Here is a 70,531-nt window from a genome sequence, read left to right as displayed (position 1 = left end):
TGCATGTCCACTCATCCATGCCAGTTTCTCACCTATGGGAAGGGAAATAGCTGGACCAGGGCTGAGTGCAAGATCCAGACAGAGGGCAGCTCTCCGTGAACCAACACATTCTGGAACAGAACTTTGTGACTCCTAGAATTCTAAATTTGAACTTTGGCCTCCCAGGTTGTTCTGAAGATATATATTTGTCAAGGAAGAGAATAGAACATATTTCCTTAGCACTTTGTTAAATTAAAGTATTACCTTCTAACTCTCTAAAGACATTTGGTCTACAGGCATCCAATTGCACTCTTGCCTGGGGCCCCACAAATGCCCCTATTTGGCCCTGTTATGTCCTTTCTGTGACCTCAGACAAGACACAAAGTCTCTCTGAGCCTCTGTTTTCTTACCAGGGAAAATGAGAGAAATGGGTCTAATTGTTACTACCTTATCAGAGCTGGAGGGAAAATGAAATAATCCATAATCCAAGTAAAGGGCTTGGCAGACTGCCAGGCCCTCAGTAAACTGCAGCTATTTTCATTTTTTTTCCTTTATTATATGCCCTCTGACTATCATCTCCTATGATTTTCCATATGACATCCAAAATTGGTCTCTTTTGTAAGATTCATCCCCCCTGAAATGACCTCCCCCTTCTCTCCACTTAAGTCAAATCCTATCTCCTTTTCAATTAGGATAATAGCTGCTGCGGATTGCCGGGTGTACTGTTTCGGGCATTGTATTAAGGTCATCATATGCTTCATCTCAACCCAGTTATGACACCAACTCAATGAAGGAAGTACTGTTTATTATTTCCTAAACACAAAGACACTGGGATCTGGAGAGTTGAATCATATGCTGCTGTAAGTGGCAGAGCCAGAGGGAACTGAAGTCCAGCCTCTCCAACACCAGGAGCTGTTTGCCGCCGCCTCCCTCCTTCCAGGGCACCAGCGACTCCTCTTTCTTCCAAGTCGCCACATCCAAGACTGTCATAGCCGTGCAGCTCGAGGGGACTGAATTACAGTCCCACAGGGCGGGCACGTTATCTCACGCCACGTAGCCTCTCGTTCTCGATCCTCCCCTCTTTCCCCTTCTCTTCCTTCCTCCCTTCCTTCCTTTCTTTCTTCCAGTGAGTGCCTACTTGCGCCAGGCTGCGTGTTCACATGCAGAGTGTTGCCAGTGGAGAGCTCAGGGGAGAATGGAATTCTATGTCTTCTTCACGCCTTTCTGTCGGGCTGCTTTTTTCTCAAGCGAACTCGCAGGTCCGGTTCCTCGAGTCCACTTCAAATATCGCATTGCTAGGGTGGTTTGATCCGAGGAGGACCCTGTCCCCTTAACTCCCAGCCCCCATGCCTCCTCCACCGGCCCTCATATCCAGCATGCCCTGCCTCCTCCGGAAGGGGGGAATTGGGGGCGAGCACCAAAATCTGAGTGGCTCTTTCAAGCCTCTGTTGCCGTAGAAACCGGCCGCACAGGCCTTCGCGATGCGTTACACCATCCTCTAGCGAGGCAGCCAATGGGCTCCGAACTCCATCCCAGGCGCCCCCAGCTGCCGGGCAGCCCACCAATGGGCAGGTCCGTTGGCTTAGGGCCCTGCCCTCGGCCCAGGGACACCACCAATAAGCTTCGACCCTGCTCTCCCTTTAGCTTCAATGTAGGAATAAGACGTTCTTTTTTTTTTTTTTTTTTAAGGACTTCTCCAAATTAGAAGCAACTAGCTGTACCTCCTTTGCCAGTTCCAGCCTGAATAATCTTTGGCTGTTTTTTTATTTAAGGGGAGCAAAAATGTTTTAATTATGCAACAATATATGCCATTCTTTACTAAAATAATTTTAGGCAATGAAAATTTAGGCAGTGTGGTTGGTGTTTAAAATCTGCCCTGTAAGGATTTATTTCATTGTAGGTATTTTCGTTAAATTAGAACGATCAAGGTACTATTCATCTTTCCTTGCTTGAAATGTTTCAAGTACATACAAACTAAAGACCCTGATGCTGAGTTTATGAGACAATCACCTAATTAATTGGTAGCACGCCTTTAATGAACAATTTAACTCCTGGATTTAGAACATACTAAAACTGTAGGATAAATGAGCATTTCTCCGACCAATGGAAGAAATTCCATTTTCAAGGCAGGTTGCATGAAATGGCTTTGACACTAGGCCTAAAAGACTAAATGTGTTGTTTTTTTTAACTGTGCCTTTAAAAAAAAAAAGAAACTATCTTTTAGAGCAGTTTTAGATTTACAGAAAAAAATGCAAAGACAGTACAGAGTTCCCACATACCTCTCCTTCCCACCTAATCCCCCTATTATATCTTACATTCATATGGTATATTTGTTACAATTAATGAACCAGTACTGATAAATTTTATTAACTCAAGTACATAGCTTTTTTTTTTTTTTCCAGATTTTCTTAGTTTTAACCTAATGTCCTTTTTCTGTTCCAGGATGCCATCCAGGATACAGCTTGTTGTCATGTTTCATTAGGCTCCTCTTGGCTGGGAGTTTCTCAGATTTCAACATGATTTATCACTGTGCTGACCTTGATCACCTGAATGAGATAGTGTTTGTCAGATCTCTGCCCTATAAAGGTACTCTCCTTTTCCCCCTTTTCATACTCGCTCACACTTAAGAAGTGGGGAGTCATGATTCAACTCCTTGAGAGCAGCGTGTCTACATAAAATTATTTGGAATTCTTCTATACCGGGGACTTACCTTTTCTGCATTTATTTATGTATTCAATCATTTATTTATAGCAATATGGACCCATAGAAATTTATTTTATACTCTGAGTTATAATGCAATCTTCTTTATTTTGTTGCTCAAATTGTTCTGGTTTTGACCTCTGGGAGCCCTTTCAGTTTGCTCCTGTCCCTTTGACATATCCCAAGTATGGTAGAGTGTTTTGTCATTGCTGTTGGGCACTTCCTTACTTTCTAGTACAGGCTCATCTTTAAATGTCCTGCCCCTGCTGTAGAATCGGGGCCCTGGTTCCTTTTATTGGAGAATGGTGTTAGAAACCAAGATCTGGTGGCCGGGTGTACTTGTTGCTTCTGGGGTGTTTTCTTTTAGGCCCTCTCATCTGAGAGAACAAAGAAATCTATGTGTGTATACACCAATATCTATAAGTATTTCTATATATAACCATCTTATCTATATTAAGTTAAACATGAATTCATACTGTTTCTAACTCTAATCCATTACCACCTGGATCACTCTGGCCTCCTTCACTTGCTTATCTGTAAATTCTCACCCCAACAGTGAGAAACCTGGCTCCCATGACTGGCCATCTACTTATTTAATTGTCCAATTCCAGTATACATGTGTCAGAATTGTTAACCTATACCCCTGTGCCAAACTTTATCAACTAGAGTACAGTACTTATGGATGGTTTATTTTGCCTGTAGACTCCACCCTACTCATTTTCAAAGTTACTTACGTCAGCACTTTCCCCCCATTCAATAAGGTTTCTTCACATATTTGTAATAGTCAGATTGCTTTGTCACATTCTGCATTCCATCCTGATATTCTCCTGATGTCTAAATGACTTTTTTTTCCTATTTCCATACATTAGGAAATGTAAAATTCAGTGGGTTTTGACAAATACATAGCATCATGTATGCACAACTGCAATATCATAATAATGGTTTTACTGCTCTAAAAAAATATCCCATGCTTCATCTATTCACCCTCCCGCCTTTCCCAAAACCCTGGCAACCACAGATTTCTTACTGTCTCTATAGTTTTGACTTTTTGCATCCCCTTTCATAAATTATATGTTCATCCCCAGTGGAAAAAGTCTAATGAATTTCCAAGTCAGGTTGTAGGGAAGGGATTATACACCAGGAGACATGGAGATGCACCAATGGGATGTGATTTTAAAGTCACCAGATGGAATCCAATAGGCAGATAAAATCCCCTCCCCCATCCCTTTCCCCTTCCCTCCCCCAGTCTATTCCCTAATCCTATGAGCCCTAATCTCTTTTTCTCTGCCTTGTGCTTCTCTGAGTCTGAAACTACATCTCATGGATTGGTAGCCCAGCATTGGGCCAGGTTTTTAAGAATGTGGGATTCAAAGATAAGGTTTAAAAAATAACACCCTCCCTGTACCTCCCCAAAAAAGAACACATTGTAAAATCTGGGGACTGGCAAAAGGTTGCCAATTTTTTATCTTGCCACACAAAAATGAGAAAAGCCTCCATTTTCTATTTTAGTGCTGCCCAATAGAAATGTAATGTAAGCCACAAGTGTAATTTTTAATTTTCTATAGCCACATTTTAAAATGTTAAAAGAAGCAGGTAAAATTAATTTTATTACATTTTACTTAACCCAATATATCTAAAATATTGTAATTTCAACATGTAACCAACAGAAAAAAATATTAGGGTGATATTTTACATCCTTTTTAAAAAATACTACATCTTTGAAATCAAGCATGTATTTTGTACTTACAGCACATCTCAATTCGCATTAGACACATTTCAAGCACTCAGTAGCAAAGGGTACTGTAAAACAAACACATACAATCATAATCTCTGAATTTTTAAAAAATGAAGTAATTTAGATGAATAAAAAAATTAATTACCTTGTCCTTATTGTTCTCTTTTCATTGTGCATGTCTTTGAGGTTGTTTCGTATATTTATAATACAGTTAGACTGTAAAATAGCTGGTCCACAGACAGCTGTTTTAGAGCTAGACCCAGCTGGGGCAGGTGGAGTGGCACGATGGCATCTGGGACAAACACGTCCACACCTGAGTTGGCTCCTTCCCTTCATTAAAAGCCTAGGTGTTGGGGTTACACTGGTGAGGATGAAACCAGATGGGTCTTCTGACCCCATGGACTTTCCAGCCTACACAAATGCGGGTTTCATCACAAGAGGAGCTGAGTGCTCTGCAGTGGAGTAGAAGGGTATGGCAATGGGAGAAGCAGGGTGCCAGAAACAATGGGGTGTGGTGTCTGCGCAGAATTTAAAAACAGTAATAAAACTGACTGAAAGTCAGTCTGCTTTTTATTATCACCATGTTCCCGCAATTCCAAACCATGTCAATGAAAACCTACTCCTTCCCGAAAAAGAAATCTTTTGTTGGTCTAAGTTGAGTGTTAATATTTGTCAGCTTCAAATCACATTTTTTAATCACTTATACATTAATAAACATTATATTCTGCAAGGGAGTTAATTCAGAGAACTCCCAGTGATCCAGCCAGCCTCTGACATACACAGACTAAGGCTCAGTTACGCATATTAGTCTTGAGGGTTAGTTCATAATGGTTTGGAACTTCCAAGCTCACTTCCAGCCCCTTTGGTACTACACGTGTTTGGGTTTAGGCAGAAGACTCAGAATAAACAATACTGGCACAGTGATCATGAAGCTGAGTTACTTCAGTTCTGTCCTTCTACATGCCCGCTTGAAGCTTCTGTATTTAAATTTTAAAACAGCAAACTGCAAGGTGTAATATTTTTGTGTGGTAACTGCAAATTTCATTATTTAGCAAAATTATATTTTACTGCATTTCAATAGTATACTTAAAATTGATTCTTACTGTTAAGCTATTTTTGTTTTTAAACTATAATGGAATGAATGTAATTATTATTGCAGCAGACTACCATGTAGGTATGTTTTTCCTTTTTTTAAAAATACATTAATGAAAAAGTATTGATCCATTGTTTTCTTTTTTTGTGCTTTACTATTTATTTATTTTTACTGATATGATTATATATACAAAGTTCGGTGAAGGAAAGTTTTCACTGTCTGCATTTCTTTTCTGGTCGTTACCCCGAGTTTATTCATTTTATTTCATGACAGCTACTAAAAATAATTTTGTCATGTAGAGGAGGTGGGTGTTAAAATCTTCTCTGCTGCAGGTGTCCAGTGAGCTAAGTGGGCCACTTATGCGCTGAAGAAAAGCAGCATGGGGTGAGCAGAGCCATTAGGAGCTAAGCAGAAGCGGAGTGTGGAAAGAGCAGAGAGAATGGTCTGCACAGTTCCCTGTGGGGTGGGGCAGTGTGGACATTCCACACACTGTGAAGAGGCCAGCATGCCTGGGAACTGGCACAAGATGGAGAAAGCCAGAGATGAGGTCCGATGGGCAGGCAGGGGCCACAGCATGCGTGGCCTGGGGGTCCTTATCCTGGGAACAATGGGGAGCCACCGAAGGGTTTTAAGTTAGAAAGAGACACAATCAGATTTGTGACTAGAAAATACCATACTCTGGCTTCAGGGAGGAGACTGGAAGGGAGGGTGGGTGCAGGGGGACCTATGGAGGGCTAGGCGGGCACCTGGAAGAGAGATGACAGTGGCCTGGGCCGGCGGGGTGGCGGTGGTCAGCATGTGTGTCCGGGAAGCTCACCGTCTACCCACCGCCCTCTGGTCTGAGCAGCCAAGCAGTGAGCCTGCCCTTGGACTCCCACAGCCTGCAGGGTCTAGCCTCGGACACACCCACCCGAAAGGGTTCAGTGTCCTCTGTGTGCACTGCTAAGGGCACATCTCAGTGGCAAACTGTAGTTTGAGGCTTTGTTCTTCAATTCTTTAGTTCCTACTTTGGGATCCCATAGGACTTGAGTGCACTCATGCTCAATCAAGCACTGATTTTTTTTTTTTTAATTAAGTTTTACTGACATATATTCACATACCATACAATCATCCATGATGTACAATAGCTGTTCCCAGTACCATCATATAGGTGTGCATTCATCACCCCAATCTATTTTTGAACATTTTCCTTATACTAGAAATTATCAGAATAAGAATAAAAAATAGAAATAAAAAAGAACACCCAAATCATCGCCCCCATCCCACCCTATTTTTCATTTACTTTTTGTCCCCATTTTTCTACTCATCTATCCATACACTGGATAAAGGGAGCAAGCACTGATTTTGATTCATTCAATAAATACTTAACTGAACACCTGCTGGGTGCCAGGCCCTCTCCTAGGGATGGAGCAGTGAACAAAATAGGAAAACATCTCTGCCTTCTTGGAGCTGACACTCTACTGGAGAGGAGACAGGCAAAAAGCAAGCAAATAAAATAATTTCAGAATGTGGTAAGTGATATGAAGAAAATATAAAGAGTGATGACAGAGAACGATGCAGGCAAACATTAAGGTGTGTCACAATATCCAGTGTTGGGCAGGATGAAGAAAAACAAGATCCCTTCTACTTTGCAGGTGGAAAAGTAATTGGAACAACCACTTGCAAGTTTGGGATTATCTCGTCAAAGTGAACTTTCACATGTCCTCAGATGTAGGATCACACTTCTCATGAGCTACTCAGGAGACTTTTTTCCTGCTCGTGAGCCCCAAGGACACACCCAGGACTGTTAGCAGTGCTGGTCCTAAGAGTAAGCAGCTGGCAATAATCCAAGTGCCTGTGGATAGGACGACAGACAGGAAAACTGTGGCATCTTCCTACAGTGGAAAGTGAATGTACTACATAGGCACAACAATTTGGATGAATCTTATAGCACTATAACACTGAGTGAAAGATCAAGTACCAGAATATCACAAACAGCATGCTACCCTTTTGATAAAGCAAAAGGCAACACACTATATTTTGAAGAAAAACTCTATTTCAAAAGCAAAGGAGAAATTAGAACCTTCATACACTGCTTGTGGGAATGTAAAATGGTTCAGCTGCTCTGGAAAACAGCCTGGCAGTTCCTCAAAAGGTTAAACACAGAGTTGCCATATGACCTAGTAATTCCACGCCTAAATATATAAATACCCAAGAGAAATGAGAACATATGTCCACACGACAACTTGTACATGAATGTTCATAGCAGCATTATTTATAATTGCCCCAAAGTGGAAACAACCCAAATGTCCATCAACAAATTTATGAAGACTAAAACATGGTATATCCATACAAAGAATATTATTCGGCAGTAAAAGGTATTGAAATACTAACACATGCTATAACATGAATGAACCTAGAAAACATGATGCGAAGTCAAAGAAGTTAGTCACAAAAGGTCACATATTGTATGAATTGCCTCTATATGTAATCTGTAGAATAGGCACATCCAAAGAGACAGAAGTAGGTCAGTGGTTGTCTAGGGCTGGGGGGTAAAAGAGAGACAGGAGAGATGAAGGGACACTGCTAATGAATGTGGTATTTCTTTTGGGGTGATGAACATATTCTAAAATTGATTGTGGTGATGATTGCACTCTGCCACCAATGTACTAAAAACCAGGGAACTGTGCCCTTTAAATGGGTGGATAGTATGGTAGATGATTTATATCTCAATAAAACTGTTCTGTTTGAAAAAATGAAAGGGAAGATAAATGCAAGATTCAAGGTAGGCATTACCTGAGGCTGATGGAATGGGAAAGGAGTTCACAGGGGAAATTAAGTTGTAATCAACGTTCCAGTTCTTGTGTTGGGATGCTGATTACACTGTTTTTTATTATATTATATATAAATAAATACATAAAAACATAAAGTGAGTTCATTGCAAACAATGATGAGAATGTGCCACGTATTAATAAGCAAGTCTGTGCACCTGGGGTGGAGGGCAACGGGTGGGTTACAGCAGAGTGCTCAGGACAGGCCTTTCTGGGGAGACCATTTGAGCTGAAGCTAGAAGGAAGAGACAGGCTCAGCCACATGGAGATCAGGGTACAGAGTTTTCCAGGCACAAGAGACAGAACGTACCAAGTTAGGTTGGCCCAAGCTTGCTGTGTTTGGAGAAAGTCAAGGAGGCCTGTGTGTGGAAGATGGAAAGACGTGAGTGTAGACAGGTAGAGAGTTGGGCAGGGGCCAGATCTTGCAGCGCCTTTTGTGGACCATGGTTAAGAGTCTGTATTTTATTCTAAACATGATGGATTTTAAACAAGGAAGTGATGTGATCTCATTTTCCATTTTAAAAAGATCACTCCAGCTGCTGTAACTGGATAAATATGTTGTGGTATATTCACATAATGGAATGTTAAACCCAGTGAAAATCAACAAACTCTAAACACAAGCAACAAATTAAATGAGTCTCAGAACCTTTTAGTGAAGTGAAAAAAGCAAGTAGCAAAAAGCAACATGTAGTATGATCCATTTTTATCAATGTAAAAATAAGCAATTCCAAACAATCTATTATTTAGGGATATATACATATATGACAAACTCTTCAGGCTGCTGAGTAACAAATCACCCCAAAGTAGCCGGGAGAATAATATTTTATTGTTCATGATTTTGTGGGTCGCCACTGTGAGCTGAGTTCTGCGGGCTGGCTAGTCTCTGCTTTACATGGTGTTGGCTGAGGAGACTTAACTAGGGCTGGGAAATTCTAGGTGGCCTCACTCACACGTCTGGGGCCTTGGTGCAAGTTGTGGGTTAAGTTCTCCATGCAGGCTTTCTCTCTCCTTGTGGTCTCTCATCATTTAGCAGTCCAGCCTGGGATTCACATGTAGCAGCTGGCTTCCACGTGGGCAAAACTGGAAACTGTAGAAGCCTTTTTTTTTTTTTTTCTGTTAGAACATCATTTATTAAACCCAAATCTGCACACATATGAAAGTCAATGAATATAATACTATATCAATAGAATAAAGGACAAAAACCACATGATCAGCTCCAAAAGTATAGAAAAGCATTTAACAAAATCCAGCACCCCTTCACAATAAAAGCACTCAAGTAGGAATAGAAAGGCACTGTCTCAATCCCATAAAGGCCATTTATGAGCCAACATCTTACTTAATGGTGAAAGACTAAATGTTTTCCCCCTGTGATCAGAAACAAGACCACTCTCACTGCTTCTATTCAGCATTGTACTGGAGGTTCCAGCCAGGAAATTTAGGAAAGAAAATGAAATAAAAGGAATCCTGATTGGAAAGGAAGAGTAAAACTATTTGCAGATGACATGTCTTGTGTATAGAAAATCCTATGGAATTCACTAAAAAAGTATTAAAACTAATAAAAGAGTTCAGAAAAGTTGCAGGATATACGTTCAATATACAAAAGTCCATTGTATTTCTATGCACAAGAAATGAACAATCCAAAAATGGTATTAAGAAAACAATTCCACTTACAGTAGCCTCAAAAGGAGTAAAATTCTCAGGATTAAATTTAACAAAAGAAGTAAAAAAGTTATACTTTGTAAAACTACAAAACACTATTGAAAGACATTAAAGAAGACCTAAATAAATGGAAAGACATTTGATATGTTCATGGATTGAAAGACTTAATATTTTTAAGACCGCAATACTCCCCAAACTGATCTACAGATTCAATGCAAATCCTATCAAAATCTGAACTGGCTTCTTTGCAGAAATTGACAAGCTGGTCCTAAAGTGCAAAGAACCCAGAATAGCCAAAACACTCCTGAAAAAGAAAAACATTGTTGGAAGACTCATACTTCCCTATTTTTTCACATCAGATGTTCCAGACCACAGTTCATTGTTGCAGAAGCCTTTTAAGGTCTAGCCCCTAAAGTCACACAACATCTCTTCCATAATATTCTACTGGTCAAAGCAAGTCACAAGAGCCTTAGGGTTCTCCAGAGAAACATATCTGTCAGGATAATACCTATACATATGTATGTAAACATTAAGAGATTTATCATATGACCGCTCATGCAACCATGGGGATTGGCAAGTCAAAATTCTGTAGGTTCAAAGATTTAAAAAAATAATTCTGTAGGGAAGGCCAGTAAAGGTTTTGATGAATTCCCCAGAAGAAGCTGGCTGGCCAACGTAGAGATGGAAATTCTTTCTGCTTGCTGAAATCACCAGTTCTAGTTCTCCCTTTGAGGATTTCAGCTTGATTAGATGAGACATCTCTCATTATTGAAGGCAGTCTCTTTGTCAATCGTAGATACAATCAGCCATAGATACAATCAACTGAGTAATGATTTAAATCCATGAAATAACTCTCACAGCAGTAACAGTCAGGCCAGTGCTTGCTTGACCAAACAACTGGACACCACAGCCTAGCCAAGTCAGCCCATGAACTTAACCAACACAAGAGGTCCGGCCCAGGCTCTGGAGGAGGGAAAAGAGACTCCACCTCTAGATGGGAGAAGTGGCAAAGGCACACTGCAAAAGGACACACAAGATGGGAAAGATTGTTGTGGCCATCTCTGGAAACAACCTACCCCATGGGGAAAAGGGAAAGGAATGATATATGCAAACTTTACAAAATGGCTACATCTGTCGGGGGATGGCGGAGACAGGGAGGTGGAAAATGGGAGCATACAGGAGAATTCAAAGATACTGGTAATGTTCTAATTCTTAAATTGGTTGGTGGGTCACAAGTTTCTGGGTTATCACTATGCTTTGTAATTTATTTATATATAATCTACACTTACATGCATTAAGTATTATATAATTAACTTTTTTAAACTTTAAAATCTGAAGTATTTTGGATTTACAGAAGAGTTGTAAAGATAGTAGAGTTCCCATAATCTTTTACTCAGTTTCCCCTAATGGCAATACCTTATATAACCATGGTACATCTATCAAAACTAAGAAACTAACATTGGTCACAATACTATTAACTAAACTACAGTCTTTATTTGGATTTCAGAAGTTTTTCCACTAATGTCCATTTTCTGTTTCAGGACACAATCCAGATACCAAATTGTATGTAGCATAATTATCCTTTTTTTTATTAAAAAAAATAAAATGGCCACTAAACATACAAAAAGTTATTCACCTCCTTTTTCATCAAAAAAGTGCAAATGTAAACAACAAACTGCATTATATCGCTCCTGTCAGACTGGCAAAGATTTAAAAGGCTGATAATGGCCAGGGATGTGGGGAAATGTTTGTGCCCTGTAGAAAGAGTGGAAGGCTATAAACTTTCAAAGTCTTAACTTGTAATCATATAGATTAACAGTTTAAATATGCAAATCCTTAGACTGCTGAATCTTCTTCTGTGAATTTATTCTAGGGAAATAACTGAAAAGTGTGCAAAAATGTATATACAATAAGATGTGCACTGTAGTACTGTTTATGACAGCAAAGAAGACGAAAACAATCTAAATGTCCTTCCAGGAGGGACTGACTAAATAAATTACAGTATATTCATACAATGTATACTAGACAGCTCTGGAGAAGGATCTATGTACTACATGGAAAGAGAAAAGGGATTATAATGTTCTGGTTTGCTAATGCTGCCAAAATGCAAAACACCAGAAATGGATTGGCTTTTATAAAAAGGGGTTTATTTGGTTACACAGTTACAGTCTTAAGGCCATAAAGTGTCCAAGGTAACACATCAACAATTCTGTACCTTCACTGGAGGATGGCCAATGGCATCCAGAAAACCTGTTAGTTTGGAAGCACGTAGCTGGCGTCTGCTCCGGAGTTCTGGTTTCAAAATGGCTTTCTCCCAGGACGTTCCTCTCTAGGCTGCAGCAGCGAGTTCCTTCTGTCTGAGCTCTTATATAGTGCTCTAATAAACTAATCAAGGCCCACGCTTAATGGGCAGGGCCACACCTCCATGGAAATTATCTGATCAGTTATCACCTACAGTTGGGTGGGTCACATCTCCATGGAAACAACTAATTCAAAGGTGCCAACTTAATCAACACTAATACGAATGCCCCCACAAGACTGCATCAAAGAACATGGCTTTTTCTGGGGGACATAATATATACAAACTGGTACAAACGTTATGTGAAAAAAGGTTACTAAAAATTACATATAATACTATCCCAATGGTATAAAAAACTTTATATATGTGTTTGTATCTATATGCATTAAAATTCTGGAAGTTTATACATCATATTTAAGACAGTACCCCTTTTCTAGAGTGCAGGAGGTGTTTGCTTTTTACCTTATATAATCCTGTATAGTTTGACTTTTTATTATTAACATGTATTACTTTTACAATAATAAAAAATAAGATACTTTTACTTTGGTAAAAAAATACCAAAAAGACTTAATATAAAGGTTTTCATAGTCAAAAGTCCTTCCAAATGGTTTGGCAAATAAATTCATAAACACATTAATTGGTGAGAAATCTATGCTTGTGAAGACTTGGTAGCCACATAGAAAAATGCTTAAACAATAAGTTTAAATGAAAATTGCAAGACACAAAATGAAATCAACTAGATAAAAAATGTACATACAGAAAAAATAACTAGAAAGAAATATACCAAAATGTCAAGAGTGGCTGTTTCTTGACATTGGGTAGATGAATCCAAACAAATTATTTTTTCCCTAAATTTCAATATTTCTGAAGTTTTACACAATGAATATTTTGTGTTAATTCACAGAAATTTTTCTTTTTTTTTCCCCCCCTCTTTTTCCAATTCAACAGCTTGGTGGTAAACTTGTTAATTAAGTGTTCCTGCATAATATATTATCTCCAAAACATTTATAAAGCATACACTTTCTGTGGGTCAGGAATCTGGGGGCAGTTTAGCTGGGTGGTTCTGGCTCAGGCTCTTTCTTGAGGCTGCTGTCAAGATGTTGGCCCCTGCTGCATCACGCAAAGGCCTGACCAGAACTGGAGCATCTGATTCCAAGATGGATCCCTAGAACTTTGGGAAGAGGCCCCAGTTCCTAGCCACGTGGGCCTCTCCATAGGACAGCTCGAGGGGCCTTGGGTCATGGCAGCTGGCTTCCCCTGGAGTGAATGATACAAAATAGAGCCCATGGAAGAAACCACAATGCCTTTACGTCTTAATCTCAGATCTCTCACACCAGCCCTTTTGTCACATTTTATCAGTTAGAAGAAGTCTACTAAATACAACTCACAATTAAAAGGGGGGAGGGGGGCATTGGGCTCCCCCTTTTGAAGGGAGACATATCAAAGAATTTGTGGATGTATTTTAAAACTGCAAACCTTTTAGATGGTCTTCCTGTCTCCAAATTGCCTTCCTATGGTCCATCCACAACACATGGAAACCCCTTAATCTTCCTAAAGAACAACTCTGATCATGTCATCTTCCACTTCACAAACCTTCCCTGGCTGCCCACAGACCAGGGAACTCTTTAACTAGGCTTCTAAGGCCCACTCACCATTTTGCCCTCTAACTTCAGCTCAACATAAATCCATCATGTTCCTCATGTACACTCCATACTCACCAGCCTTTGGGCCTTTCCATGTCCCCCAAACCCGCAAGACTCCACCTCTATCTCTTTCTCATGTTCTGACCTTTGCACTTGCTATTTCCTCTGCCTGGAATGTTCTTCCCCCAGATCTTTGCATGAATGGCTCCTTTTCCTCATCAGGTGACCTGAACTCAGCCCCCCCCCCCCCCACCTCAGTCATCCCCTCTGTTCCAGTCACTTGTTCTCCATCATCTTAATTTTCTTCTAAGCACTCACAACTATCAGAAATTATCTTACTTGTTTAGTTGTGGTGTTTTTCTGTTGCTCCCAATTACTCATTGAGAAAAGGGGCACTGCCTTAGTCACTGCTGTAACCCTGTATCCCCATTTTCAAGCTTAGTGTGTGGCACACAGTAGACGTTTAATAAATATTAGTTGAATTCAATGTATTCTCTTCCATGGAGTTGTCTTAGGATCACACACTGAATAAATGGGTGTTGAGAAAGAAAAAAGAAAAAACAAAACCCAAAGTGAAGACCTTATTTCCCCTCTCTGAGTTCCTATCCCATGTTGCCTGTCTTCCAAGTGTCCTGGGGGCTGCTTTGGGGAAGGCAGCACATGCCTCATTCCCCCACAAGACAGGGGTTTTTCAAGGGCCCAGACTCTGCATTTAACCAATTTAATCTCCCCCGTGTCTATTACAGGGTCTGAGAAACAGTAAGTATTAATGTTTGTTGAATGGCTGGCTGGAGAAAAGGAGGGAAGGCAGGAGTGGTGGAATAATGGCTAGGTATTTTTTTCCCACTGGCAGTAAAGTTGGGGAATATTCAGATACTTTAGAATTTGTACAATGATAATGTTAGTAATAATAACAATAACAACAATAGCAGCTCAGGGCCAGAATAAGATCTTTGAGGGGCCCTAAGCAATGAAAAGATGACAAGCCCATCATAGGTCACTTAAAACGGATATTAAATGGGAAAAGTGTTAAAGTGTTAGAAAATTCAAGAAAGCTTTTATTTCCTCCAAGATCCCAACTTTGCTCTCTTTTTTGAAATGTCACATCCATTTCCACCCCGCCACATTTTTTTTCTCATTATGTTGGTGTTGCTCTGTTGCTTGTGCCTTCGGTACCTACAGGGAAATCTAGTCCCAGATAACTAGTATTGAATTACGCATTTACTAAGTGTCAGCGATGTGTACACCCATCATCCTGTTTAATCTGTAAAACAAAACAACCGTACACGGGAGAGACTACTACATTATCCCCATTTTAAGGATAAATAAAAGGAACCATCGGGATAGGAACACAGGAAGTCTGACTCCATCGGGAATTGAGCCACTATGCTCTTCGGTCTTCCTGGCTGCAGCTGGGAAAGCTGGAACTGCGAAGACAGATCTCCAGGGCTCAGCATGGAATAAATCGGCGGAGGGGCCATTTATGCAGTACAGCCTGCTCCTTCTTCCAGCCGCCTTGTGCCTTTAAGAGTCACCCCCTCCCGTCCGGGATGTTCCAATTACCGTCCCGGGCACAGAGAGCAGCATCCCGCCCCCAGCGTCTCCGGAGCCGCACTTCAGCCCTTCCCCCAGCCCTACACCCTCCGGCTTCGCTCTCAGCCTTTGCCTGCCGGGAGCGGGTGAGTCCTGCGGTCGGAGGCACGCACCTCCCGCCCAGGACAGTGCCCGCCGCGCCCCAGAAGAAAGGGACTTTCGGGACCCTAATCCGACCCCTCCCGGTTCCTCATCCCGCGGAGCGGGGCCCCAGCACCCCCTCCTATCGCTCGGGCCCGCGACGCCATGAAGGTGACCTCCCCCGGGGGCGGACCAAGCCCCGCGGTGCCCAAGCGGGCTCACACGTGGGGAGCGGGTTGCGCGCGCCCCTCCCCGCCACGCGACTCCTGCCGGCATCCTGGCCCCGCCCCCCGGACTGGCCCCGCCCCCGTGCCCGCGCACGCTTCACCGGGACGGGGGAGGGGGCAACGCGTCCCCGCCAGCGTCCAGACTAGCTGCCGGGTAGGGTAGGGTGAGGCCTGGGAATGGGGCACCCACGCATCGTCTAACCTCAGGCCTGGGAGGCCGTCCAGCTCAGGGATCCTCGGCTGGCAGGCGGAAGGCGAGGTGTCCCCGGCCCATTCGCCGCTGAATTAGGGAGAGCTCGGACGTCGTATCGAGTTCTGGTCTGCGTGCTCGGTGTTCCATATCTAGAAAGTGGGCCTCACAGTCCCGTCTTTCTCAAGATTCTTATGGCGCCTTAAACGAGATTTTTAAAAAAATAGGAAAGGGATTCGTTTATTCTGTCCAGAAGCATCTGTTGGGCCCCTTAAAGAGCTTGAAGAAACTGTATCTTGCACCTTACTTCTACCTTCCTCCAATTCTGCTCTGGGACGGTCTGAAAAGACGCCCCTGAAAGGGGAGGGGACAGAGGTCCTACCTGCCGGCAGGTGTCACTGAATACGCTAAAATTTCAAAGGCTGCGCGGGGCGGGAACAAGCTTTGAGAGCCAGATGGGAAGCACGCGGCGTCCCCATTCTCTTTCTAGCCCCCAACCTAAGAAAAGAAAGCGACCTCATCCGTCTCTCCCAATCCCAGCAGCGAGACCGCCCAACCCCGCAGTCTGAGCCCCGCCCCGCCCCTGCGGCCAGCGATTGGGAGATGCAAATACCGGGTTATCTGCCCAGCAACCGGTGACGCGCCGCCCGAGAGCGAGGCGTGGCCCGGCCGCAGCCCGACCGGGCACCTCGGTGTTTACACGGGGCGGCCCCGTGCGCGCCGCAGCGGCCCGCAGACGGCGAGGGGGGAGGGAGTGGCGCGCGCGCCGGCGGGGCCGCGCGGGGAGAAAGACACTGGAAGGCGGCGGCGGCGGCTGGGCGGGGAGCAGCGCGCGCGGGCCGTGGTGGTGCAGCGGCCGCTAGGAGAGCCCGCGGGGCGCGATTCCTTGGCCCCCGCTAAACAATGTGTGGGGTGCGGCAGGGCGCAACTTGCCGGAGGCGGCGGGGGCGCGCCGAGCCCGCCTGAGACCGTGCCGCTGACCTTCTCCCCGCGCCGTCCGTTGGGCCCCAGCGCCCAGCTTCTCGCTCTCCAGCCCGCGGGGGCCGGGCTGAGCCGCGGGGCGGAGCCGCCCCTCCGTCGCCGCTGCCTCCTCCCCCACCCCCAGCCGCGGAGGATGCGGACGGCCCCCGGCGGCGTCTAGCGGCCCCGGGCCCAGGCGCGATGGTGCAGCAGCGGGGCGCGCGGGCCAAGCGGGACGGGGGGCCGCCGCCCCCGGGGCCCGGGACAGCCGAGGAGGGGGCGCGCGAGCCCGGCTGGTGCAAGACCCCGAGTGGGCACATCAAGAGACCAATGAATGCGTTCATGGTGTGGTCGCAGCACGAACGGCGAAAGATCATGGACCAGTGGCCCGATATGCACAACGCCGAGATCTCCAAGCGCCTGGGCCGCCGCTGGCAGCTGCTGCAGGACTCGGAGAAGATCCCGTTCGTGCGGGAGGCGGAGCGGTTGCGCCTTAAGCACATGGCGGATTACCCAGACTACAAGTACCGGCCGCGCAAAAAGAGCAAGGGGGCGCCCGCCAAGGCGCGGCCCCGCCCCCCCGGCGGCGGTGGCAGCGGCAGCAGCCGGCTCAAGCCCGGGCCGCAGCTGCCGGGCCGCGGGGGCCGCCGAGCGGCGGGAGGGCCCTTGGGGGGCGGCGCGACAGTGCCCGAGGACGACGATGAGGACGACGAGGAGGAGCTGCTGGAGGTTCGCCTGGTGGAGACCCCCGGGCGTGAGCTATGGAGAATGGTCCCGGCGGGGAGGGCCGCCCGGGGCCCCGCGGAGCGCGCCCAGGGACCGTCGGGCGAGGGGGCGGCAACCGCTGCTGCCTCCCCAACACCATCGGAGGACGAGGAGCCGGAGGAAGAGGAGGAGGCGGTGGCAGCAGAGGAAGGCGAAGAGGAGACAGTGGCGTCGGGGGAGGAGCCTCTGGGCTTTCTGTCCAGGCTGCCCCCTGGACCCGCCGGCCTGGACTGCACCGCCCTGGACCGCGACCCAGACCTGCCGCCTGCCTCGGGTACGTCGCACTTCGAGTTCCCGGACTACTGCACCCCCGAGGTTACCGAGATGATCGCTGGGGACTGGCGCCCGTCTAGCATCGCCGACCTGGTTTTCACCTACTGAGCCCACCGTCAGCGGGGCGCGCACGCCCCCAAACCAGCTGTTTACATACAGGAATCAGGTATTGGGGCCCCTCGGAGGCCGAGGCTGGCACCCCATCTTCCGCGCAGCCTCCCCCCTCCTAGACGTGCCCTTCCCCCCTCAGATCCAGACATGCCCCACTCCCGCAGACACACCCCAGGGCTACCCAACCCCCACCCATTCTGTGACATCCTAGCCCCACCCATCTTGCCCCCTCCCGCGCAGCCACCAGCAGCCAGCCCCCCTCCGATTCACCTCCCTTTTCTCTCCTACGGACCTGCACCCCTCCCCCATTTTGCACACGCCCTTCCTCGTGGCCGGAGGACACGCCCCGTCCCTTGCTCCAAAATCCCTCCGCCTTCGTTCAGCACCCCCCCCCCCTCGCTTTTCGGTTAGGTGGGCGCTCCGTTTGGGCGGCACCGCGCGCTCCTCCCACGGGAGGGGGGAGGGGCGCGCTCCTTTTCCCCCTGGCGTGCTGGGTCCCGCCCCCCTTCTCGCGCATGCTTAATGCTTCTTGGGAGGAGGGGGCTGGCCCTGGTTGAGCCGCACGCCTCCGCCCGCTGCTTGGGGGAAAAAGGGCAGCGTTGGGGAGCGATCCTGAGAAATCCTTAGATGCGGGAGCCCTCAGCCTCCTCTCAACTCTATCGGGCGTCACTGCCTTAATGGGAGGAGCACTCAGAGGGGGAGAAAGAGACTAGTTGGCCCGAAAGGATACGTTTGGAGCCTGGAACTCTTCCCGGTGGCAAATCCCCACTTCTCTTACCGGGTCGCCCACACTCACCCACGCGCATTACCCCTGACTGCGTGACTCTCCCCACAGCTTATCTTGGTCTCCAGAAACGTCTCCTTACTCTACCAAGGGGAGAAGGGGCTGCTCAAGAAAATGCAGAACAAAAACACCTACCAGTCTGGGGACAGGGTCCCTTGCGCCTTCTGCACACACACACACCCCTCGGGAAACGCCCTGTCACCTCAGGGCACCCTTCCAACCAGGGCCCCTGCCAAAGTCCCCTTCCCCGCCTCCTTCCTATCACTCAAGTTCTCCTCGATACCCACAGCGGCAGCATTCACTGGAAGAAACAGGCACGTTGGTACTAGGGGACGGAGGTATGATAGCAGACAGGGTGGCCCGAAAATCCCTGTTAAACAGAGCCAGTTTGAGAGGGGTCATCGGCCCGGCCCAGTGACATTGAGATGGTGGGTTCAGAGAGCCGCGGTGGGAGGATGAGGAGGACATTGTGTCCTCTTCAGGGTACCCTGGGGCCCTGCCCCTGGTGCTGTTACCCCGCTCAGTCCACTCCCCCGCCCCTCCGGCCTCCCACACTCCCCCTGCCCTCACTACCTGTATCTCACCGGCGGTGTGTTCATCCTCCCGGGGTGACACACACACTCATACACACACACAAATCTCAGGAACAAACGGTCCTAGAGTCCTTCGGGACCCCTGTCCAGGGTCCCTGCAGGTCTCTGCCCCACGCGTTCCCTTCGCTGACAAAGCCACCAGCTGCCTCCTTTAAGCTTGGTGCTCCGGCTCTGGGCCTTTCTCGCGCGCGCTCTCTCTCTTTCTCTCTCTTTTTTAAGAAAAACAATAACAAAAAAAGACAATGAAAAAAAAAAAGAAAACGTCATGTGAGTGAAGAGGTGTCACTGTTTGTGGTCATGGAGAACTAGTCTCGTAGCTGAGGGGAGGGGGCCCTCTCTCTGGGGCACTGGCACCCACAGCAGGACTTTGGCCAGTCTGATGCCAGGACTGAATAAAGTGTATTTGCCCTGACCTTGCCCTGTGGTTCTGCATGTCTGCTTTTCCTCAACCCTCCGTGAACAGTTTGCCTGGTTCAAGTTCATGTGATTTAGCTGCGAGTCATCCCCACGCAGGAAGAGCTGGGTGCCCCGGGACAGGCACCAGGCCCCTCTAGGCCTCTGACTCCCCACTATTCCAGGACTCCCTGGTCTTCATTAAGAATGGCAAACTCATCCTTGCAAGGGAGGCAGAAAACATAAATGAGAGAGGCAGTCTTGGTGGACACTGGCTTTATGACCCATTTCATGGTGGGATGGAGGGACGCTGCTTACTGCCTACCAGTTGTGACCCTGTGGGAATGCAGCCCAGGAAGTTCATATGGTCAGATTTTTCAGGAGAATCTGGAAATTTGGATGTTTCTACAAATCATCTCAATTTAAAAACAAATGCTGACTCAAATATTTTTAAATCCCGTGGACCAAATGAAACAGGTATGCAGGCAGGTCTGGTCCAAAATGGTTAGTTTGACCCTGTCCTTCACAAGGATCAAGAAGCAGCGTAGGGCTACACTGCCTGGGATCAGAGCCCAGCTCCACCACCAAGTACATGTGTGACCTTGAGTAAGTTAACTTCATTCCATATGTGTGAAGTGGAGATGAGATTAGCACCTGCTTCACAGGATAAAGTAAGTTGTATTGCTCCACTGTTCAGAGGAGGAAACCCAGGATCAGGATGATGAAGCAACTTGTAGGAGGGCCTGCAAGCAGCCAAGGTCAGAATCAGGGCCCCAAATCCTGGTGCAATCTCCTGGTGCAGTGCTGCTTCAGGGTGCTGCCTCTTCCTACAAGAGGGGCTTGGTTCCTGCACCTGGCACAGTATCTGGCACACGTTGGCCTGCAGGTAGATTTACCAAATGACTAGCACAGAGCAACAGAAATCCCGATGATTCCTGTCCTTGAGGTTCTTACCAGTGTGTTTTGGAAACTGAGATCAAGGCTTTTCCTTTTTATTGTCCCATGACAACCCTCCCCTAATACCTCTATCAAATCCACTGAAATCCTAAACCCGGACAAAACCCCTGCTTCCCCAGCAAGAGCCAAGACTGGGTGTGCAGACATTATTTGGGGACTGGGATTTCCATAGAAGCTTTGAAAGACGGCAATAGCAGGTTTGCGGGACTGGGAACCTGCAGAAATTACCATGGCTACTTCCTCTCAGTCTCTTGTTTTGGAAGCAGTACGGCAAATAATCCTATAAGAGGGGATAGAGTTGAAAAGATATGAGAGATAGGAATATGTGCCTGCCAGAAACCCCTGCAAAGAGTGACTTGCCTAACTGTGGGATGGAGGATCAGTGGATACTGTCTCTGCTGCAGGGGACCACGTCCCCAAGTCATGACCTTCCCAGGGCAGCCTGCATCTGGGACAAGGTGAGGTATGAGGCCTGGCTGTTTCAGTACTCACACCAGGACTCCCAAGAGGGTGGCCAGGGCTTTGCCAGGCATGCAGTTTGATTTCTTCCCATGCCCAATCCTGCTTTCTGCCTTTTCTTTTACAGGTGTTGATCCCCTAATAAACGTCTTGCACCCCAAACTCAGTCTCAGTGTCTGCTTCTGGAGAACCCAGTCTACAATGGAGACTGCAAGGGGCTGGACAAAGGGAATTGGGTCACTGGCCCAGCTACTGCAGCTAGGCACCCCGGATGCCCCCAACTTTGGGAGAAGTCTGCTTTTCAACCACTGCCGGCAGCCCCAGTCCCAGGGCCCCACCTTTTCCAAGTGTGTAAACCAGCATCAATTAGAAACCTCTAGCCTCAGCCCCAAACTCATTCTAGAGCTTTCCACTGACGCCATTGACTCTCACAGGCCCTCCCCTGGTCAAAGCGGGGAGGTCCCACTCAAATGCAACCTTGGAAGAGAGGGAGGGAGGTTTATCAGTTCACACTTGTGCAGAAACTTCTATTGATTGGCCAAAGAGGAAGGCAGAACGGGGACCGGAAAATGCCTGGGAGGGACATAGTGCTGGAGCACTGTGCAACCTTAGGGAAAACTTCTCTTTGCAGGCCTCAGTTTTCCCCATATGGAAGTAGATCTACAAGAGAGGTCATCTCTCTTGTTACTTAGATTCCTTCAATTTCAGATTCTGACCTCTGGAAGGTGTGGAGAGACCTGCCGATGGGGATTCTGGGGACACCTAGTGGCTGAAAGGAGAAGGAAACTCAAGTTCTGTGCATTTGCCAGCTGGGGTGGGGGAGTGACCCACTGGAAGAAACTGATTTCAACTCCAGTCTCCCTCCAATCATATAGTCACTGACCCCTTGCCAGCGTTAGGTCACTTGCCTGTACTATTTGACCCTTCTTGGTTCCGAGGCTTTAAAGACATACATATTCACTGATGTATTGCTATGCAACAAATTGCCACAAACGTATTTCACGGTTTCCGTTGGTCAGGAGTCTAGGCACAACTTAGCTGGGTCCTCTGCTCAGAATCTCACAAAGCTGCAATTAAGGTGTTGCCCGGGCTGTATTCCTCTCTGGAGCTCAAAGTTTTCTTCCAAACCACGTGGCTGTTGGCAGAGTTCAGTTCCTTGCAATTGTGGGACCATTTTCTTGCTGGCAGTCAGCTGGTGCCACTCAACTCCTGGAGGCCACTTGCAGTTTCTTACCACATCCCTCTCACAACGTGGCAGCAGATTTTGTCAAGGCCAGCGAGAATCAGCTGCTTCAAGACTCCCTCCTCAGGTTAAGGACTTTAAGGGCTCATCTGCTTAGGACAGGCCCACCCAGGATGATCTTCCTTTTAATTCCCTGGAATTAAACTTCAATTATGTGTGCAAAATCCCTTCACCTTTGCCATATAATGTCACAAGAGTCAGTCTATCATAGTCACTGGTCTCACCCACACTCAAGGAGAGGGGAAGGGATTGTACACCAGGGAGCTGGGGTCTTGGCAGCTGTCTTAAAGTCCTGCTTATCATAGCTGAGGACTCTCAAGTCTGTATTTTCATCCCCAACATTGCCAGACTCGCTGCCTTCTCATCATCTCTACTGGGATGTCTAATCAGCACCTCAAACTTGACATGTCTAAAAATGAACTCGTTTCCAGAACTCTCCCAAACCCGTTCCCCTACCTCACATCTTCATATCATGTCATTAAAAGGCTAAAAACCTTGCAGTCATCCTGGACTCCCCTCTCCCTTGTAACTTCATATACTTGCTGTCCCCTCAGCTCTACCTTCAAAGTGTGCCTTGCATCCTACCACTTACCTTTCCCACAGCCCCTATCCCGGTCCAGGCCTCCATCATCTCTCCTGGACAGCATCCTCACTGGGCTCCTGCTTTCTCCTCTGCTCTGCCCACAATCTTAGTTTCCACATAGCACCCAGAGTGAGCTGGTTAAACTACAAGTTAGACAATGGCCTTCCTCAAAATTCCCCACAGAGTGGTTAAAATGGGAAGTGTTATACTGTGTATATGTTAACCACAATTTTTTTTAACCCTCCAAGAATTCCCATTTCAGAGTAAAATGCAAAGTCCTCAGCTTGGCTTGCGAAGCCCAATGTGAGCTGGCCTGTGGCCCACTCTGGGAGTCATTTCTTTCCGCTCTTTGCGTCTTTCATCATGGTCCAGCTGCACTGGCTGCCTCACTGTTCCTCCAAAGTGCCAAGCACACACCCACCTCCCCTTGCACCTGCTGTTCTGCCTCTGAAATGCTCTTCCCACAGATCCCACGTGCCTTGCTCCTTCGGTATCTTCAAGTTTCAGCTCCAGTGTCACTAACCTCAAAAGGGTTAGTCCTCCCTGACCATCCTGCACAAAATATCACCCCTCATTATGCTGTCCTCTACTTGGTTTATTTTTCTTCACAGCGTCTATCACTATGGCACTTACCACGTACATTTTTTTAAATGTCTCTCCCATTAGTACGTCAGCTTCGTGAGGAAGGAATGGCCTCTACACTGGAGTCCAGGTGTTAGCTCACTCCAACATTCATCCCCTCACGCATTCAGCAAACATTGATCGAGGGCCTGCCTTTGCCAGGCCTGGTGCCAGGCACTGGGCATGCAAAGGTTAAAAGGTAGACAAGGTCTGGTCCTCACTGAGCTCATGGGTCTGAGGAGGAGAAAGCGCAGGGAAGGAAGCACTCTGATGGAGATGGACAGTGGGGCTGGGGGAACACGGGAGGAACTGACCACAGACAGGGAGCAGGGCGTAGTCAGGTCACCTCCCGAAGAAGGAGGTGTTTAAACCGTCACCTGAAGCCTCAGTAGTTTGTGGTGGTTTTAGAACATGGCTGCAAATTCTTTGACATTCCTCCCATAAATTTTCTTCCCCTTGGACCTGGGCTGGCCTTGGTGATCCACTTGTAACCAACAGAATGTAGCAGAAGTGATGCTGCTGGATTTCCAAGGCTGGGTCACTTGGAGCCACCATGTAAGGCACCCCAAGACCATCAGGCTGTGAAGCCCAAGCCACTCGGAGAGGCCATGTAGAGGTGCTCTGGTTGACAGTCCCAGCCCAGCACAAGACATAGGAGTGACGAAGCCTTCAGAGGATTCCAGTCTCCTCCAGCTGTTGGACATTCTCCCACCTGAGGCCCCAGCCATCGTGGAGCAGAAACCAGCCATCCCCCACTTGTTCTGTCTGAATTCCTCACCCGCAGAATCCATGCGCATGATGAAATGGTAGTTATTTCACACTTACTAGGTTTAGCGGCAATTTGTTGGGCAGCGATAATACCTGGAGAACAGTAGGATGAGGCAGATTTGGGTGAAGTGAAGAGCTTTCAAGGCACCGGCCACAGGGAGTGAAAGACTCGGCAAGAGCCAACAATGAGAGAAGTGGCTGGAGGGGATGGTGGGAGAGATGAGGGAGATGGAGCTACAGCATGAAGGGCCTAAGGGTTCTTTCCTTATTTATTTATTTATTTTTTTATCTTTTAACTTTACAATGCCCTCAAACTTACATAAAAAAAAAACAAAACAAAACAGAGAGCTCCGACATACCCACCCCCACCCAGATAACCCAGATAGCCGGATCTACCAATTTTAACATTTTACCGCATTTTCTGTATCATTCTATCTATCACCTATCTATCACAATCATCTACATATCAATCCATTTTCTGAATACTTGAGTGTAGGTTGTACACATCATGTTCCTTGAATACTTATTACTGCCATGTACATCTAAGAACAAGGATATTCATCTATATAAGTGCAGTTATCAAGTTCAAGAAATTTGACTTTGATATAAAGCTTACAATCTATATGCCAATCTTTTCATATGTCCCAATGTCCCTTTGAGCCTTTTCTCCTTCCTTGTTAGATCCCATCTAGGATTATGTTCTGCATTGTCTTAGTTGCTCTTTCTTCTTTTTTAATTGTGGGAAAATGTATACAACATAACCTTTCCCATCTCAGTCACTCCCAGCACACCATTCAATGGGATTAATCACATTCATGATATTGCAATACCTTCACCACCTTCTATTACTAAAACTTTCCCATCTCCCCAAACAAAAACCCTACATCTCTTATGCATTAACTCTCAAACCCGCCCCCCCCCCACCCCAACACACATATCTCTGGCAATGTGTATTTTAATTTCTGTCTCTCTGAACTTGTAAATTTTCTGATATTTTCTTTGTGTTGCCATCCCCCCACCTTTATGTGATTCTTGTCACAATAACATATAAATAAATATATACAATTTCATTTTTATATATTATGAATACAAACCCACTGATGTCTCATTTTTTTTTAAGCATTTGCCTTTTAGATCTTGTAAGAAGTAAAAAGTGGAGTTACAAACCAAAAATACAATAGTACTTGCATTTATATTTATCCAGGTCCTTCCCTCACCAGAGATCTTTATTTCTTCATGCGGCTTTGATCCATTGTCTATTGTCCTTTCCTTTCAACACGCAGAACTCTCTTTAGCATCTCCCATGATGAAGAATTCCCTCAGCTTTTGTTTATCTGGAAATGTTTTAATCTCTCCTTCATTTTTGAAAGAGAGTTTTGCCAGATACAGAATTATTGGGCTGGCATTTTTTTTGCTCTCAGCACTTTAAATATGTCATTCCACTGGCTTCTTACTCTATGGTTTCTGATGAGAAATTGGCACCTAATCTTATTGAGGCCCCATTGTATGTGACACTGCTTCTCTCTTGCGGCTGTCAGAATTCTCTCTTTATCTTTGGCATTTGATGTTTGATTATAGCACGGCGTGGTTTGTGTCTGTTGGGGTTTATCCTGTTTGGAGTTCATGCCTTTCGTGAAGTTTGGGGTGTTTTCAGCCATTATTTCTTTGAGAATTTGCTCTCTTCCTGTCCCCCTTCCTTCTTCTGGGGCTCCCACAGGGCATGTCTTGGTGTGCATGATGGTGTCCCACAGGTTCCTCTGGCTCTGTTAGCTTTTCTTCATCCTTTCTTCTTTCTGCTCCACATACTGGATGATTTCACTTGTTATATCTTCAGGTTCATTGATTCTTCTGCCAACTCCAATCAGCTTTTGAACCCTCCAAAGAATTTTTATTTCTGTTGCTATGGTCTTCAGCTCTGTTTGATTTCTTTAATAATTTCCATCTCTCCATTGATAATTCTCTTTGGGTTCATCTATTGTTTCCCTGATTTTCTTTTCTTTTTTTTTTTTTGGTCCATGTTTCCTTTAGTTCTTTGAGCATATTCAGGACCATTTAAAAAAAAAAATCTTTTTCTGAAATGTCCCAGGTCTGGACCTCCTCATTAGTGGTTTCTACTGCTTTAATCTCCTTTGCCTGGGCCATTGCTTCCTGTTTCTTTGTATGTTTTGTAATCTTTTGTTGAAACTTAGACTTTCTTATATTTTAATGTGTTAACATGGGAATTTAGACTCTGAGGCCTCTGTTCCTTAAGCTTGTATCCAGCTAGTGGGTGACAGAACTTTTCTTGAATGCCAGGAGCTAGCAAAAAGAAGGAGGCGAGGAGGGGCAGGGTGAGGAAGAAGAAAAAGAAGAAAACACCTTTCCCAGTCTTTGCAGATTGACCTGAAGCCTCTCACCCTGCCACCTTGACTGCGGAAGGGCCCTAGGACACTGCCAAAAACTTTTTGATGGCTCCCATTATGCACAGGATGAAGTATAAAATTCTTGGTCTTTTACACTTGACTCCTTCACTCTTTTATAAAAGACCCCGTTTCAGCTTCAGCTCTACTCTCGATTTCTGCCTCAGGCATGCCATACCAGTGGCAATCCCTCCCAGACCATTTGTCTTTGCTCTTATTGGGGAATCAGAGGGACCTTGGGCTAGTCACCTTGCCTTTTTTTTCCTAAATTATAGTAAAATGTACATAACATAAAAGTCATTTTAGCCATTTTAAATGTACAAGTCTGTGACATGAGGTACATTGACAAGTGGTAACCTTCACCATTATCTATTTCCAGGATATTTTCATCATCACAAACAGATATTCATGCCTGTTAAGTAATAACTCCTCATTCCCTCTTCCCCCCAGCCCCTGGTGATGACTATTCTGCTTTCTATGGTTATGGATTTGTTTGTTCAAGTATTGCATATAAGATAAATCATACACTATTTGTCCCTTTGTGTCTGGTTTATTTCACTCAACATAATGTGAACGAGGTTCATCTGTGCTGTAGCATGTATCAGAACTTCATTTCTTCTTACAGCTGAATAACATTCCATTGCCTGTAGATACCACATTTTGTTTATCCATTCATCAGTTGATGGACACTTGAGTTGCTTCCACCTTTTGGCTACTGTGAATAATGCTGCAGTGAACACTGTTGTACAAATATCTGTCTGAGTCCCTGCTTTCAATTCTTCTGGGTATAAACTTAGACGTGGGATTGCCATATATGGTATGTCATATCATATGGTAATCCTATGTTTAACTTTCTGAAGAATTGCTAAACTGTTTCCCACAGCAGCTGCACCATTTTATGTTCCCACCAACAATGTACAAGGTTTTCTGTTTCTCCTCATTCTCATCAACAGCTGTTATTTTATGTTTTTAAAAGAAGCCGTCCTAGTGGGTGTAAAGTGGTATCTCATTGTAACTTTTATTGCATTTCTCTAATGGCTAAAAAATATGAAATGCTTCATGAATGTGCATGTCATACTTGCACAGAGGCCATGCTCATCTTCTCTGTATTGTTCCAGTTTTAGTATACGTGCTGCCAAAGAGAACATTCATCTTGCCTTTTGAAGCCTCAGTTTCCCCATCTGTACAATGAGAGAGTTGGGCTAGAAATGTCTTAAGGGCATATCAATCCCGCCATTCTGGAAATCTATGAAAAGAATGAGGGAGAAGTGAGTTTAGAGCCAAACCTGTCGGTCCTCTAGCTTCTTCTAGGTTGCCTAGCAATGGATTCCAATCCTCTCCCCCATCCTTGGGGGTTTCTTAGCAACCCAATTTCTCACCCTCAGCTGTTTTCTGGGTTTCCCTTATAACTAAATGTCAAGTTCTCTTCTTTTTCCTCCCAAGAACCTGAGGCTGAGGGTCTCTTTGGAGACCTGGACAACGACCTCTCTGGTTTTTATTCAGATTATGTCTGTTTGTTAGGTGCTCCTTAGGGCTTTCTCTCTTCTCCTGTATGTGTTTGGTTCTACTGCTGAATTTATTCACTCATTCAACAAATCTTTACTGAACACCTTCTATGTGCCAGGCACTGTCTTAAGCATTTGGGGATTTTTTCAATGCCCAAAACAGACATAGTCCCTGCCCTCAAGGAGCTTACCCTCTTGTGGATGGAAACAAAAAATAAATAAACAGATACATAAACACCATAATGTCATATGGTGAAGGGGAGAAAGTGTGAAAAGGGGCTACTGATTAGGTGAGATGGTTTTATTAGTCAGGATAGACTAGGAAAGCCAGAGGAGGAAGGAGAGAAAAACCAATCTCCTATCAGTGCCTCCCACATAGGCTAAGCTCAGCTGGGGGCCCGCTGACAGGAAAACTGGGATCAGCTCTGCAGAGCAGGAAAAGATTGAGCAATGCATTGGAAGGCAACAAGGCCCAGTACTGCCTTTTGCTTCTTGGAAACTACCCAACTTTTTCTGTCCACTTCCACTTAAACAGTTTGGGACTCTAGGATCATTTTAATACTCAAACAGTCACAGGCTTTTTAGTCCTGCCTTGTGATTTCTTTGGCAGTACAGTTCTCTCAAAATCTAAGTAGGCCATTTGACTCGGGTCAGTTCCCTAGACTATAACCACACACCAACAATTCTTTTTAATATACAGTTCTTAGGTCTGCTTTATTTCTTTGCTTTCTTGCCCCAAGGTTCTCTCTCAATTTTTAGTGGCAGCTATCAGGAATAATAAATGGCAAAGCCATACCTCTAACATGATGCTGGCCCTGAATCATTGTATGCATCTGAGAAATTTTACAGATTTTTCATTGAAAGCCTCTTAAAATCCATTCTCTTACATTAATTGATTTTAGCCCTGAGATACTTTAATCAATGAAAAAGTTTTAAAAATCCTTGTGAAGGCTGCACCCTTAATCTAATCTTTGCCCTGAAGCATTTTAATGAATTGATAGATTTTACTATGCCCTGCACCATTTTAAAGCTCATCTCTTTCTATTTGGGGTCTAGAAGAAGTAGACTTGTCCAACTCTGCAAGGACCTAAATCTCTGAACTCTATTCCCTTGTATTTCTGCTTGCAAAGTGGTCAGTTCTTTCGTGGGTGCATCTCTCTCTTGAATCTTTTGATAAATGCAGTCAGAGGTACCCATACAGCTGCTTCCCAAGTTACTGCAGTAAAAGTTTTACCAAGTGTTTTGCTTCTGCATAACAAGGATCACCAACTGTCCTGCTTGCTACCCCAACCACTAAGTTACTGCCATATACTTTCGGTCTGGTTATGTAAGCACCCTAATTCTAGTACCAATTTCTTTCTCAGGATAGGCTGGACTGTCCCATTGTAACAGATTAACTCTGAAACATCAGTGGATTATTACAACCAGGTTGATTTCTTACTTAACATAGTCTGATACCATGACCCTCAGAGCAGCCGTCACTTAGGGACTAAGCAGTCCAGTCTCCTTCCCTCTTCTGCCTCCACCATGTCAACATGTGGCCTCCACAATTGTTATGGAAGGAGAAAGGATAGCTGGAGAGTCATGCAACAGCCCTTAAATGCTGTAGCAGTTTTAAAACATGGCCCTAATTATTTGACAGCTCTCAAATTTGACTCCCTGAGAAGTTGGGGAGGATGTCTTCTCCCCCTGAATCTGGCCTCTGGGACCAACAGAATACAGTGGAAGTGATCTTGTGCCCACTTCTAGACTCTGGCCTTGAGAGATTTGCAGCTTTCACCTCCTGTTTCTTGGGATGCTCGTTCTTGGGTTCTATCCACCAGCTGTGAGGAAACTTGAAAACCTGTGAAAAGGCCCATATGGAGAGAAACTGGGGCCTCTGGCCCTTAGCCCCAGCTGTGCTCCCTTCCAACAACCATTACCAACTTTCTGACAAGGGAGCAAGCCATCTTGGAAGGGCCTTTCCAATCCCCCATCCAGCCACCCTGTCTGATGACAAGTGGAGCAGATTCAAGCCTTCCTGATGATGGCTGCCCTAATTACAGATTTGTGAGCAAAATAATAATTGTTACTTCAAATAAGTTTTGGGGTGGTTTGTTATACAGCAGTAGCAACTGGAACAAATGCTTTGGGCCAGGAGTGATGTGTCTTGCTCTGCTCGAGCTCATTGGCCAGAGCTAATAACATGTCTTTGTCTAACTTCAAGCAGCATGGAAAATATATGTGAAGCATATGGAAATTTGGTGAGCAGTCTTTGCATCTACCACAGGGTTTAAATAAAACCTCTTTGGTAAAGTGACTTATGAGCAGAGATCTGAATAAAGCAAGACACTAGCTATGCAGATACCTGGAGAAGGAACACTCAAGGCAGAGAAACAAACAAGTGCAAAGGCCCTGAAGCCTTGAGGTAGGAGTGTGCCTAATGTGCTTGCTTGGCTCATTCAAATAATAGCAATGAGGCTAGTGTGGCTAGAGTACAGTGAGTGAGGAAGTGGGAAAAAATGAGATCAAAGAAGTAAAGCAAGGATAGAAGAGGGGGTTAGATCACCTAAGGCCTTAAAGATTATAGTAAGAACTTGTTTTGTTGGATATCTACTGCTACAGAACCAACCATCCCACAACTTATTAGGTTAAAGCAACACCATTTTATCACCTCTCAGGTTTCTATGGGTTTATTGGGCTTAGCTGGGTGGTTGTTCTGCTCACATGTTATCTGGGAGCTCAAGTGGGCTGTAATGTCCAAGATGACTCACTAATGTGATGCTGTCCAATATGGTAGTTGATGCTGACTGTGAGTGGGGAGTTTGACAGGGACTGTCAACTGGTGCACCTACATGTGGCCTCTCCATCGGCTTAGGCTTCTCCAGTCTAAAAAGGAGCATCCTACAAGCGAGTATTCTAAGAGGGGGGAAGTGGAAGCAGCCAGTCTTCTTGAAAGCTAGGTCCAGAACTGCACAACATCATTCTGTTATGCTCATGGATTCTGTGTGTCAGGAATCCAGAAAGGGCACAGAAGGGACAGCTTGTCTCTCCTCTACAATGTTTGGGGCTTCAACTGGGAAGTCTTGAAGGCTGAAGCTGATTCAAATGGCTGGGGATCAGAATCATCTGGTTGCTTCCTCACACATATGCCTGATGTCTGAACTGGGATGTCTTGAAGATGAAGCTGAGCTGGGACTGTGGTGCTTTCAGGTGGCCTCTCCATGTGGCCTTAACTTCTTCACAGCATGGCAGCCTCAAGGTAGGCAGACTTCTTGCATGACACCTCAGAGCTCCAAGAGAAAGTGTTCTGGCAGAAGTTGCATGACCCTTTATGTTCTAGCCTTGAGAGCCAGAATGTCACTTCCACTGTTTTCTATTGGTTGAAGCAGTCATAAGTTCACTCCAGTTCAAAGAAAGAGTACATAGAGCCCACTTTTCTTTAGGAAGGGTGCTAAAGAATTTGCAGTGATGTTTTAAAATCACCACAGGTTGTTTCCAGTCTTTTGCTATTCTTATAGTTCATTTTACCCCCAACATCTCTTGAATCCATTCATCTGTCTGCGTGTCCTCTAGCCAAGACATCATCATCTCTGATTTGGGACAAAGCCACAGGCTTCCTCACTGGTCTCTCTGCTCTTGTCCCCTCCATCCTGTTCTGACAGCAGCCAGAGGGACCTTTTCAAAATGCAAATCAGATCGCACCCCTCCCCTCTTTAAAACCCTTCCATGGCTCCCCACTACTTTTGGGTTGGAGTCCAAACTCCTTACCTTAGCCTACAAGGCCCTACAGAGTCTCACCTCCACCTTCCTCTCCAGCTTCATCTCCTGTCACCCTTTGAGGTCTGCAGTATTGAGCCCCAGGAGTTTTGCCTACCCATCACCTATACATACACACAGTTAAATGAGTAAGTAGTACATATAAAGCACTTAGGCAAGCCTTTTGCAAATAACAAGCATCATATGTGGCCATTATTATTAGTCTGTGTTCGGTAAATATTCACTGAGCTGCCTCGTCAGTGCCAAGCACTATGTGAGGCTTGGGGATTCAACTGTGAACAAGAAAGATGTGGCCCAATCTTGCAGAGCGCATTCATCCCTGTGTCCCCAGCCCTCGCACAAGGAAACAGAGCTGATGCTCAAGGCATGAAAGCATTGTTTGTGCAATGGTGCCTGATGAAGCTCAGAGGTGCGATGACTTTCCCAACACAGCAAATGTGGGACAAAGCGAGACTGGGCACCAGACATGGAATGAAATAGATGAAAGCCGCCTGCCGAGGGCTGGTTCTCCTGGGAGGTGTGTGATGGGCAGGCACTCCCTAAGGCAGAACTGGGGGAAAGCTGGGGAAGAGAACATGGGAGGTTGTCTCACTGGCTCCTTCCAGAGGAGAAAGGGTGAGTCCCTTCTCTCCCAGTGTCCCATTCCCCATACTAGCTCCTTTCTCAAGGTAAAAGCAGACTGATCCCTAACAAGGGATAGGGGTTCAAAGAGGAAAAGAGGATGGAGAGAAGATAGGGGACTCAGTGGGAAAGCTCTCAGTGAGAGAAGCAAGCGGAGGGGACTTCCTGAGCAGAGGGTCGGTGAGAGAGGGCTGGGGCTCAGTGATGGGGTGGAGGCTCTGAGAGAGAGCTAGGAGTCTGTGAGGAGGGTCGGGGTTCAGGCAGGAGATGCGGGTTTCTTTACAGAAGTGGGAGCTACACGAAGGGGATAGAGACCCAGAGAGAAGGCTGAGGGCCCAGTGAGGAGATGTAGGCTCAGTGAGAGGATGGGTCTTCAAGGAGAGGGGTGGGGGCTTGAGGGGGCGTTGGGACTTTCGGTGAGGACTTTGAGGGGCTTCAAGAGGGGCTGGGGCCCAGGGAAGGGGTGGGGTTTCCGTGAAGAATCTGGGGTCTTCTCTGGGAAGGGACAGGGACTCAGGAGCTGCAACGGGCCGCCATCTTCAGGCCAGCCCCTAGGGCGGGCAGGCCCCTCCACACCCGCCCCCGTCTCACCGCCGCCCCCACTGCGGCGCAAGCGCGGACCCAACCTACTCCTGCTCGACTCCTGCTCCGGCCCCTGCTCCTGCTGCGGCTCCTGCTCCTGCTCGGCGAAGGCAGCCGGCGGAAAGGTGAGCTCAGCTCCTGCTGCGCGCGCGGCCCGACCCCCACCCGCCGTCCTCAGGACTCCAGGAGATTCACCTCCACCCTCACCCCCGCCCTCACCCCCAAACTCGGCCGCGTCCCGCCTTAGGCAGGACGGCAGCACCCAAACCCTGGGAGCCGCTGGCTTTGGGAAGTGAGGTCCCAGGGAAGTGCAGGGGCTGGCGCTGCACCAGCCCCATCGCCCCCTGCACCTCTCAGGACTGACAGTCTGAACGGAGGCTTACAAAGGACAAGTCCCCACCTCTCTACACAAAACCCGCTCCCACCGCTCTCTGCCTCAGTTTCCCCTAGGGAGGAGGACATCGTTCATGTCGACCAGGGGACGGGCGGGTTCGTGAGAAACAGTGGTGTGGGGGGGGGGGCGGAGGTGGGGTGCAGGGGCCCGACTTCCCCGGCCTTGCTCCCCGGGAGGACGCCCCTTGTCCCCGCCTGGGCAGCGACCGACGCGGGAGTGGGCGGGGCTGGGGGTCAGGGAAGGAGAACCGCGAGCCAGGCCGTGGAGGGGCCAGCGATTCCATCCGTCCTCAGGCCCTCACGCCTGTCACCTCCCCGGAATGCCTGCCTCCGCTCGCCTCCCTCGCCGCAGCTCCCTCCTTGGACTCCGCAGCCCCCTCCTCTTTGCTGCTGTTCCCCAATCCCGGCTCGGGGCACCTCCCCAGAGGTTCCCACGGCAACACTCGTCCCGGGTACCGGCTCCGGGTTCTCAGTATCCTCTCCCTTCCTGCAACCCCCCACTCCTGACAGCCTCCCCGTTAACCCCTGAAATGGAAGGGGAAAGGAGGAGGGGCGGGCCGAGGGGGAGGAGAGTCAAGGTCACCTCCCTTCCCCTGTGCCAGCAGGGCTCCTCCCCTGCCCGCTCCCCTGAGCGCCCGCCCGCCCTGGGGTCCTTAAACGTTGGGGCTGCCTGAGGCTCTGGATGCCCGCTGCCCCATTCTTTCTTCGGGTCTGGCCTTCGGGCGCCTCCGCGGAGCCCCGCCCCGCCCACCTCCCTGGGACCGTCGCGCTCTCTCTCCAGGCCATTCCTCTTTTCTCTTTTGCTTTTGGTCTTTGCCTTCTCCCACCCCCCTACCGCCACCCCACCCCCAATTGTGGGTTAGGGGAGTGGAGAGCCCCGATTTATGGGCAGGCTTTGTCGACAGCAGTCTGCCGGGCTCCAAGAATCATCCCCCCCGACCCACACTGTGTGTGTGTGTGTCTGCATGTGTCTGTATTTGTGTGTCTCTGGGTGTATATGTGTCTGTGTGGTGTGTGTTCTGTGTGTGTGTGTCTATCTGGGTGTGTCTCTATGGTGCTTGTGAGTCTGTGTGTATGTGGCTCTGTGGCTGTGGTGTGTGTGTATGTGTTTGCTGATTAGTCTCCATGGAGGAATTTGAGGGCCACATCTGATTTGATGTGAGTGGGGGGTGGAGATTTGTCTTACCCTTCAGAGTTGGCTATTTTATTTTATCTGAAGCTGCCCAGAGGGGCTGAGGACCACCGTATGGGGAGGAAGGCAGCCCCCCAACACCTCCAGGCTTTGGTTTTAACCTTAGTGATGTGTGGATTCACAAGTACCTTTCATTCCCCAGGCCTCAGTGTCCCCATTTGTGAAAAGAAGAAAGATGGATTTTTCTGAGAAATCCAACAACCCTTGAGCTTAAGAGCCCCTAATCCTGAGAGCCCCTAAATTTGACTTCCTGGGGAGTGAAGATTCTTTGGGATTTGGAGGCTATTGCCTTCCAAGGACCAGCCCCTAGGAGGAGTCTTTTAGGGCCTTGCAGTTTGGGGAGTCGAGGCTAATTGGACAAGTGTCAGCTGTGATAATTACCTCTAGGAGGGGGGCCCTGAAGGCAGGGATACCTGCAGTACAAGTTCAGGATGAAAATAATAATAAATTATGGTAATAAAAATCACAACAGTTAGCATTTCTCTGCACCATGAAACAGATAAGATTATTGACCCTGGCTTTTTGGTAGGCATTGTTTTGTTGGATTAGCCTTGTTTTACTGATGAGGAAACTGAGGCTCAGGGAGCTGAAGGCACTTGTTTGAGGTTACAAGCAAGGAAGTGGTGGATCTGGGATCCCCATCCAGGCAGTCTTCAGAACCCACCGTTACAGCCACTGGGCAGCCCCTAGAGCAAACATGTCCACTTATTGATGCCTGCAATTGGTAGGCACTGGACTAGGCTCATTCATAGGGCACTTAGGGAAAGACAGGCCAGGATTCCAGAAGGCCAGGCTGTGCTATGAGTGTGGAGGGTCTTAAAGGGGGAGAAGTGGGTGGGGCATGAAGATTTGGGGTGGGGCCTGGGAAGGTCACTGTGGGCAGCTCTCACTGACCCTTCGGTCAGTGGCACCTTACCTGCCCCACAGGGATCCGTGATGCCAAGCTGTGACCGTTCCTGTGGCTGCAGCCGTGGCCCCAATGTGGAGGACGGCAAGTGGTATGGGGTCCGCTCCTATCTGCACCTCTTCTATGAGGACTGTGCAGGTACTGCCCTCAGCGATGACCCCGAGGGGCCCCCGGTCCTGTGCCCTCGCAGACCCTGGCCCTCCTTGTGCTGGAAGGTAAGGCCAGTGGAGGAGCAGCTCCTGTGATTTCCTGTGACTTCACAGAGGAGATGGGACTGAACTTGAAGCTTGGGGAAAAGAAAGAAAAGAGTTGGTTTAGAATTAGTAGTCTTGCATGTTCAAGCAACAGAAGACCCAACTTAAAGGGGTTTAAACGTAAAGGGGAACTATTGCTTATTTTAGAGAAGAGACCAGGAGTTTGATACTTTGAGGCAAAGTTTGATCCAGCAGCTCAACCATCAAACCAAATTCTCAAGTTTTCTCTTAGTCTTCTGGCTCCTGATGGTGCCTCCATATCTGTAGGCCCTTGTTGGCTTGGCTTCAGGCTCTTCTCCTCTATTCCCCCAATGGCTGCTAACATGCTGACCCTCAGAACTTCACTCCATACCACTGAAGGGAAGCTGAAGAATTTCCTCCAGTAGTTCTTCAAAAAAGAGATAATGATTTTCCTTTGCAGAAGTCCTGTCAGGCCCATCCCTGAGTCAATTACCATGAGTGGTAGCAAATGGGATTCATCCCACTCAAACCTTGCTGAGCTTTCCCAAAGATAATTTAGGGTACTGTTGATAGAGTATCAGAAAGATGTGAGAGAAACAAACAATCAAGGTCTGTCATGCCAGGAGAGAAGTCAGGAAGGGGGCACCACAGAGGTAAAGGTGAGGAAGTGGCAGTAAGTTGAGTCCCTGTAATGGACATAGTGCTTCAAAATACCGTATGGAGATTGAAGCACAGAGTCACTCCCTTCTGCTTGCTAACAGCTTCCACTGTAGTGGGGAGACGAGGTGCCACCCTGTGCAGAGAGGATGCACAATCTCAGCTCACGTATGCAGAAGTTGCCAGGAGAGGAAATGGTCTCTGCCTGGGGTGATTGATCATGGAAGACTTCCATGAGGAAGCAAGCACATCTTTATCTATTTATTTAGCATCTTCTTATTGCCAGGCACTGTGCTAGGCTCTTGGGGGATACTGAATTTAAGAAGATGTGGTCCTTGTCCTTGAGGAACTCCTAGCTGTGGTTCATTTAGTCATTCAGCAAACATTTATCCAACCACTGCTCTGTGCCAGCACTGTGCTGGGCATGGAGGACAGCTAGTGAGCCAAAACAGACACACTCCTTGCTTTCATGGGGTTCTCAGTCCAGTGGGGCAGGTAGATATCACTTACATAGTTACCAAAATACATGTCAAAGTGTGCACAAAAGTGAATGCACTGAAGAAGGAACAGGCAGAATGTTTGCCCAGGCACAGGATTGGAGCGCTAGCCCAGTCTGGGAGTATCCGGGAAGGCTTAACTGAGGAGGTGAGGGTTAAGACAAGATCTGAAGGATGTGTAGGAGTTAACTCAACAGAAAGATAGAGGATAAATGGGACACAGGGATAAGATGGGACTCAAATAATGCAAGGGGCAGGACTCAAAGTTGGCAGGTGAAACCCACTGTTGGGTGGAAGCTGGGAAGGAAATTAATGAAGAGGCCTCAAGGTTCCAAATGGAACAGGAGAGTTGCTACCCCCTGTCAGTTAGATCTTAGCAAGTGTGTTCTCTGATTCCTACCTCTTAAGGCTGAACCAAGGAATGAACTTTAAATCCCATTGGGATCCAAAGTGATCCCTTGGCCTGAGCTCCTGACTGATCCTGACTACTTCCATTCTGTCTGCCTGTCCCCAGATCAGCCTGTCCTCGGGCACCCTGCTTCTGCTGCTGGGTGTGGCAGCCCTGACCACTGGCTATGCAGTGCCCCCCAAGCTGGAGGGCATTGGTGAGGGTGAGTTCCTGGTGCTGGATCAGCGGGCAGCCGACTACAACCAGGCCCTGGGCACCTGCCGCCTGGCTGGCACAGCACTCTGTGTGGCAGCCGGGATCCTGCTGGCCATCTGCCTGTTCTGGGCCATGACCGGCTGGCTGAGCCACGACACCAAGGCAGAGCCCCTGGACATCGAAGCTTATGGCCACATGGAGGTCTTCGGGGACGAGCCGGAGCAGCAGCTGTCCCCCATCTTCCGCGATGCCAGCGGCCAGTCATGGTTCTCACCACCCGCCAGCCCCTTTGGGCAATCTTCTGTGCAGACCATCCAGCCCAAGCGGGACTCTTGAGTTGCCCACACACCAGAGGAGGAGCCAGACCTGGGGCTAAACCCTTCCTCTTCCCTGCCACACCCCGTCCTCCCATTGTCTCCCCAACTTCTCCCTTTCAACAGGGCCTACTCCATCTGAGCCCCAGAAGGCCCAATTCCGGGTCAGAAATTCTGGAGCTCAAATCCCAGTGCTCCTTCCTCAGGGTAGGGCCCCAATTCTTCCAAGATGCCAACCTTCCCCAAGTGCTCCTAAAACTTCCCACCCACCTCTCCTTCCCAAGACCCCTCAGGGGCAGAAAACATTTCTTACAACTTGTCCCTCCTCTTTCCTCTGTATGTCCTGGAGCAAGCCCCTTAACTTTCACACCATCTGTTCCTGCCTCTGCACTATGAGTGGTTTGGACCAGATTCTAGAGTTTCATGACTTCCCATTCATTTCTTCCCAGGGTGTGAGCAAGGATGGGAGGAGGGACAGAGGGGTCATTCTCATCCCCCAGGATACCTCAGGATGGGGCAAAGATGCTCACTTGGGCTCCTTCTCCCAGGATGGAAATGTGCAAAGACATCCCAGTTTCCCCTGGCAGTATGTTTTCTGCGTGCATTTTGGCATCAGAGCTCAGTACGTTCCATCAGGGGCTTGTAGATGAGGTTGCCTAGGGAGGCTGAGAGGGGATGCGTCCGAGGTCACACAGCAGACAGTCTCCAGGAACTCCAGCCCACTTCTTCCGACTGTCCCTGGGCCAACTCCTGTTCCATAGCTGCAGCAGGGCCTTACCCCTTCCTGGTTCCCAGGGGACCCATGGGGTGGGGGACAGGTTTGGCCCAGAGAGATGACCTGGAGACCTGATGGTTCCAGGTGGCTCAGAAGATACTTTGGACATGGATTTAAATGGATACTAAGAACCAGGGGGCAGGAGAAATGGGAAGTCTTTGCCCCTTGAAGTCCACCCACCTGGAAACCAACATCCACAGGCTCTGACCCTGACTGTGATAACCAATGTGCCCTCCTGGCAGGACCCGCCCCTCAATCTTACAGGCTCCCCAGCCCGAGTTGTCGTCTCCTGTGTCCACCACAAGGCGGAGCTCCAAGACAGCTGGAGAGACGCACTCACGGACCAACGCCCTCCACCCCCGGGGCCACCACCCCCCTCAGTCTCACCAGCGGCCTGGAGGCACCACCTGGAAGGGCCCTTGGTCCCCCCTCCCCGACCAGGCCAGGCCCTACCGCCCTTGTGTCTCACACCCCCTCTCCACCCTGCACCCCTTCCAGCCCGCCTTCTCTTTCAATAAACAGCTGGGACGGATGCTGACATCGCTTCCTTTCTCCCCAACGCATGGTATGGGAGGGAGGAAAGAAACAGACTTTTAGGAGCACCTATTGAGTCCTAGGCACTTACATCTGTTATTCTGTTATTCCTTCTTTGCTCTTCATGGTGACCCTCTGAGAAAGGGATTATTATCCTCCTTTTACAGCTGAGATAATTGAGTGTTGGAGAGGTGCAGTCACCTGCCTATGGCCGCCATGGGGTGGATTTAAATGCCGGCCTGAGTGGTCCACTGCACGAGCGTGTGGGGGCTCCTGTCTGTGGGTGGGAAGGAAATATCTCGCCTTCTTGAGAACCTACTATCCCCATCCCATGCCAAATCAAGGTCGACATTCAAGGAGAGGAATGTGAGAGGGAGGGTCTGGGGAAGGGGACTTCTGCCAAAGGTGGGATCTTCTCCAGGGCAACGAGAATAGCTGACACCTGTTGGAACTTTCCAGAGGCCAGGCCCCATTCTCAGGATTTAAAGACAGAAATTCTTTGAACCCTCACAGCAACCTATGAAGTGGGACCATTATTCCCAAACCTTGCTTCCAAACTCTAGGCTTGTTTCCAACCCCATTCGCCCCAAACTCGTCCTTATCAACCCTCACCTCCACCCCACCAAACCTGCCCCCAAGCATTGTCCACATCTTAGATAGTGACGGCTCATCCTTCCAGCCAAAACCTCAGCATCATCCTTCATTCTCTCTCTCATACCCCAAATCCAACAGATCAGCAAGTCCTGTCAACCCAACTGTTTAAACATATCCTGTGCCAAACCACTTCTCACCGTCTCCACTGCTAGCTCCCTGGTCTAAGCCGCCATCACCCCTTATCTGGATTACTGACCAGCTCCTCCCTGGTCTCCCTGGTTCCCTCTTGCACACCCATGCCCACACCAAATCTAGTCTCCACAGGGCAGCCACACAGATCCTGTTAAAACATAGGCGTCCACTCATGTCCCTCTTCTGTTCAGAATCCTCCCATGGCTCCCCCGTCACTCAGAGTAAAAGTCAAAATCCTCACCATGGCCTAGAAGGCCCTATAGGATTTGTCCCTCTCCCACTTCTCCTTCTGCTGTGACCTTAGTGCCCACTCTCCCCCTTCCTGTCTCCTCTCCAGCCTCCCTGGCCTTCTTGTTCCTCCAGCAAGTCAGACTCCTGCCTCGGGGCCTTTGCCTTGCTCTTCCTCTGTTAACTGCTTAGACAATTCCCTCACCTCTTTCAAGTTTTAGCTCAAGTGTCACCTTCTCACTGGGGTTTGCCCTTAGCTCACTAAAAATGCAACTGTGCCTCTGTTCCCCCTTCCCTGTGCACTTTGGGTTTTGTTTTTATTTTTGCTTTCCCATAGTACTTAACACCTTTTGATATACAATATTGTTAACTTATTTATTGCATCATTGCTCATTACCTGTCTAGTCCTGCCACAGTGTAAGCTCCAGAAGAGCAGGGATCGTTACCTGCTTGTTTAATGATGTATCCCAAGTGCCTAGAATAGTGCCTGGCACATAGTACGAACTCAATAAAAGTTTGTTGACTCAATCCGTTTTACAGATGAGCATACTGAAGCTTAGCGACATCAAGCAACTTGCCCCAAGATGTAGAGCTAGTAAGTGACAGAGCTGTGATTCAAATGCAGGCACTGGCCAGAGGATGACACACATTCACTGCCTCTCGGTTTGAAGGCCCAGAGCTGGGAACACGACATCAAGTGCCAACGAGTATATCCAGATGATTGTTGCCAGATGGGAATGTGAACACAGATTTTTTTTTTTTCCAGAGAAGTTGGAAATACCAATTTTTACATGAAATATATCCCTTTTTATATATTAGTATCTAATTCAAAATTTGACTAAGCACTGTGCAAGACAGACAAAGCATCCCTGGGTTCGGTGGCTTCAGTGGATGGGCAGCTGTAAGTGACCTCTGATCCTGACACTCCTGGAGGCTGGTCAGGACTAAGGAGAGAATTTCATGCTGACTTAATGGTTCCAGGAAGCCAAGGTAGACTCCCACCCCCACCCCCAAATATCTGTGTCACGTTAGCTTTCCGTCCCAGCTCCACATGGGAAGCCACCTGTAACCCCAATAAGCCCCAGGTCTCCACAGAGCACAGGCTCCCACATAACACCCCTTTTCAGAGAAGCCCAGTAACCAAATTAGTTACCAACAATGCCAACTGTCACTCTTATCCTCTGAAGCCTGCTAAAGGAGTTTCGGTTTTACTTTCCTACATGACTAACGGGGGTGTAAACTGGTGCAGCTGCAAGAGTGGCGATGTGGCAATGTCAAAATGGAAAATATGCATGTCCTTTGATCCCTTCCTCTTGGGATATATCTGTAGGTTAAAGTCTGCATGTTGGAACACCGTAGCATCACTTGCAATAGAAAACATTTAGAAACAAGCTAAATGTTCCTTGGTAGAGGACTGGTTATTAAATGATGGTACATTTAAACACTGGAACTCTAGGTAAAAGACTGAGAAAGGTTTTCATGTACTGACCTGGACCAATCCTCAAGTTATATTGTTAGGTAAAAAGTGCTAGGTACAGAATGCTATGAATACTTTTCCACCATTTGTGTTAAAGGAATATGTATGGACATTGCTTTTATATGATGAAATCCCTGTTAACTTTGGTTGCCTTTGGGGAGAGGACCTGGGTGACTCAGGATAGGGGTGGGAGGGAGACTTTCACTATATACTCTTTCAACCACTTCAAATTTTGAACCATCTGCATGGATTATATTTAAAAATAATTAATTTCAAAAATTAAAAAATAATACAATTGATTGAATAAATGGGGGAGAAGGGACAACTCTTCTTTGCAGAACAATTCCAGTTAATAACTATAGAAGGATTGATATTAACAGGAAAACTAGTATGAGAACACCACAGCAGTAAATGCTGCAGGCAAGATCCACCAGTGAAGGCTAAAATTAGTGAGTGAAACTTTAAGGTGAAATAGGGCATTTGCATAGCCTCTGAGCACTTGCCCCCAAACATTTACTAATTACTGTGTGGTTTTAACATAAGTCCACAGATTCTCTGATACTCCACCCTCTAGGAGGTGGAACTTAATTCCCCTCCCCTTGAGTGTGTGCTGGATTTAGCAACTTGCTTCTAACAAATAGAATCTGGGAAGGGAAAAATAGTGATCTTACGGTGGAGAAATCTGGCAGAGAGCACATTAGCCAAATGATCCAGGTTACTATCACCTCTAACAAGTCATGTTGATATCATGCATCCCTGATATGATATGATAAGACTGGCGCTTCACCTCTGTAGTAGTCTTCCCCTAAATCTGTGACTTCATCCTGCTCATGAGAAATCCCAGCCTGAAGGGCAGTCCACAACATATCTGACCAGTACTCTTCCCAAGTGTCAATGTCATGAAAGACAAGGAAAGGCCACGAAACTGTCACAGGTTGGAGGAGACCAAAAAGACGTGACTGAAGGAAAGACAGAAACTCTCTGTACTGTCTTTGCCACTCTTCTAGAAATCTAAAATTGTTTCATAATAAAAAAATGTTTAAAAAAGTATAATTGTTCTGGGAAGGATGGAGTAACAAGGATCAGATTTACCTTCCCACCTGAAAGAACCAAAACTGGACTAGGAAATAAACGAGATGAGCCCTGCAGTGATCCCATCCCACTTCCCTGGGAGGGTTTCCAGGTCATGGCATAAACTTCAACACCTTCATTCAATAATTTATGCAACAAGAAGGCAGAAGATCAGTGAGGACATTGATACAGGCTGAATTGTGTTCCCCAAAGAGATATGCCCAAGTCCTGTTGCCCAGTCCCGTGAACGAGACCTTATTTGGACACAGGGTCTTTGAAGATGTGACTAGTTAAGATGAGGCCAAACTGGATTAGAAGAAGAGGAAATTTCGACACAAGGACAGACAGACTGAAATGCTGCTGTTAAAGCCAAGGAACACCAAGACCACCAGAAGCTGGAATACGCAAGGACAGATTCTCCCCTACAGATTCCAGATGGCACGTGGCCCTGCTGCCACCTCGATTTCAGACTTCCGGCCTCCAGAATTGTGAGACAATACGTTTTTGTTGTTTTAAGAGGCACAGTTTGGGATATTTGAACAGCACTATCAAATAACTTGGTCTAATTAATATTTATAGAGCTCTCCACCCAAGGAAGACAGAATGCACAAGGCCTGGGGCCTGGGCGGCTCCTGAGGACTGGAAGGGCAATTGGGGGACAAAATAGACACCGAATGGTGGCAGCCCAGCCGCCTGACAGCTTCCCCTGACCTGGGAGGGGAGCTGTTTCCTCTGGCCAGCACTCGCTCTCCTCTGACGTGGTGGAACTGGGAGAGGGAGGGAGGCAGGCCCGGGGGGGGGGGGGGCACCTTCTGCTCCACCCTTCTTTACAGCAGAACCTCGGCCCCAATGCCCACAGCACCCCAGGACCGCCCCTCCCTCCTGCTGAGTCTATCCTCTCCCATCCCTACCCACCGGAAGGTTACTCCTCAAGCCCAAGGGAGACCCAAGCTTCAGAGAAGCCCCTCCACCTGCTGACCCAAAGGCGGGGTGATCAGGAGCCACTGTCTCGCCTCTGGGGGGCACTATGTCAGGTGAGCTGAGCTGCCCCAAACACAAAGGGCTGTTCATATAGACAGGGAAGGTGATAGTGTTACTGGGAAGTGCAGTGAGAGCGATCAAGCCAGGGGAGGGGTGGGTGGGCGGCTGGGGGATCAGAGAGGCAGATGTCCAGCAACATTCATCCCCCAAACTGTTCATCACAAATCATACATGGAGTGTGGGCTGCGAGCGGGTCAGTCCACCAGGGTTCAGGGTGCGGTTGGAGCCTGGGCAATTCTCCTTCCCTCCTTCCTCCTCCCTCCCTTCCTCCTTCCTTCCTTCCTTCCAACTCTGGGCAATCTCAAAATTTCTGAGCCTTTGTTTCTTTGTCTCTAAACTAGGGACAAAAGTGATACCAATCCCTTGAGATTGTTTGAAGACTGAATGTGCTTAAGATACATGGTTTAAGAGTGCCCAATAAATGCTAGTTATTATTATTACTGAAGAGGAGAAATCTGAGACTCAGATAGCAGTGCACAGTTTATAATTCAGATGACTCAGACATGGTCCTGCCCTCCAGGGACTAACAATCTGGTGGAAAGGACAGAGCTGTAGACAGACCATGGCAATCTAATGGTAATGTCAGATGACTGGGGACAGACACCAGGAGATTCAGAGAGTGGCACATAATGATCACATATATAGCACTGAGCTGTGCCCAGGACTGTACTCAGTACTTAAATGCATTCATTCTTTTAGTCCTCATACCACTATAAGATGGTTTCTTTTAACTCCCATTCACAGAAAAGGAAACTGAGGCACAGGGTGTGTGATGGTTAAGTTCATGAGTCAACTGGACTAGGTTCTGGTGTCCAGTTTTTGGTCAAGTAAACAGTGGCCTGATTGTTACTGTGAGGATATTTCGTGGATTTACATCAACAGTCAGTTGATTGTGTCTGTGGCTGATGACATCTATAATCAATGTAGGAGATTGCCTTCAGCAATGAGAGAAGTCTCACCCAACCAGGAGAACTGATCATTTCAGCAGTCAGAAGGAAGAATTCCCATCTCTTCTTCAGCCAGCCACCTTCTCCTGGGGAATTCATCTAAAACCTTCTTTGAAGTTCCCAGCTTGCAGCCTACAGAATTCAGACTTTCCAATCCGCACAGCCACATGAGCTAATTCCTACAATAAATCTCATAATATTTACATTATATACATGTATATATATTATTCCCTGTTGGTTCTGTTTCCCTGCAGAACTTTGGCTAACACAGGGTGTTTAAGCATCCTATTTAAGGTCAAACAGCTTAGCAGAACTGAGGTATGAACCCAAGCAGTCCAGGTCCAGAGTGCCCCATACCTTCTGGCACCAACAGATGCAGAAATGATCTCAGTCCCCGCAGACCCTACTAATAAGGGATGGGGGTTTTGCTCATGACCCCACACATGTGTCTATGCAGACACGTGCAAGCAGATGAGTGCCTACACAGATAAAAGCCAATTCCTGCTCATCGCAAATTTTTCAGAAAATCCTCTGGAACCACCCTAGGAATGGTGTGCATGGCTGGAAAAAAATAACCAGCTTCAAATGAACTCCCAGACTCATGCATCCATGTGTAAATTGATGGACCCATACACAAGTTCTTGAGTAAGCATGCTGCATGCATGGGTGCGCACGGGCACGTATTCACAGGCACACCCACAGGCATGTAAATTTTTATGGTGATGCCTGTAGGAACACTGATATGCTTACTTGTGTACTTGCAGTTTCTCTGCCATTGATTTTTTTTTAGCAGTTACATTTATTGAACACCACTATGTGTAAGTAGATACAAATAAGGCTCAGAGAACTGAAGTGGCTTGCTCAAGGTCACACAGCTAGCAGATGGGATTCAAATCCTGGTCCTTTAAGATTAGGGTGTAGTGTCTACCACCACTACTATGCAGATATGTCTATAAGTGAACAGATTTGCCATGGCTGGATTCCCACATTGACATTCCCTGTGACCTTGAACATGCCGTGTCGTTGTCCAGGCCATGTCCTCATGTGTGTCTGTTCACATGTGCTCCGTGGACATGCATGGTGATGGCACCAGTGACTCTGGTCCCTCTCCAAGTCTCTGCCTGGATTGGCGTCACTGAGGGCTGTGAGCTTCCTGTCCCAGCCTCACCATGCCCCAGAGCACATGGCTCAAAGTCAACCTTGGCACCAGGTTATCAGGGCCCTGGTGAGGGATGAACTCACAGAATTTCATAAGCATCCAGTCTGGGGCATACAGTCAGGGCAGGGAGGAGGAGGGAGGAAAACAGGATGCCCACTGGGGCATGCACCCGGGCAGAGTCCACAGATGGATTTGGCAGGGGAAGAACTGTCAGGACTTGGCATCTGATGGATGCTTGGCAGATGCCTGTTGTATGAGCCAGGAGAGGGAAGGAGGCAGGAGAGGGGAGGAAGCAGGACTGCAGCATTGCCCAATCCTGGAAGCCTGGAGGGAGTGAATGAATGAAGGGGTAAATAAATTTAGGATGGAATAAGGGAGGGAGTGAATTTATTTTTTCCATAAATCTTGAGTGCCTGCTCTGTGCTGGTACTGTGGCTGCTTGGTGAACAGGTGGCTACAGCCCTGCCCTTACCAAGCTGAGAAAGAGAGAACATGAATTTTTCTCACAGATGTTTTTTTTTATTGAGATTTTTCACAAACCATACAATTATCCAAAGATGCAAAGCATACAATCAATTGCCCCCAGTACCATCATACAGATGTGCATCCACCACCACAATTAATTTTATTTTTCAATTTTTAGAACATTTTCATTACTCCAGAAAAGAAATAAAGACAAAAAAAGGAAATTCAAATCCTCCCATACCCCTAACCACCCCCTCCATTATTGGTTCATAGTATTTTAAGACCAATAGAGTTTTGACAAGAATGCTAAGTACATGCAGTGGGGGAAAGAATAGTCTCTTCAACAAACAGGAAAATTGTATCTCCACATGCAGAAGAATGAAATTAGACCCTCACCTCACACCATATACAAAAATCAACTCAAAATGGATCAAGGACTGATATATAAGAATTAAAACTATAAAACTCTTAGAAGATAGCATAGGAGCAAATCCTCATGGAATTCGGCAATGATTCTTAGATATGACACTAAAAGCACGAACAAAAGAAACAATAGATAAATTTGATTCACCAAAATTTAAAACTTTTGTGCACTGAAGGAAATTAATCAAGAAAGCGAAGACAACTTACAGAATGGAAGAAAATAGATTCAAACTATAAATCAGATAATAGTTCAACATGCAGAATATATAAAGAATTTTTACAATGCAACAACAAACAGATGAACAATCCAATTTAAAAAATGGACACAATACTTGAATAGATACTTCTGCAAAGAAGATATTCTGATGGCCAATAAGCACATGAAAAGATGCTCAGCATCAGCAGTCATTAGGGAAATGCAAATTAAAACCACATTGGCTATTATTTTTAAAAAGACAGAAAATAGCAAGTGTTGGAGAGGATGTGGAGAAACTGGAACTCTAGTGCTTTGTTGGTGGGAATGTAAAATGGTGTAACCACTGTGGAAAACAAATAGCGGTTCCTTAAAAAGTTAAATATGTAATTACCATTTGAACCTGGCAGTCCCACTTCTGGGTATGCACCCGAAGAGAATGAAAACAGCTCACAAACAGATTCTTGTACACCAATGTTTATAGCAGCATTATTCACAATAGCCAAAAACTGGAAACACCCCAGTGTCCATCAACGAATGAAGGGATAAACAAAAGTGGTACATACACACAACAGATATTATTTGGCCATAAGAAAAAAAGAAGTTATGAGATAGGCTGCAACATGGAAGAAATTTGAAGACATTATTCTCAGTGAAATAAGCAAGATGGACAAGGATAAAAATTGTATGATATCACTTATAAGAAATGACAAAAAAGAGCAAATTTGCAGAGAGAGAAAGCAGATTCAAGGTTATGGGGGGGTATAGAGGAAAGGGGGAGTGCTTGTTTGTAAACATAAACAAAAAGGAGAAAGAATCCTAGTCAAAATTTTTAAAAAAAGATTGCTGAATGGAGTTATTTATTCTCTATAAATAATAATATCTACTCCCATTTATATAATAAGAGCAACCAAAATTTTTGAGTATTTGTTATGTGTCAGGATTGTGCTGAGCAGTTTACATTCATTCATTCATTCAACAGATATTCACTGGACACCTAGTAGGTATCCGACTCTGGGCTAGACATGGGGATACAGTACCCCTGCCCTCAGGGAGCTTACATTTTAGCAGGGTGAAGAAAGAGAGAAAATAAGCAATTTAATACATAAATGAGATGATTCCAGACCCTGACAAATACTATGAATAAAACAAGACAGTTATGAATCACAAACTGTGTGCACGGGGATGGATGGGGCACAGTGTTTTATGAGTGGTCGGCATTTGAGCTGAGACCTGCGGGAGGAGAAGGGGCCTGGGAACATTCATAAAAAGTTCTAGACAGATGGAACAGCAAGGAGAAAGCCCCTGAGGCAGGAAGAATTTGAGGTGTTCAAAGACTAGAAAGCAGGGCAGTGTGGCTGGAGGCAAAGGAACCGGATGAGAATGGAAAGAGATGACTCTGAGAGGCTGACAGGGGCCAGAGCACTTATTTTCATTCCAACTTTAGAGACAAGTGGACTGACATTCATAGAGGGAAGTGACTTGCCCAGGGTCACCCGGCTATTTAGTGGCTGAGCAGAACGCAGGCATTTTTTCCTTTGCTCCAGGCAGCCACATAGATACACATCTGTGTGATATGCATCAACATATGAGCAGCTGTACCTACTTACTGCACACGTATGCTCTACACACTGACCCACAATGAGTGGTGCGGGCTTGATGATTGCCAAGGGCCGGACCCACAGAAATGGTCTAAGAGTCTAACCTTTTCCTTGGTGTCTTGTGAGGCCGAGTACGAGGCTGGATGTCATTTTAGCCCATCCTTCCGGAAACTCTGGGCCAGGGAAAGGTTAAATAGCAGGAAGAGGGAACTGGTTTCCAAGGGAGCTAAGGGAGGGGTTGGGAGCCCTGGGATGGCCCGTGGGGGTGCAGGGTTGGGAGAGATGAGAGAGATGTGAGAGCCCACGGGCAGTGAACATCCCATCTGGGAGGAGGAGGAGGTAACCGAGAACAGAGCAAGCAGAGGGAGCTGAGACTGATCTCAGAGGTGGCAGGGCCTCCATGATGGCCACAAGCCCAGTCTAGGCCAACATGCCATGCCCCAAGCTGAGTTACCTACTAGATGCCAAATTCTGGGTTCCTCCATTTCTTGCCCCCACCCCCATCCCAATGCTTGGTATGGTAGTTGGCACACTGTAGGAATTCAGGACAGACTTCTTAGCTTATGGATGAGGGAGGGATGTTTGGGAGGATGTATGCTGAATAGTGGATGGACAGGTAAATGGTAGTTGGTGGTTGAATGGTGGATCTTTAAGACAACAGTCTTTGCTTGATCCTGCAGCCCTCACACGGTTACCATCTCAATGTTTTTTTACTTCCTTTGCAGCAAACATCTTTGAAAAAATTATCTATACTCACTGTCTCTAATCCCTCTTCTCCTCTTCTCTTTTAAATCCATTCCTAATCATGCTTTTACTCCCACAACTCCACTGAAACTGCCCTTGTCAAGGTCACCATGTTGCTAAATCCAATGTTCAATTCTCAGTCTTCATCTTCTCGACCAATCAACAGCATTTGACAATGTTGACTGCTCTGTGCTCCTTGATAGGCTTTCTCTCTTTGCTTGGCATCCAGGAGTTCACACTCACCTGACTTTCCCCACTCTCCACCCCTACCCCAGTCTCCTTTGCTTCTTCCCAGCTCTTCCTGTTGGAGCAGTCCAGGACTCCGTTCTCAGTGCTCTCATCCAGTTTCATGCCAATGACTCCCAAATCTAAATCCTCTCCCTTGAACTCCAGAGCATATTCCAACTGCCTGCCTGACATCTCCTCTGGGATGTCTAAAGGACATCTCCAACTCAATGCAACCAAAGACAAATTCTTGGTCTTCTCCCCCAAACCTTGCTCTGTCTGTGTTCTTCCCCATCTCATTTGGTCACAACTCAATCCTTCTAGTTGTTCAGGCCAAGAAACCTGGAGGGCATCTTTGTCCCACTCCTTTCCCTCCCACCCCACATTTGAAACATCAGCAATCCTGTTGGCTCCATTTCAAAATATACTCAGAATCCAATGGCATCTCACCACCCGCCCAGCAACTGCCCCGCCTGAGCCCCTAGAGCTTCTCAACAGAATCACTGCAACAATGGATACCCTGTCTCCCTGTCCTTGCCTCCTTCAGTCTATTCCCAACACAGGTCCCTAAACAATCCTGTTTTCAAAGTAAGTCAGACCATGTCCCTCTTCTGCTTAAACCCTCCCATACTCCCCATGGCTCCCCAGAGTCCTTTCCAGGGACACTAAGGCTCCACAGGGTGTGAACCCCCATAACCTCTCTGACCTCACCTCCCACCTGCCCTAATGGAGCTTGCAGTCTAGTCAGGAGACAGACACTAAACAAATACAGGAACACATACAGAATTCCAAGTTAAGGTATGTGCTTGAAGGAAAAGAACGGGGTGCTCAGGGAGAGAATAATATGGATGAGCGACAGATAAATGGCCAAGAAATATGCAGATGAAGGTGGTAGGTCTTGGGCTGGTTGCTTCACCTTAAAGGTTCCTGGCCCGCCACACGCACCACCCAACAGCTCCAGACCTGGGGCTTCCTCACCTACGGGTAGCTCTGACCTCAGACAGACTGTCCCCTTTCTGCCCACACTGACTCAGCACCTACCGCAGCCCATCTCCCCTAGTCCTGCCTGACTCCACCTCCAGTCCCCACCCTGCTGAGTCACAGCCTTAGGCTGGCCAGGGGCCGGGGGTTCAATCCAGCCCCTGGGCCATTCTCAACCCAGGACGGAGGGCAGCAGGATCCAAGCTCTTGCTGCCTGTGCCTCAGCACCTGCTCTCTCATTTCTGGAAAGAATATCTATGATCAGGCCTGGGGCTAGGGTTGGAGTTTTTCTGGGGGCCAGGGTCAAGGGTAATGGATTAGAGCTGAATATGTCTCCAGGGTTGTAAATCAATCAGGAAATAGCACTATAATTTGGACCAGGGATCAGAATGGGAAAAGGTGGGTGCCCAGTCTGTGATCAAGTCAGGGCTCAGTTTGGGGTCAAGGTCAGGGGTTAGCCATGACAAGGGTCAGTGCTCAGGGCTCAGTCTATGTCCAGGGATTCAGGTCAGGGTTCAGAGTACAGAGTTAGGGAACAGAGCTCAATCCATGACCAGGGTTGGGGCTCAGGCCTCAGTCAGTGTCCAGGGTCCTGACTTAGTCTCTTCTCCCTCCAGGGAGGGGCTGTGTGGGTGGGGCTGGCCCCGGACCCCCTGTGGGCACCTTACATCTTGAAGTTCCAACACCCTGGTGGCGTGAGCCATCTTAGCACCTGCCTCACCCCCTGCCCTCCATGCCCTCCTTCTCCCCAGGTCACTCTCCGAGGGCCAGGCCTGGCCTGGTGTCCCCCACAAGGCCTAACAGTCCTCACTCTGGCACCCAAGGGACTAGGGTGAGGGTAGGAGCTAAGGGGCAGAGCTCTGTGCCTGACCCAGGAGGACGCCTTGCGCAAGGCGTTCTGATGCAACTGGCTGAACACCTCAGTCCGCCGTGAACCACCCCCTACCCCACCCCTCAGCTTTTCTCCGAAAGGGAAGGGCTGGGCAGTGGCCTGGATTCAACACACAAAATCCCTTTCCTTCCCCGGCCTCTGATCCAGGATGCACAGAAGGCTGCAGGGAAGCAGGAAGGAAGGCAGGCGGGACAGGGGTCAGATGATTCAGCAACAACTGCTTGGGGTGGGGGGTGGGTGGAATCTGGGCCCCTCCTCCTCCCAGATGGAAGGTAAGGGAGAGGATCAGGATCCCTGGAGGCTGAGATCTCTGATCTCCAAAATCTACCCCCGCCCCCAAAGCAGGAATTATGTAGCTGAGCCCAGAGAGGGATTGATGGTCACCCAAGGTCACCCACCTGTCAGAGGCAAGGTCAGAACGGAAACTAGATAGAGTCAGCACACAGCTGCAATTCGATCTCCCCCAACCCAGGCAGAGGAGAGGCCCTTCCTTCACCTTTGAGGAGGAGATGGGACTTCCTCAGGAACTTGTCTTCAATCTCATAGAGGCTCCTGATGTGGAGAAATGACCTGGGCTTCGGAGCCACACAGACCTAGGCTCATACCCCACTAGCTTGCTGGATGACCCTGGGCAGGTTACTTTCCTTTTCTGAAACTCAGTTTGGCTCACTTGGAAAATGGGCATAAATCCAGCCTTAGCTCACAAGGTTTTAGTGAGGATTATGGGAGAAAGCAGATTTCCTCACAATTTCCATGGGCGATGCTCAGGCAATGTGTCCCCTAGCCCCCCAACCCATAGCCCTCAGCAGGGTCCAGCCTGGGCCCTGTGAACCTAATAATAGCCACTTATGCAGTGCTTACCATGTGCCGGGCACTCTTCTAGGCACTTTGTATTAACTCATTTAATCCTCCCAATAAACTATCAGGAAGATACTGTCATCAATTCATTTTATGGGTGAGGGCTCTGGGTCTCCAAGCAGCTAAGTGATTTGCCCAACGTCATGAGGGCAGGACGGGCCGAGGAGGTGGCACAAGGCAGCGAACAAGAGGCCACACAGGTTTTGAGCCAGACCAACTCAGGCCAGTGGTGTCATCTCTCTGAGCCCCAGTTACCGCATCTGTCTCTAAGAATGAAAACAGCAACTTCACCAGGAGGTTTAAGGACACAGAGAGATGATGTGCAGGGAGCTTTCACAGGGTATCATGCTCCACCATGCACAGGAATCACACTCTTCACAGAGAAAACTGAAGCCCACAGGGTGTGTCCAGATCACGCAGCAGGGCTATAGCTGCCACATGGTCACCTTTGGGCTGATGCTCTCCTGGGGCCCAGCCTGAGCCAGATCCGGATGATGAAGGATTTCTGCAAAGCCTCTGGGAGATTCTGGAGATGGGGAGGTGCCCAGTTGCCTCCATAAGGGCTCCCCAGGAGGAACCCAGGCCTAGAGCTGCAACTCTTGAATCACCCGCTGTCCTCCCCAAATTGATTGGCCCCAATCCATTTACCCATCTGTATTATTACTTCTGTGGTATTTTTCTTTCAATCAGCTTTTTTCTTTTTTAATCTTGGGGCAATTTATTTTAAATGGAAAATTTAAATCATTGACCTCAAATGGAAAACCACTATCATTTGCCATAAAGAGACAGTAACTATAAAATTAAATACAAGGAAAGCAAAACATATTAAATTCTAGCTAAATCCTGTTTCTTGCTGAAGGCTCTGAGCCAGAGCCCTGCTCTCTCTTCCTTAACAAGTGAGGTGCTAAACACATAGCAGATGTTAAATGACACTTCCTCCCTGAGTAGCTGGAGGAACAGAAAGAAAATTGAAAAGAGAATACGTATATCATGATGCTATTTAATAGTCTCAAGACCCTAAAACTATCTGGCATCCCACCAATGCAGTACATACTATAATTCAGAAAACACTGACCTAATCCAATGAACTGCCTCTTCCTATTTTTACAGATGAGGAAACTGAAAACCAAACTTAGAGGTGACTTGCCTGTAATCCGACAGAGTCAGTGGCTTCTGGCAGACCTGGAATCCCACCAGAACCCTTTCCCAGGTATAGTGTTCCTTTTTGGGGAGAACCAGTGAAGAGGAAAAACCTTTAAGGACCAATGTGGAATTTTAGGGATGAATTTCAGGAAAAGCAGTCACTAGGGAGACCCTGGTGGAAAGGAAGGTGGGAGGCCTGGCTCCTGTTATAGTAGCCCACAGACCCCACATCCTCTCCTCTCTGGGCCTTATCAGAACTACAGCCCATACAAACTCTGCCTGGTTGAGTCTGCGATTGGGGTAAAGAGACATTCTTAATCTGGAGAGAAGGGAAATCATAAAAGCCAAACTCTTTCTCCATTCCTGGGGGTTGGCCGCCATTTATGTTCTCACTTTTTAACAAATGCCTATACAACATTTACATTCCAGGCACTTCACAAATATTAAACCATTTAATCCTTATGACAACACTATGAGGTAGGTACTGTTATTATCCCTATTTTACAGACAAGGAAACTGAGGCACAGGCAGCTTAAGTAACTTGAACCAAATCTCACCTCTAAGAAGTGGTAGGATCTGAACTCTGAACCCAGGAAATGTGGTTTAACCAGAACACGAGGCTGCCTCAACGCAGTTATAACTGCAATGCAAAGGAGGTATAATTAATCCCGTTTTATATATGCAGAAACCAAGGCTCAAGGCCATTTGGAGTCTGTGTTGTGGACCCAGGAGTCAAACTCCTGTCTGCCCAGGCATGTAATCTCTTTGTTATGTTACTTGGAGCACATGTCAGGAATTCTTGCTCTTGGGTTGCATGATTTAATAGGGTAGCCACCAGCCACCTGTGGCTATTGAGCACTTACAAATGTGGCCATTGCGACTGAGGAACTGAAATATTTTTATTTAACTTAAATATTAAAAGTAAAGCAGGAAAAACATTTTTTCCCCAGTAAACACAACTTAACTGTTTTGGTAGGACTACCTTTTTTTTTTTTTTTTTTTTTTTTTTTTTTAAATCATCATTTTATTGAGATATATTCACATACCACGCAGTCATACAAAACAAATCGTACTTTCGATTGTTTACAGTACCATTACATAGTTGTACATTCATCACCTAAATCAATCCCTGACACCTTCATTAGCACACACACAGAAATAACAAGAATAATAATTAGAGTGAAAAAGAGCAATTGAAGTAAAAAAGAACACTGGGTACCTTTGTCTGTTTGTTTCCTTCCCCTATTTTTCTACTCATCCATCCATAAACTAGACAAAGTGGAGTGTGGTCCTTATGGCTTTCCCAATCCCATTGTCACCCCTCATAAGCTACATTTTTTATACTGTGGTAGGACTACCTTTAACATTAAAAGTTTAATGTCCAAACTGAGAAGTGCTGTAAAATACACACAAGATTTCAAAGGCATTAGCATGAAAAAAATTAAATACCTCATTAACAGTTTTCATACTGATTATCTGTTGAAATCATAATATGTTGGATATAGTGGATTAAATAAAATATTAAAATTATTTCATCTGTTTCCTCTTACTTTTTTAATGCAGTGACTAGAACATTTTAAATTACATATGTAGCTCATATTGTGCTTCTATTGGAAAGTACTGGTCTAGAGAATTGGGGTTTGGCCACCCTAACTGTGATAAGGTCCCCAAATCTGGGGGCCATGCCTAGGGTGTGGTTCCAGGATCCATAACCACAAGTGTGAATGAGGTTGGCAAAGATTGTAAAATATCCTAGGACATCAGGGGCACTGGAGCCAGTTGCTCCAGGTTCAAATCTCAAATCTGCCTCAAACGAAGTGGGTGGCCTTGGATGAGCACATCACCTTGACTCACTCTTCTCTAGAATGGCAGCAACAGTGCCCATCTCACAGCCCTTAAGTGCCCTGTGTTCCTACCTCTGGGCCTTTGTACTTACTGTTTCCTCTGTCTCCCCCTCATCCCTTCTCTTCCTTAAGATCTTAATTCAAACGTCACCTTCCTGATGAGCTCCATTGAAAATAACCACCCCACCAGTCATGATAGGCAACAAACTTCTCCTCTTTTATTCAATGAAATAAATAAATGGTACACAATCTATTTTAAATGATCTTGCTTGTTGACTTTATTTTCTTGATAATGGTCTGTCTCCCCACTGAATCTGTGAAGGCAGGGATGGGTCAGTCTTGTCACCACCGAGTCCCCAGTATTTGGAACAGGGCCTGATGGAGCATGCCACAAAGTTAGGAATTGATGAGCAAACCCAGCCCAGTGTGGTCAGAAGAGATGGTCAGAAAGCAACCACCCCACCATTCCATATCTCCTACCACCATGGTACCTTCCATCTTGTTCATCTATCCCTGGCAGGGGAGTCACCAGGGTTAAAAGACATCCGAGGTCCCCTTGGTATGTCCTGGGGAGTTCTGAGGCACAGGTGAGCTGATGTCAGAGGTTCAGGAACCAGGGAAACAGAGGTGACTCTGCCTCATCTCCCAGCTGGATTCTGCCAGGAGGAGTTATTTTTTTTGACACTGGGTGAATTTAGATATCAAGACCCAAAACAGATTTCTAAGAAGGATGCTCTCAGGGAGGCTGCACCAACAGCAAATGGCACCAGCACCCTTGTGGCCTGGGTTCAAGTCTTGTTGTGAGTCTCTTCCCCTCTCTGAGCCTCTGATGTTTCCCCTTTATTTATGGAGCACCTACAAAGTGCCCCACCCCCGCTGTTCCAAGCCTTTTGCATGTATTAACTTAGTCCTCACAACAGTCCTATGAAAAGAATACTTTATAGACGAGGAAACTGAAGCAGGGTTTTGAGGTACACAGCGGGTGGGGCGCGGTGGGGTGCACACTTAGGCAGGATCACGCTAGGGTGCTTGTCCCTAACCACTAGGCAACACTGCCTCTGTCACCCACTGAAGTTCAGTCTTCTCCTGGGGCCCACAGTGGTTCTGGTGAGCCCAGAATCGGCTCCCACTATCAGCCCTTAAGCCTGTGAGTCTTTGCAAAGCTCCTGGGCTGCTTTCCAATAGCTGAGCCTCGGGCTGCGCCTCAGCGGAATGGGGACCACGGGACTTCCTGCCCAGGGTTTTCATAGAGGTTTAATAAGGCAATAGTGGGAAAACTGCCATGGTCTGTTCTTTATCTTCTCAGCACCATCCTGGAAGGGAAGGATGTTCTTTCCATGACACAGATGGAGAAACGGAGGCTCAAAAAAGCAAGGTGGTTTTTGGGAGGCGAGCGGGAGAGCCCGTGGCTGGTCTCTGCGCTCAGCCCTGGCAGGCGGGCGGGGTAGGGGTGCCCCGGGCAGAGGGCGGCCCGCAGGGGCGGGGGCGGGGCGAGCTCGGGCGGTGACCTCGCGGGGCGGGGCGCGGGGGATGGCGCAATCCCAGGCCCGAGGGCGTCAGGCGGCGGCTGATTAGCTCAGGTTTACATCACCCGGCCCGGGAGCCCGAGTCCGGCGTCCGGCGCTCACCAGTCACACAGGCGTCCGGCTGCTGGGGACCCGGGCCGGAGCTCGATCGGGACCCGGAGCTCAGCCGCAACGGAGCGGCCCCCAGACCTCCTGGGGGTGCCCTGGCGGCTCTGAGCTCGGGCGGCGCCAGGACCCGCGCGGGACGCGAGCGGAAGGTACCCGGCGGGGTTCCGCGCAATGGACTTGGCCAGGGGGTGGGAGGGGGTGCCGGGCGTAAGGGGGACCGGGAGCCTCTGGGCGGCTGAGAGTGGCTGCGTGTACACGCGCACACACACACACACACACACACACGACTTATAACCATCTCAAACCCGACCGTCCTGGGAACTCCTTAGGCTGAATGTTCCCACTGCGTCTCAGGTGACACGGTCCCGCAGGGCGTGGGGTTACCCCAGTGTAGCCGAGTCCGCCGGGGGCGAGTGTGCACACCCGCGGGAAGTGGCAGCTGTGATCCGGAGAGAGGGAAGCAGAGCCACGACCCGGAGATATCAGGGTCACATCCCGGAGAGATGTGTGGGGTTGTCTGTCTTTTGTGTGAGTGTGGGGTGGAGAAGTTGCCTTGTTCGTGGCGGAGACCTGTGTGTGATGAGTATTGCGGGGGGGGGGGGGGGGTGGTAGTTAGGGAACTGGGGGGCCAGGAGTAGAGTCTGTATCTGTGGATGTGTGTCTGTGGGAGAGGGGCCTGCGGGGGTCTATGTGACGGTGTGTCTCGAGGATCTGTGGGTCTCCATGTATGGTAGGAGCTGGGGAGAGGGCTGGGCAGCAGGTGGCAGGTGTTGGCTGTGCTGCGGGCACGGCCAGACCAGGGCTGAGGTGTCTTGGAGCTGCTAATGGGACGAAGCGCTGGGTGCAGGGCGCTAGGTGCCTGTGCAGGGCGGTGGGAGCAAGGGTGCAGCGCGGGACGCGAGTGCGCACCGGGCGTGCGCTGCAGGAGTCCACCTGGTGGGGTGGCTGAGGGCTCGCAGGTTGGACTGTGCACGTGGGTGTTTTGTTCCTATGCACCGTGTGTGCTGTACCTGCAGACTCTGGGATGTGCGGGGCGAGGGCTGAGGTCCTCCCCTTTTCCTGGCGCTGGGGATCTACCTCCTTCCCTTTGCCTCACCCCTCTCCCAGTCCCAGAACCACCCCTCCGTTTCCGCTGAACTTTCTGCCCCCAGACACCCGCCGCCCGCCACTTCCGCTCCCACGGGAGAATCCGGGCTGGGAGAATCCGGGCTGCGGAAGGCTCGTCAGGGCTCCCTACCGCGCGCTGCCCTGGGGTTGGACCGTGGGTGCTTGCTTGTTGGTGGTGTGAGAATTCCGAGGAGTGTGCTGTGTGCTTGTCTGTGGAGGCTGAGGGGGGTGTGCCCCTCTCTGCTTTGTGTGTCTGGCTGCTTGGAGGAAGTGTGTTTTTGAGGGCTGTGTGTACACCTACCTGTCTGCCCTGGGTGTGTGTGAGTGTGTTTTTTGTGTGATCCCCACCCCTCACCTCTCCCCAGAATATTAGGGACTGTCTCCATCCTACAGGGAAGGTTCTAGTCCTGTTGTGTGTCCTGCAAAGTCTCTTGCTTATTTAGAGACTGTTACCCCATCTGTCCAACGGAGCTATCCCAGGCCCTGCCAGGCTCTGAGCCAAAGCATCCTCGGGGGCTGATAAGGCCACAGGGCAGAGTGACTTTGGGGAGTGTCCTGCAATGCAGGGTGCAAAGCATTTACACAGTCAGGTAGCATCTCGTTTGACTCTCAGACAGCCCTGTGAGGTAAGGCTTGTCACCCCAGCCTCATCCCTGGGGAGATTTGTAGGACTTCCAAGAGGAGCACTGATGTGCATTCAGCTATAAATAATAATGCTAATAATAATAATAGAACCACAGTAGTGACCATTTCCAGACATCTACCCTGGGATAAGGGTCATGATAAACTTCCTTTGCGTTTCCATTCCATCAACCCCCAAATCCTGTGGGCTTTGCATCACGTTCCCATTCTGCAGATAGAGGAACTGCAGCTCAGAAAGATTGAGGAACTTGCCCAGGACCACCCAGCCAGGAAGGGGCCAAGCCAGGATTAGAACCCAGGAATATCTCACTCTAGCCACCCTGTTATGCATTCGTATCAGGAGGAGATTATGGCCTTTCCCCGATGGAGGGCTCCCTCCCTTCCAAGGCAGCCTGTGCATTTGGGAGCAGTGTGGTTAGAGAGGTGGGTCTCCGGCTGAGAACTGACTCAGCGATGTCTTCCCATTAATCCTGCCTCCAATTGTAGGGAAGGTCTTTAACAGGGCTGAAGACTGTGTCCCTCTAACCCCTCATGCCTGGGCCTTCTTGTCCTCTTCTGGGTCTGAATGGGTGGGCAGTTGGGGTTTGGAGAGAACCTTCCCATCCTGACATGCGCTCACATCGCCCTCCTCCACCCACTCAGGCAGCTGCACAGCTGGGCAGGTGGCAGTTCTCTCCAGAGTTGAATGAATGAATCTTGAGGCCTTAGAGAGACTCTCCTCCCGTTTCTCACCTAATGTTAAACTGGAGCACTCAGTCTGGTAGACTAACTCTGCATGGGGGACCCTGCGTTTCCAGTAGTTCTTGGAAAACCAGGCCCAAACAATGGACAAAAGTCACATTTGAGGAAAGAAATACACTGTCTGTTTTGAAATACCCAAGTAACAACTGAATGCAGAATCTTTATTTTGGAATTTGAAATGGAAAATTCCCTTGTCTCCCTTCCAAATCCTTTCCTCCCTAGGAGCCACTGTGGCTAGTTTAGGCTGGGTCCTTCCAGGCATTTTGCTATATTTTTACAGATACACAAATATATTGGAAAGATCTCCAGGGTGAACTGTTAAGTGAAAAAAAAGTAGTGGAGAGATGGACTTGATGATAGGTGAGCGGGAGGGAGGCTGCCCTGTCTCTGTTGAGTTTGTAGCATGGGCATCTATTGTCTATGGAAGAGAGGAGGGAAAAAGGAAGGATGATGAATGAATGAAGTATGTATTGGATGTACATATGAATGTATGCACTGAAATGGATAAATCAAGTAAACAAAGCAAGCTGCTGAACAATGCACAGAAGACGATCTCATTTATTGTTTTGTCTTGTTGGGGATACATCATTGTATACTGTTGGGGTTTTTTTTCTTGCATAAATGGGGCAATATATATTCTTTTTTTTAAATGTAAAATCATTGTCTGCACATAGTTCTGTGTTTTGCCTTTTTCGCTTAATAGATTTTGGAGTTTGGTCCACAATATGTAGAGACATTCCTGGTCCTTTTTACAGAGCTGCGTAATATTGCATTCTTTGGGTGCACTGTGATGTTTTAACCAGCCTCCTTTGGGGTGTTTCCTGTCTTTTGATAGTAGATGCAAGGCTGCAATGAACAACTTTTCACATGTGCATATTTTGCAAGCAGTTTATCTGGAAGATAAAGTTGCAGAAGTGGGACACCCAGTCAAGGGTGTGTGTATTTGTCATTTTAAAACACACTGCAAAGTCACCCTACCTAAAGGCTGTGCCGGTGTGCCCTCCCACCAGCAGAGCAGAAGGGGGTCACAAAACAGCCTCCCCTTAGCCCCTTTCTCCCCTTCTTTCTAGATGCCAGCCACCCCTCTGGATGCTCCTGTGGGTGCTCTCACCAGGAAGAAGCGGATAGAATTGGACGATGACCTAGATGCCGAGTTTTCCAGCAGGAAACGAGCTCAAAGTGGGCCCCAGCCCAGGGAGGCCCCTTGCTTGCTGCCCCTGAGCCCACCCCCTACCCCAGTTCTTGCACCTGCTGTGACCACTGCCTCCCAGCTCGGGCCCTACATCCTCCTGGAGCCCAAGGAGGGTGGCCGGGCTTACCGTGCTCTGCACCGTCCCACAGGCACCGAGTACACCTGCAAGGTCAGTCTCCCAGGGGCTGTGCTCCCCCAGCAGTGGGGGAGATCTGGAGGGAGCTATCGCTCCAGAGGATTGCCAGGGGGCTGGGGATGGGTGTTCTTACGTTTATTTTCCCTGGGTTTATTAGGGAAGCAGGCAGTGAGCCCCAGCTCTCTGTCAGGCCTTGGGCTGGGCTGAGACCAGAGCTCTGACCCTGATGGTGCTGGGCTGAGACCAGAGTGCTGACCCTGATGGTCCCGGCCACTGAGGAATTCACGTTGTTGGCCTTGTGTTGTGGTAAATGTTGTGGGCTGATATAGGGGGCTGTGGGAGCACAGAGAAGACTCTGCTGTAGTCAAGGGAGGGGATGCCTCAAAAGGCTGAGTAGGAGTTAGCCAGCATGAAGTGGGAGAAGGGAGTTCCAGGCAGGGGGAACAAAAAGGTTTTTTTGTGCAAAAGCCTAAGGCCACACAGAGCATGGCACCTCAGAGAATCAGAAGGACTTATTACAGCTGGAGCGGAAAGGGTGTGCAGGGAGGGGTGGGAGTTGATGCTTGGCAGTGGCTGCTTGTTGAAAGCATTAGGCAGGTGCTTCCAGTGGGCTGTGGGGGGCCACTGGAGATGTTTGCACAAGAGAAGGGTCAGGTACGGTAGATGTCAGAACACAGGCCATTTTACAGATGGGAAGGCTGAGGTCAAGGGAAGGGAAGGGCCATGCATGAAGTCACAGACCATCAGGCCTGGCTCCTGTGGCAAGATTAGGGGTAGAGAGGTCTGAGAATTCCTGTCAGGAATCAGGAGACAAGCAGGACTTGCTGAGGGCCACGCCCAGGTAGGGTGTTGGCAGGTCACAGCCCAAAAGGATAGAGGTGAGAATAAAAGCATAGCAATAGGCCTCCCACCAGGTATTATGGTGATCGCTTAGTATGCACGATCTCTTTTAATCTTCATGCAGCCCATGAGGTGGTTACCATTATTGTGTCCATTTTGCAGATAGAGGACACTGAGGCTCAGAGAGTGTGGTTACTTGCTGCATAACAGAGCCAAGAGGTGTCAGAGCTGGGATTGGGCCCATGCCAGCACGAGTGTTTCTGGCAGTGTGGACTGTGCTGCCGGGCAGGTTTGCCCCCAGTGGGCAGGGTAAAGGAGGTGGGGGAGACCCAGGTCCACAGGAAGGGGCAGAAGGACACCTGGTTTCCCTTGAGGAGGCACAGAGAGGCAAGCAGGAGGTGTGCCTCCAACAAGGAGCAGCAGCACCTGGCTCCAGCTCCTGCAATAGGGGTGCAGGGAACTGGGGGCGATCCAGACATAGGGTCCAGCCCCCAGCCTCCCCTGGGCTCTGGGCTGCCTGAACTCTGGGTCCCCTTCCTGCAGCTTCACAGATGACAGGTCATTCCAGTTCCCACTGGAGAGGGAGTCCATGCCAGAGGAATGACCAGAGCAGGCTCAGGCAGAAGCATCATGCTTTCCCATGGACCCAATTACCAGAAACATTTCGGGGAGCCCTCTGGAACACGCTCAGCCCCAAGCCAGGGTGAACCGTGGGGGCCGAACCACCATTTCCAGGTCACCCGGGGTTTTCTGGTCAGTGTGTAGAAAGGTCCACACCCTGTCTTTGTAGATGATCACCTTATTCATTAATCAACAAACCTTCACTGAGCACCCCTATGTACCACCCAGTGTGCTGTGGTTTAAAAATAGGCATAGTTCTGCTCTTATCAAGCTGATGTTCTGGTGGGGGAGACAGACAATGAACAAGTGAAAAAGGGAAAATATGTGTCAAGTGACCATAAATGCTGTGGATAAAAATGAAGCTGGGACAGGGAGAGTGGGGGACAGGGAGCCAGGGGGTGCAGGATATGAGCTCAGGTAGGGAGGTCCGGGAAGACCTCTGAGGGGTGACATTTGAGCAGTGGCCTGCGTGACTGAGGGAGCCGGCCGGGTGGGGATCTAGGGGAGGAGCACCCAGGGGCAGGTACAGCAAGTGAGGGAAGCAGGAATGTACTTGCCCCAACTAAGAAAAGGAAAAAAATCTCTGTTTTTAGATTATTCCCTCCATGCCACTCCAACTATTTTACTTTTTTCTTCACCTACTTTAAAAAACAATTTCATGGATTAATTATGCATATGCTATGCTTTTCTTTTCCCCCCCTATATTGCATAGCCAAAAAGGACATGCAAAAAAGGGTATAAGGTCAGGTGAATCAGAGTGAGCGTTTCGGCTCTGCATGGGTATGGCTTCCAGCAAGTCAGTCCTCTTCACTGACCTCAGTTTTCCCATCTGTAAAATGGGACACGCTTTCCAGGGCTATGGTGGGATTTCAGTCTAATGTCCATGAAGCCCCCATCACTTTTTCTGCCAACCTCACCACCCTCCTCCCCTTCCATCCTATTCCAGCCACACTGATCCTCAGCTGTGTTTCCAGAGCAGGACAAGCTCTTTCTTGCCTCAGGGTCTGTGCACCGCCCGTGCCCTCTACGTGGAAAGCTTACCCCATGGACATCTCCAAATCCTTCAGCTCACTTCCCTGGAGTCCCTTCTGGACCATGCTTTTCAAAATCAATGCCCCCTCCCAAAACACTCTCAATTCCAGCATCTTTTTTTCTCCCTTTGCAATGCTTCTGAGAAATTGTAAGTCTTCAGACTGTTGGCTTGTTTACTGTCTCCTGTGTTGGACTTTGGGCACCTGAAGGGCAAGGATGATGGCCAGCACTCAAATTAGATCCCCCCTGGCTGGCACAGGTAGGCAGTTGATTCATGCAGGCTGAGTGAATAAAAGAACCACAGTGGGTCTAGGGACTGGTGGCTACCGTGATAATCAGTGTTAGGAAGGCGTCTGCATTATCCACTCTTCTGGATTTCCCCTGCTTTGAGGGTTGTTTTTCTGTTTGGGTTACCTATTCTTTTTCAATTACCTGAAGTTTAAGCCCATATAAGCTAGCAGTTAAAAGCACAGACAAAGGAGTGCATGGGTTCAAATGCCGGCTCTGCTGCTCGCTGGCATGTGGCCTCTAAGTTTCCGTGGCTATAAAATGGGGTGAATCATGGTACTCACTTCCTAGGGCTGCTGTGGAGGTTGAGAGCCTCGGGGCCTCTTGGCTCAGTGCCAGCACATAGTAGGTGTCTAAAGGGTGTCCAAGTCCAGCCCAGGCTGCCTGGGGTCCCCACCTGTGCTCACACCCTGCTCCATCCACAGGTGTACCCGGCCTGCGAGGCCCAGGCCGTCCTGGAGCCCTACGGGCGCCTGCCCCCCAATGAGCACGTGGCACGGCCGGCCGAGGTGCTGGCAGGTGCCCAGCAGCTCTACACCTTCTTCCTGCGGCCCCGTGGGGACATGCACAGCCTTGTGCGCCGCCGCCACCGCCTCCCCGAGCCCGAGGCCGCTGCGCTCTTCCGCCAGATGGCAGCCGCCGTGGCGCACTGCCACCAGCATGGCCTCGTCCTGCGTGACCTCAAGCTGTGCCGCTTTGTCTTTACCAACTGTGAGAGGTGAGTGTGGCCACAGACACACCCAAGAGGTAGGCCATCATGGGGAAACTGAGGCCCAGGAAGGCAATGTAACTTATGCAAAAAGTGAGAAGCTTGGACTAGCACCCATGGCCTAGTTCCCTGGAGAAAGTGGCCCTAGTCCTGCTGGAAGCCTGGTCAAGCATTGTGTTTGTGATAAAATAATAGCCGACAATGAAGAACATCATAGTGCACGGTTTGGCCTGGATCCTTACACATAGGTGGCGGTCCCATATGGTAGGTGAGGAAACTGAGGCCCAGAGAGGTTAAGTAACTTGCCCAATATCCCACAGCTGAATACATAGAGCTGGGATTCCAATCTAGATCTGACTCCAGAGCCTGTAGTCCTCATTCACTGTAAGCTCAGGACACAGGCTGGGCTGATTGCTTATTCTCCTGACCCAGGGTCTCTGGGCTCAGTTTCCCCATGGATAGGGGAAAGGGCTGGACTGTAAGGATGTGTCCAGGGTTCCAGGGCCCCAGGCAACAGCCAAAATGGGTCCCGAGGTTTCCCATGTGAGAGCTTTTTCTGTGAAACTGAGAATCGATGATTTTTTGTGAGGAGAGAGCTCCCCATACTGCTTCCTGCTGGAGAGTTGGAGACCAGCATCCTGCCCCTCCCCAGATTCCTGGAGTGGGTGGCATGTGTCAGGGAAGGCCCCAGGCCACCAGGTGCACTCAAGCATCAGTTTACAGCAAGATTTTTTTTGCAGGGGGAGGAGGGTGACCTCATTGCATTTTTCTTACTTTTTAGTTTGAAATAATTTAGACTTTCAGAAAGGTTGCAAAAATTGTTAGAGTTCCTATATACCCTTCCCCTAGTTTTCCCTAATAGTAACATGTTACATAACCATAGTACAATGATCAAAATGAAGAATTAATCTGGGTATAATACTTTTAACCAAACCACAGATTTGTTCAGATTTCCCTAGTTTCCTGTTCCATCCAGGATCCCATCGAGGATCCCCACTTGCATTTAGTTGTCACTTCTTCTCAGTCTCCTCCGATCTGAGACAGATCCGCGGTCTTTCCTCATCTTTCATGAATTTGACACTCTCGAAGAGTAACTGCCAGTTATTTTGTAGATGGTGTTTGCTCATGGTTACGTTGAGGTTATGCAATTTTTGCAATGATAACACGGAAACGATTGCCCCTTTCAGTGTATCAGATCAGGAGATACATGCTGTATCTCAATATGTCAGTACTATGATGTCAACCCTGACGTCTTGGTTAAGGTGGCACCTTCCAGGTTTCTTCACTGCGGCACCTAATTTTCCCTTTGAATTAGGCAGGTACTTTGAAGCTATGTGTGCCAATACCCTGTTTCTCCTCAAACGTTCACCCGCTAATTTGAACAGCCATTCATCTCATCTGCAGCAGTTATTACTGTGGTGTTTGCCTAATGGTGATTTTCTATTTTCTTCTTTCCTTTTTCCATTATGATTTTATATTAAAAACAAACATGCCTTAAATAGAATATAAAATTGATAATGATTTTTTAAGCTAATATGCAGCTTGGGGTGGGGACAACACCCCCAGACTCCCCAGAAGTGAGCAACTGTTTTTTTCTCTTTTCAAGGCAATAGTTTGAGAAGAGGGACTGGGGAGTCAGCAGGCCTGGGTTTGAATCCTAGTTCTGCTTCTCACCTGCTACTTGGCCTTGAGCAGTGGCTTCCGCTGCCTGGGCCTTGTGTTCTGGTTTGCTAATGCTGCCATTTTGCAAAACACCAGAAATGGATTGGCTTTTATAAAGGGGGTTTATTTGATTACAAAGTTATAGTCTTAAGGCCATAAAGTGTCCAAGGTAAGGCGTCAACGATAGGGTACCTTCACTGGAGAAAGGCCATTGGCATCCAGAAAACCTCTGTTAGCTGGGAAGGCATGTGGCTGGCATCTGCTTGCTCCCAGGTTGCATTTCAAAATGGTGTTCTCCAAAATGTCAGCGTCAGCTTTCAATGGCTGTCTTCAAAATGTCTAAGTTGCAGCACTAAGTTCCTTCTGTTTGTCAGCCACTTTATATGGCTCCAGTGATTTAATTAAGACCCACCCTGAATGGGTGGGGTAACACCTCCATGGAAATTATCCAATCAAGGTCTTGCCCACAGTGGATTGAGTCACATCTCCATGGAAACACTCAATAGGTTCCAACCTAATCAACACTAACACGTCTGCCCCCACAAGATTGCATCAAAGAAATGGCGTTCTGGGGGACAGAATACATCCAAACCAGCACACCTTGTTTCTTCGTCTGGTCAATGGGCCAGTAATGCTGACTCCACATGACTCCACAGTGCTCTGGTTCGCAGGGTTGGTTCACATTCACAAATCACCAGGAGGAAGGATAACAGCACTGGTAATAGAATAATTAGACTAAAGGAATCTGGGGTGCTCTTTGAGGTTTGTTAAAAGCAGAAGTCACAAATGGCAGGCCACAGACATGTTTTATTTTTGCCCTGTGTGCACGTTCATTTGTGCTTTTAATTGGAATTGGTTGCCAACATTTTTAAAACTGGGACTTTTCTGCCAAAATATGGATTTCTGCCTTCTCAGGGGAAAAAAATGGGAATGAGGGGCTGCCTTGAGCCTACTTAAGAGGTTCACAGCGCTCCCTCAGACCCTGAGAGCGTGGTTCAAATCCCAGCTCTGTGCCCTAGGGCTGTGTGACTCCTTGGCTCCCTCATCTATAAATGGTGTCTTACTTACAGGTTAGAGAGGGGATAAAGTGAGATGTTAAAATGAGAGGTAACGAGCTTAACCCAGTGCCAGGCACACAGCGGCTGCTCAATACATAGACTGTATTGTTGTCAGCCACGCCCTTTTAGGTACGGCTTGTGCTGAGACTTTTGGCACAGTCCCTGCTTCCTATTTCTGTCATTTTATTACCTGCCTGGGCTCTTTAAATTTGTATGTGATTTAAGAGAGGCTTAACCCCCGTAGGTCCTTCAGCACCTCCCCGAGGGACTCTTGGGAAATGTTCTCCTCTCCTGGTCTTATTCAAATTGAATTGGTCTGTGACCTTGGGAAGTGACTTAACCTCTCTGAGCCTGCGCCTCCTCAATTGTCAAATGGGATGAGCTGCGCCATCCTCACTGGACCGGCTCATGTTTGTCAAATTCTGCAGGTGCTTGGGAAGTGGGCACCATTGGGGGTGATGGAGTGGGGTGGTGGTGTGGGGGTCCCAGCTAGGACCTGACCCCTCTGCTTCCCCCTGGCCCCAGGACAAAGCTGGTGCTGGAGGACCTGGAGGACGCCTGCGTGCTGACCGGGCCAGATGACTCCCTGTGGGACAAACGCGCCTGCCCAGCCTACGTGGGACCTGAGATCCTCAGCTCCCGGGCATCCTACTCGGGCAAGGCAGCCGACGTCTGGAGCCTGGGCGTGGCGCTCTTCACCATGCTGGCCGGCCACTACCCCTTCCAGGACTCGGAGCCCGCCCTGCTCTTTGGCAAGATTCGCCGCGGGGCCTTCGCCCTGCCCCAGGGCCTCTCAGCCCCTGCCCGCTGCCTGGTCCGCTGCCTCCTTCGACGGGAGCCGGCTGAGAGGCTCACAGCCACAGGCATCCTGCTGCACCCCTGGCTGCGGGAGGACCCACTGCCCCTGGTCCTGTCCCGATCCCACCTCTGGGAGGCTGACCAGGTGGTCCCTGAGGGGCCAGGCCTGGAGGAGGCTGAGGAGGAAGAGGGAGAAAGGGAGGTGGGTCTGTACGGCTAGGGCCACCCTACTAGACCCTTGGCCACAAACAGTGGATTGAGTTTAGGATGTCTCCAAGCTTTCCTCCTCCCCTTTGAACCGAGTGAAACCTTAAGTGCCTTCAAGGAGAGAGAAAGGAGGAGGTGTGTACGCAGTGTGTGCATTCCGCATGCCTGTGCACACATGCTGGTGCATTCAGCAGGTCCTTCTTGGTGTTTACCGTGGGCCAAGTCTTTTTCTAGATGCTGGAAACACATCAGGGAACAAAAGAGACAAACCCCCTCCCCTCTCAGAGCTGACCTACTGGCCTTCTTGCACCACCAGCACTTTTCCACGCTGCGTGTGTCTGCGCTGGGCACGCTCAGCACCCACGAGTGTCGGCATCCCCTTGGGCTGGTTCTCAGGCTCCTCCGTCCGAGGACAGTCCCTTTGACAGGCACCCCAGCTGCCTTTGAGTCTTGTACCTTGTCCAGAGAAAGGGACGCACCCCTGTGCCAAAATCTCCAGGCCCCTACCTTGCAGCTTATGACTCCAGAGCCCAGGACGTGCTGGGAACTGTGCTCCCAGCTCCTCTCTCTGGATCAAGAGATTCTTCCTCAGGCCGAGCCAGGGATTTGGGCTGGAAGAACACGGATCCAAACTGTGAGGCCGGTCCTCATCTAACTCAAGGAATGGCTTGGACTGAGGGTCCAGGCCTGTCTACCTGGTGGCCCCTGACCTGAGCACTGGGCTGAGGGACAGGATTAGACGGGGTCCTGCCCCTGGCTACCTGGAGAGTACCGGGCCCTCTCCTGGGAACACTCAGGGTTCAGGAACCCACATCAACACTATGGGTTTTGGATACCATGAGTGCATCTTTCTACCTTGTGCCTAATAAAGGATGAAATCCTTTTATTCCTCCAGGAGATTTCTTCTCTCTTCCCTTCCCCATCGTTGATCAGTTTTCCCTGCCTCCAAACCAGCTCTATGGGGAAAAGCCAGGAGTCTCTCCCAGCCCAGTGGACTGTGAGAGCAGAGTCCCCACAGCCAGCAGCTCCTCCCGCACTCTGTTTCTTCTGCAGGCTGTGGTGCCTCCATTGTAGTAATTTTGGCTGCAAGTAAAAGAAGCACTGAGTCAAAGTAGTTTAAACCAGGAGGAAATGTATTTTCACCCAAAACAAGAATTCAACCAGTTGGGCGGGCTTCAGTGCTGCTGATTCTGCCCTCAGAGCTGTTAGCGAGGACCCCAGTTCTCAGACTCTTTCTGTCTCTTTGCGCTGTTATCCTTGGTGACTGCCAGTGTGTTGGCTACAGCCGTCCCAAGTGTCACATGGAGAGATCCATGGCCAGAAGAAAAGGGGGACATCTCTGAGGGTAGCATTGTAGTGCTTAAGAACTTGGATTCTGGAGCCAGGAATTAAATCCTGCCTGGAATTTAATCCTGGCTCCAGCACTCACTAGCTGTTTGACCCTTGATAAGTTTCTTCACCATTCTGTGCCTCAGTTTCTTTATTTGTAAAATGGGGCATAATTGCACCTAACTCGTGAGGACTGAATGAACTACTTTATGTAGAGCCCTTGGAATAGTGACTGGCGTAATAAGCCCTCAAGAAGAGTTTGTTGTTGTTTTTTGAAACAGTAGCTCCTTCATGGGATGAGGCGAGTTATCCTAGAGGCACTGACAGATTTTCCTACACATCCCATTGGCCAGAACTGGATCACATGTCCTTTCCTGACCAATCACCCACAAGGGGAATGCAATTACACTTATTAATTAGGGAGATCCTTGTGCTGCAGGTGGAGCAGCCTCCCTGAGGCTCTTGCTGATTGTGGGAGGGGAGGTACCTCAACAAAATCGGGTTCTGAGATGGGGGGGTTAGGGGAGAATGGATGCTGGCGGACAGCCAACAGTGTGCACTCTAAGTGATGATGACCAGAGATCTGAGTAGCTGAATTCTGGATAAACGTTTGTTTGGTAGGGCATGCTGGATAGTGCCTTGCGAGGGGCTGCTTATATCCTTTAATAGCTCCCCGTTGCTCTGGACACAAAGTTCAGAATCCTTACCACAGCCTCAAGGCCCTATGTGATCTGTGCCTTGCTGACCCCTCTACCTGCCTCTGAAGCTTGCTTCTTTCCTCTCACTCATTCTGCTCAGCACAGAATGCACCAAAGCTCTCCCCCACAGCAGGGCATTTGTACATGCTGTTTCCTCCCCAGATAGACTCTTCCCGCCCTACCTCCACCTTCATACAGATACCAACTACCCATTATTCAGATCTCAGCTCAAACCTTCTGTCTTCAGAGAGGCCTTCCCGTCCTACCACTGGGCCACCTTGCCCCA

At 48.2% G+C, this 70,531-nt stretch overlaps 3 protein-coding genes, 1 long non-coding RNA gene and 1 other non-coding gene across 6 annotated transcripts; 3 read left to right on the top strand and 2 right to left on the bottom strand.

The window, feature by feature from the left end:
• Positions 1-15,217: 15,217 nt before the first annotated feature.
• Positions 15,218-16,555, bottom strand: LOC119516094. Of its 2 annotated transcripts, XR_005213191.1 has the most exons (3): positions 16,392-16,555; positions 16,022-16,210; positions 15,218-15,456 (listed from the first exon to the last, which is right to left on the bottom strand). It is a non-coding gene; the product is annotated as an uncharacterized LOC119516094 (long non-coding RNA). The 2 variants fall into 2 exon arrangements; XR_005213190.1 differs by having other exon boundaries at positions 15,218-16,210.
• Positions 16,556-17,133: 578 nt separating this feature from the next.
• On the top strand, positions 17,134-19,908 carry SOX12 (SRY-box transcription factor 12). The gene has a single exon (XM_037811462.1). The coding sequence runs from the start codon at positions 17,171-17,173 to the stop codon at positions 18,113-18,115; it is 945 nt and encodes a 314-aa protein (XP_037667390.1). The 5' UTR covers positions 17,134-17,170; the 3' UTR covers positions 18,116-19,908.
• An 8,051-nt stretch (positions 19,909-27,959) lies between these two features.
• Positions 27,960-28,064, bottom strand: LOC119516217. Its single transcript, XR_005213230.1, has one exon. It is a non-coding gene; the product is annotated as a U6 spliceosomal RNA (small nuclear RNA).
• Positions 28,065-33,292: 5,228 nt separating this feature from the next.
• On the top strand, positions 33,293-39,472 carry NRSN2 (neurensin 2). Its single transcript, XM_037811825.1, has 3 exons — positions 33,293-33,510; positions 35,898-36,092; positions 37,761-39,472. The coding sequence occupies exons 2-3, from the start codon at positions 35,907-35,909 to the stop codon at positions 38,184-38,186; spliced, it is 612 nt and encodes a 203-aa protein (XP_037667753.1). The 5' UTR covers positions 33,293-33,510; positions 35,898-35,906; the 3' UTR covers positions 38,187-39,472.
• A 17,636-nt stretch (positions 39,473-57,108) lies between these two features.
• Positions 57,109-69,110, top strand: TRIB3 (tribbles pseudokinase 3). The gene is made up of 4 exons (XM_037812272.1): positions 57,109-57,334; positions 60,746-61,036; positions 64,210-64,502; positions 67,739-69,110. The coding sequence occupies exons 2-4, from the start codon at positions 60,746-60,748 to the stop codon at positions 68,229-68,231; spliced, it is 1,077 nt and encodes a 358-aa protein (XP_037668200.1). The 5' UTR covers positions 57,109-57,334; the 3' UTR covers positions 68,232-69,110.
• Positions 69,111-70,531: the final 1,421 nt, after the last annotated feature.

The sequence above is a fragment of the Choloepus didactylus genome, chromosome 19 (genome assembly GCF_015220235.1).
Source record: "Choloepus didactylus isolate mChoDid1 chromosome 19, mChoDid1.pri, whole genome shotgun sequence".
Lineage (NCBI taxonomy): Eukaryota > Metazoa > Chordata > Mammalia > Pilosa > Megalonychidae > Choloepus > Choloepus didactylus.
The sequence above is the reverse complement of the archived record's forward strand: the minus strand, read 5'-3'. Positions and strand labels throughout refer to the sequence as shown.

Coding starts and splice junctions, on each gene's coding strand:
- SOX12 (XM_037811462.1), top strand. CDS start 17,171: ATGGTGCAGCAGCGGGGCGCGCGGGCCAAGCGGGACGGGGGGCCGCCG.
- NRSN2 (XM_037811825.1), top strand. CDS start 35,907: ATGCCAAGCTGTGACCGTTCCTGTGGCTGCAGCCGTGGCCCCAATGTG. Junction 36,093..37,760: donor GGCCCTCCTTGTGCTGGAAG/GTAAGGCCAGTG, acceptor GCCTGTCCCCAG/ATCAGCCTGTCCTCGGGCAC.
- TRIB3 (XM_037812272.1), top strand. CDS start 60,746: ATGCCAGCCACCCCTCTGGATGCTCCTGTGGGTGCTCTCACCAGGAAG. Junction 61,037..64,209: donor GCACCGAGTACACCTGCAAG/GTCAGTCTCCCA, acceptor CTCCATCCACAG/GTGTACCCGGCCTGCGAGGC. Junction 64,503..67,738: donor GTCTTTACCAACTGTGAGAG/GTGAGTGTGGCC, acceptor CCCTGGCCCCAG/GACAAAGCTGGTGCTGGAGG.